General features: G+C 38.9%; 3 protein-coding genes and 2 long non-coding RNA genes across 7 annotated transcripts; 1 reads left to right on the top strand and 4 right to left on the bottom strand.

Moving 5' to 3' along the window:
• Positions 1–18,970: 18,970 nt before the first annotated feature.
• LOC117420553 (alcohol dehydrogenase class-3-like) lies at positions 18,971–31,442 on the bottom strand. Its single transcript, XM_034034013.3, has 9 exons — positions 31,159–31,442; positions 28,033–28,134; positions 26,827–26,968; positions 25,185–25,272; positions 24,545–24,761; positions 22,006–22,266; positions 20,879–21,011; positions 20,648–20,786; positions 18,971–19,332 (listed from the first exon to the last, which is right to left on the bottom strand). The coding sequence occupies exons 1-9, from the start codon at positions 31,174–31,176 to the stop codon at positions 19,308–19,310; spliced, it is 1,125 nt and encodes a 374-aa protein (XP_033889904.3). The 5' UTR covers positions 31,177–31,442; the 3' UTR covers positions 18,971–19,307.
• Positions 31,443–34,153: 2,711 nt separating this feature from the next.
• LOC117969706 (uncharacterized) lies at positions 34,154–39,674 on the top strand. 3 transcript variants are annotated; one of them, XR_009329540.1, is made up of 4 exons: positions 34,154–34,235; positions 34,773–35,022; positions 35,781–35,910; positions 39,656–39,674. It is a non-coding gene; the product is annotated as an uncharacterized LOC117969706 (long non-coding RNA). The 3 variants fall into 3 exon arrangements; XR_009329539.1 differs by lacking the exon at positions 39,656–39,674 and adding an exon at positions 38,874–39,216; XR_004662645.2 differs by lacking the exon at positions 39,656–39,674 and having other exon boundaries at positions 35,781–36,524.
• On the bottom strand, positions 36,943–44,012 carry LOC131737963 (uncharacterized). The gene is made up of 6 exons (XR_009329541.1): positions 43,887–44,012; positions 42,487–42,714; positions 39,603–39,707; positions 39,215–39,390; positions 38,695–38,796; positions 36,943–38,414 (listed from the first exon to the last, which is right to left on the bottom strand). It is a non-coding gene; the product is annotated as an uncharacterized LOC131737963 (long non-coding RNA).
• Positions 44,013–55,081: 11,069 nt separating this feature from the next.
• On the bottom strand, positions 55,082–64,847 carry LOC117963015 (TBC1 domain family member 2A-like). Its single transcript, XM_059022040.1, has 6 exons — positions 63,777–64,847; positions 62,226–62,333; positions 59,753–59,925; positions 57,403–57,903; positions 55,449–55,634; positions 55,082–55,085 (listed from the first exon to the last, which is right to left on the bottom strand). Exons 1-6 carry the CDS (start codon positions 63,969–63,971, stop codon positions 55,082–55,084), a joined length of 1,167 nt encoding a protein of 388 aa, XP_058878023.1. The 5' UTR covers positions 63,972–64,847.
• A 959-nt stretch (positions 64,848–65,806) lies between these two features.
• On the bottom strand, positions 65,807–70,749 carry LOC131737961 (TBC1 domain family member 2A-like). Its single transcript, XM_059030399.1, has 4 exons — positions 70,581–70,749; positions 68,845–68,980; positions 68,237–68,373; positions 65,807–67,593 (listed from the first exon to the last, which is right to left on the bottom strand). The coding sequence occupies exons 1-4, from the start codon at positions 70,705–70,707 to the stop codon at positions 67,307–67,309; spliced, it is 687 nt and encodes a 228-aa protein (XP_058886382.1). The 5' UTR covers positions 70,708–70,749; the 3' UTR covers positions 65,807–67,306.
• Positions 70,750–72,089: the final 1,340 nt, after the last annotated feature.

The following is a 72,089-nucleotide window of genomic DNA, read 5'->3' as shown; positions in this document are numbered from 1 at the left end:
CTGTTTCTGTAATTACTTGCGTCACTTCCTCATAGATGTTGTTTACCTTGATTGCTTCATCTTTTGCAGATCTTGAAGAGTGCTAAATCTATTAGTCAATTCCAGTTGAAACGCCAGGCTTTGTTTCTGGATTGACTGGGTTGGATTTTGTCATCACGAGTTTCGCTCTCTCCAGTGCTGTGTTTAGGTGTATTTTGCATCTTACAAGTCTGTGGTCACTTCCTGTGTTAAAATTGTTCAGTACAGGGCTCCCGAGTGGCGCATCCAGTAAAGGTGCTCCACGTGGAGTGCAGGATGCGCTCTATAGTCTGGACGTCACGAGTTCGAGTCCAGGCTATTCCACAGCCGACCGTGGACGGGAGCTCCTAGGGGGCGGCGCACAATTGGCTGAGCGTCACCTGGGGGGGAAGGTTACGTAGGCCAGGATGTCCTCGGCTCACCGGGCACCAGCGACTCCTGTAGTCTGGCCGGGCGCTTGCGGGCTTGCCTGTAAGCTGCCCAAGAGCTGCGTTATCCTCCAACGCTGTAGCTCTTGGGTGGCTGCATGGTGGGTCCGCAGTGTGAAAAAAAGCGGTCAGCTGATGGCACACGCTTCGCAGGACAGTGTGTGTTCGTCTTTGCCCTCCCGAGTCAGCGCAGGGGTGGTAGCGGTGATCTGAGCTTCAAATCATAATTGGCCATTCCAAATTGGGAAAAAATAATAAAAATAATTGGCAATGACGAAATTTATAAAAAAGAAAAAAAAAAAAAAGTTCAGTACTGAGACATATTGTACAGTGCGCTTCTTATTGGTGAGTATGTAGTCAATTTCATTCCTCACTCCGTTGTGTCCTCTCCATGTCCATTTCCTGGTGGGTTTCTTCTGGAAGAAGGTGTTTATGATGAATAAGTTTTTGTTCTCGAATTGGTCTGTCGCTCCTCTCGTTCCTGTCGCCATGTCCAAATTTGCCGACCAAATTCTCGTCCTCTTGCTGGGCTCCTATTTTGGAATTGAAATCACTGATGATGAACTTACAGTGGCTCTTCCCATTTTCATGTAGTTCTTGTACTTCTTCATAAACATCTTTGACTTCTTCATCTGAATAGCTTGTTGTTGGTGCATATACTTGGATGACCTGAAGTTCATACTTTCTTGAAACTTTCACTATGAGTCTTGTGGACCTCTATGACATGCTGTCAATACTACATTATTCTTGATTCTCTTGTGGACAATGAATCCAACACCTCCTGTTCTTTCATCTATAGTGCTTCGGTAGAAGAGAAGATGTCCACTCTTGAGTTCTAGTAGTCCTTCATCTTTTTGTCGTGCTTCGCTTAGTCCTACGATGTCCCACTTGATTCTTCCAAGTTCTTCTTCTAACTCTTGAAGTCTTGCTTCACCTGAAAGAGCTCTGCAGTTGTACACGGCCAGGGTCAGTGTTCTTTGGCGTCTGCTAAATAAACAAATAAACAACATCCGAAGAATCCGACCCTTCCTCACCAACTATGCTACTCAGCTCCTGGTCCAGGCCCTGGTACTCTCCCGCCTAGACTACTGCAACTCCCTCCTGGCTGGCCTCCCTGCGTCCGCCACCCGTCCGCTCCAGCTCATCCAGAACTCTGCTGCCGTTCACAATAGTCTGCATGGAAATTGAAGGCGAGTGAGTAGCCAATGGGAAAGTGAAAGATCTGACAGCTGTCCAATCATTCATGAGCAGAGGTGGGATGCCGGGTAACCACTGAATTTCGCTGACTGTTATTGAGAAAAATAAATAAATAAAATAATACATTTCAGTATTTAGAATATAATTAATTTCACCAGACAAGGTAAACACCATAATAGATTTAGTTACGAATCCACTTTCTCTGAATAATTGTACTGGAGATGAGCGATCTAAAAAAGAGTAGTGTTGACAAATCTGCCAAATTGAAACAAAGCGAGACGCTATCTATCGTCATTTATTTTAGTTTACTCATGGTTATCTGTGTAAACATGCTATTTAAAAATATTTGCATTGCGCATTTTATATAAATTATGTAAAGAATAAGCGCAGCATGCACAATTATTGCCTGAGACTTGGCCTGGGCGAGGCGCGGCGATCGAGAATTGTTTAGCTAAACCGCCCTAAACCGTTTCCCATTCATTCTCTATGGTAGTGCTAAACGACTACGGGTGTAATACTGCTGCCGCCGCTACATGGTGTTGGCGCTGTTGTGCAGGTCTGTGCCTAAACAAGAGCTCCCGCCTGGAGCTCTGCAGAGTGAGTACAGTGAGTGAGATATTAACAACATAACCTGCTCGCGTAGCTCGGAGTGAAATAGCCTAAAAATGCGGTTATTTGTTGTTGTACGAGTAAGTAAACGTAAAAAGGAGCTATTCTAACTATATTTATATAGCAAAAGAAATATAAAGATATAAATGTCCTTAATTTCTGTACACTGCAGTTTAACCTCCTCTGAAAAACACTCTATAAAACATATTCTATATACATTTTATATTATTAAACATCATTCTTTTATAAACATCACAACTTTCTAAGGTAGCTCGGAGTGACAGGTAAGAATGCGTTTATTGTTATTATTGTTTATTATTATAAGAGTGAGTAAATGTCAAAAAGGAGCTATTCTAACTATATTATATAAAACTAATATTGTTTCCAAATACTGTTAATGTGGATTGAATGCGGTTATAACTGATTTTATATTATTATTATTTGTTTACTTAGCAGGTGCTTTATCCAGGTTGACTTACAGTTAGAATTGTAATTGCAATACTTTCCAATAAGTTAAGTGCAAGTATAACCATGTAAATATCGTTTAAAAAGCATTACAGACAGTGTAGTTAACTGAGAGTTTTAAAGTGTAAATATAGCTACAAGTAAAAGCAAATGCAATATAATTACAATTAAAGCAAATGCAACCTGTGCAGATACAAAGAAGTGCCAATCAGACAAGTGCAAGAACAAAACAAATATTTGCTGGCTAGCTTTTCTGTTTGTTTGATTTATAGTAAGTTCATAACCAGTGTGAAGAGAGTTTCTTAATGTACAAGACATGTCATCTCACACGAGGACCACAAAGCAAAGCTCAACAGTTCAGGCTAAGCAAAAAGCGCAATGATATCTCTTATTTATACAAGAGACAGAGTAACTTACACAACTTATATAGTAAACTACATCATGCTGTTTCTGTTTTTTCCTTTTATCTATCAGCAAGTCCATCTCCAGGGTTGGGGTTAGAGTTATGTTTAGGAATATCTGAAGGAATTCATGTTATGTCTGTTAATGTACTGGCCACACATTTTTTTTATTTATTATTTTAACCTGTTTGTTTTTATCAAAATTTAAAAAAGAAAACAAACCAAGAAAAAGAAAAAAATAAAAGTCAATCAATATCGGATCCAGAAGATTAATTCTAAATACGTGATAAAATAAATAAAAAAAAGGGTGAAAAAGAATAATAATAATAATATATACAGACGTGCTCAAATTTGTTGGTACCCTTACAGCTCATTGAAATAATGCTTCATTCCTCCTGAAAAGTGATTAAATTAAAAGCTATTTTATCATGTATACTTGCATGCCTTTGGTATGTCATAGAATAAAGCAAAGAAGCTGTGAAAAGAGGTGAATTATTGCTTATTCTACAAAGATATTCTAAAATGGCCTGGACACATTTGTTGGTACCCCTTAGAAAAGATAATAAATAATTGGATTATAGTGATATTTCAAACTAATTAGTTTCTTTAATTAGTATCACACATGTCTCCAATCTTGTAATCAGTCATTCAGCCTATTTAAATGGAGAAAAGTAGTCACTGTGCTGTTTGGTATCATTGTGTGCACCACACTGAACATGGACCAGAGAAAGCAAAGGAGAGAGTTGTCTGAGGAGATCAGAAAGAAAATAATAGACAAGCATGGTAAAGGTAAAGGCTACAAGACCATCTCCAAGCAGCTTGATGTTCCTGTGACAACAGTTGCAAATATTATTAAGACGTTTAAGGTCCATGGAACTGTAGGCAACCTCCCTGGGCACGGCCGCAAGAGGAAAATCGACCCCAGATTGAACAGAAGGATAGTGCGAATGGTAGAAAAAGAACCAAGGATAACTGCCAAAGAGATACAAGCTGAACTCCAAGGCGAAGGTACGTCAGTTTCTGATCGCATCATCCGTCGCTTTTTGAGCGAAAGTGGGCTCCATGGAAGAAGACCCAGGAGGACTCCACTTTTGACAGAAAAACATAAAAAAAGCCAGACTGGAATTTGCTAAAATGCATAGTGACAAGCCACAATCCTTCTGGGAGAATGTCCTTTGGACAGATGAGTCAAAACTGGAGCTTTTTGGCAAGTCACATCAGCTGTATGTTCACAGATGAAAAAATGAACTTTCAAAGAAAAGAACACCATACCTACAGTGAAACATGGAGGAGGCTCGGTTATGTTTTGGGGCTGCTTTGCTGCGCCTGGCACAGGGTGCCTTGAATCTGTGCAGGGCACAATGAAATCTCAAGACTATCAAGGCATTCTGGAGCGAAACGTACTGCCCAGTGTCAGAAAGCTCTGTCTCAGTCGCAGGTCATGGGTCCTCCAACAGGATAATGACCCAAAACACACAGCTAAAAGCACCCAAGAATGGATAAGAACAAAACATTGGACTATTCTGAAGTGGCCTTCTATGAGTCCTGATCTGAATCCTATCGAACATCTATGGAAAGAGCTGAAACTTGCAGTCTGGAGAAGGCACCCATCAAACCTGAGACAGCTGGAGCAGTTTGCTCAGGAAGAGTGGGCCAAACTACCTGTTAACAGGTGCAGAAGTCTCATTGAGAGCTACAGAAAACGCTTGATTGCAGTGATTGCCTCTAAAGGTTGTGCAACAAAATATTAGGTTAGCGGTCCCATCATTTTTGTCCATGCCATTTTCATTTGTTTTATTATTTACAATATTATGTTGAATAAAAAATCAAAAGCAAAGTCTGATTTCTATTAAATATGGAAAAGCTCCAAAAATATATAGTAACATATAAGTGGAAGTATAAAAATAATGGACCTTAATTAACCACTCTTCAAATTTAATCAGTTTCAATCTTTCCTTTCAACTTTTAGATTACTCAGTATTTATATGTAGCATTATATATTTTAATTAAAAAAATGAAATATAGATATTTAGTATTAATGTTTAAATAGCTAATAAGACAGGGTTCAAACAGAGAGACCTAAAGGAGACCACATCAAAAAGAATCATATCAGTAACACAAAGGAGTTGGGGAAAATTAAACAGTGACAAAACAATAAAAATAAAAATTCACACGAAAAAAAATAACAAAAAGTGTTCACACCAAAAAAAAATATATAAATGTTACTACTAAGTTCAAAATATCAAATATAATCAAAGTGATAAAAAAACACAGTGAGAAAAAAGAAAGGGGATAAAGGAAATATGAAGGGAATTTTTAACTGACAGAATCCATGTAATCCATCTCCTTTCAGGAAATCTATTTTTCATTTAAACCTAGCTTTTCTATTTGTTCAGGCTAAGCAAACAGCGCAATGATATCTCGGTTTTTGTTTTTTTCCTTTCACCTACCAGCAAGTCCATCTCCACCACCCCTTCCTCAGGTGTCTACTGGAAAGAAAATCCACACAACACCTTTAAGACTGGTTGACCACGATTATTCAGCCATGGTGAACAGCTCCTGTATAGATCCAAACCGTGTGCTTCATCCAACAACCAAGCAGCACATATCTAGGTATGTGAAACACCTGGCAAAGATGAAAAACACCAGCTCATCCCTCAACACAAGTCTTGAAAAGCTCCAGGAGACTCAGCAGCTGTGGCATAATTTAACTGAAGGCAGTGCCACTGTACAGGTCCCAGTGGTAACCGTGTCACCTGCAGCTGTCAACCCACCTGCACTGCTGTTAACACCTACTGCTCCATCCACTGCCTTAACACCAGAGTCAATTGAACAAATTGTGCAACAAATTATGGACAGACAGCAACAACAGCAGTTGAAGAAAACAAAAAAATGTTTGGCTTGTGGTCAACCGAAGTGGTTCAACAGTTCATTTTTTTTATCAGAAGGGAACCATCAGGTACTTTTACTGCTCGACAAAAGTGTTCCAGTTGTATGGACCTGAAGGTCTCACTGATCCAAGGATGCCTTTTGAAGACTTTTGCACAACTGAGTTCTTCCAGAGGGAACTTGATACCACAAAGCAAAGAGCAGAAAAAGAGGAAGCAGACAGAACCTCAGCCATCTGGCCGACTGTGCAGGTTCTGCAGGTTGGAATTAAAACAGGGACCAAACAGCCCCCATGTCCATACAGGGTTTCCAGAAGTGGCTGGAAAATACATATATTGTCTTGCCAGGGTGTTTAAACTTTACAAAGATCAGGGAATGACACAGGAAATGACCTGGTCTGAATTCCAAGCATCATTTTTTTATGAAGCCGAAAAGCAGAGATGGCAGAGAGAGAAGAGAAAATAAAATTGGTTGGACAAAATAGTTTTGTAAATATAGTTATTGATTGGACATATCAACATTTTTTACTGTAAATAGTTGTTGTTTAGGCATATAAAAAAAAATGTTCAATTGATATAGTTGTTGCTTGGACATATCCAAAAATAGTACTGTAAATATAGTTGTTATTATTATTAGCAAATACCCTTAGCCAGGGTGACTTACAATTGTTACAAGATATCACAATAGTAAAAAAAACAAAAAAAAACTGTAGGTACAGTACATTGTTCCAGGGTACAGCAGCAGCTGGGATTGAACCCACAACCCTCTAGTGAGGTCCAGAGCCCTAACCACTACTCCACACAGTTGTTGTTTAGACATTTAAAAAAATTGTACAGTGAATATAGTTGCTGCTTGGACATATTTAAAAATTGTATTGTGAATATATTTTTATTTTTACATTTAAATTTGTTAATTGGACACAATTTATTCTTCAACTCCTAACAATAAACATATGTATAGTTTAACCAACTTGGTTGTTATTGTACAATTATTCTGTATTAATTTAAAAGAAAAAACCATGTGTTCACTCACTCACAGATAGATTACAACAAAAATACAAAGGGAGTTTCTACAGAAGTGACTGGAAAGCTCTTGAATTTGCTGGTTTGTTTATTTCAGGTCACACAGAGATAGTGATCAAGTGGGAACTCTCAAGTGTTTTCAGAACAAAGGATTCTGGCATTTTGATCTTACATTTTACAAAAGCAGACTCTAAAAAGTTCTCTTTGTATCTATTATAACTATTCCATAAACTCTCACAGGTTATTCCACGATGGCCAACTGTGTAACTAGATATATAAATAATATGCATTGTGTGTGTGTGTGTGTGTGTGTGTGTGTATCAATCAATCTTTATTTTATGTAGCGCCTTTCATAGTGAACCACCATCACAAAGCGCTTATAATATAATGCATTATGTTGTTGCTTTTTATGTTTTATGTATTTAGTTTAATGTTTTATACTGTAAATAGCTTAATTTGCATTCAAAATGTCCTAATGATGTCTAGATCATTAGATTTCAGTAGTATAGTTTCCAAGTGTGCTGAGTTCTGCCAGTCTCTGCAGTGCTTCCAGTGTTATTACTGGTATTATTATTATTATTATTATTATTCATTTCTTAGCAGACGCCCTTATCCAGGGCGACTTACAATTGTTACAAGATATCACATTATACATTATTTCACATTATACAGATATCACATTATTTTTACATACAATTACCCATTTATACAGTTGGGTTTTTACTGAAGCAATCTAGGTAAAGTACCTTGCTCAAGGGTACAGCAGCAGTGTCCCCCACCTGGGATTGAACCCACAACCCTCCGGTCAAGAGTCCAGAGCCCTAACCACTACTCCACACTGCTGGTATTATTATCATATGGGTTAAAATTATGATAATACTGTAAAATGTTATATATACAAGGAAAGCTAAGTAACAGAAATATAAGTTCAATATGTCGTGCACCAAAAAAGCTAAATAGTTAACAATGAAGGAGTGTTTATTCCAGTTTACTAGTGCTAATGATGTGTAATCCCCAGGGACAAAAAATAAGAAAATAAACCCTGAAAACAGCCTTCTGCAGCTGGATTCTCTGTTACACCTATTCTCGAACTGACAGTCCAGTACAACATTGGTGCCGAAAGACCCATAAAAGAATGCACAACTCGTCGTACCTTGACACGAATGGGGTATGGCAGCCGACGACCTAACAGAGTTCCACTTCTTTCAGCAAAACACAAGAAACTGCGGTTGCAGTGGGCTAAGGAACGAAAACACGGGACACTGGAGGATTGGAAAAACATTGGCTGGTCTGATGAATCCCGGTTCCTGCTGTTTCACGCTGATGGGAGGACTAGGGTATGGAGAAAACCACATGAGTACATGCATCCATCATGCCGCGTGTCAACATTGCAGGCTGGTGGTGGTGGTGTGATGGTGTGGGGTGTGTTTTCATGGCACACATTGGGCCCCTTGATAAAAGTGGAGCAACGTTTGAATGCCACAGGATATCTGAACATCATTGCCAATCAGGTGCATCTCTTCATGGCAGCAGTGTATCCATCTGCTAATGGCTTTTTTAAGCAGGATAATGCCCCATGTCACAAGGCTAGGATTGTCCAGGAATGGTTCCACGAACATGACAGTGAATGCAGCTTACTGCAGTGGCCTGTCCAGTCACCAGATCTCAATCCAATTGTTTTTGACTCTGGCAGTGGGTGAATATAACCACTACCGACATTTTCTTGAGTTCGCTAGTGAACTTCAATGTATAGTTACTAGTAAGGTTTAGGTTCTAAACGGACTGTTGGTGGAGCCCTTCCACCTTCTTGTTGTTCAGGATTTACTTCCTGGCCACGCCACAGCTCTCCAGCAGAGGGAGCCAACCTGCTACTTACCTGTGGGATTACAGTTCTCCAGCAGAGGGAGCCAACCTGCTATTTACCTGTAGGATTACAGTTCTCCAGCAGAGGAAGCCAACCTACTATTTACCTGTAGGATTACAGTTCTCCAGCAGAGGGAGCCAACCTGCTATTTACCTGTGGGATTACAGTTCTCCAGCAGAGGGAGCCAACCTGCTATTTACCTGTGGGATTACAACTCTCCAGCAGAGGGAGCCAATCTACAATCTACTGGTGTTCCTCCGTGCCCAGAAGAAGGAGCCTGTCTGTAGCTTACCTGGGACAAGTTGACTGTTCATATAAAATAAGTGTTTTCTTCAACACCTCCTTAGTCTAGAAAGGGTGGAAGAAGTGAGTTTAGTTAGGTGTCCGCACAGGACAGAAGAGTTCAGAATTGAAGTAAATGGTTTTGGTTGTTTACTGTAAATAAAGTCACTTACCGGGTGTAAACTGACGTCTCTAAGCCTGTTTCTGACGGAAAACTACGCCAACTAGTGGCGCACAAAAGAGTCTCATTTACTATATATATATATATATATATATATATATATATATATATAAAAATTGTGATTTAAAAAACGTAAGTTTTTGCAGGCAGGGTTTTGCCCATTACAAAGCCCCCACCTCAGGGCCGAACGTCCCGTCATCTTAACATTTAATGTTCAGAGAGTCCAGGAGGCGGCCTAATGCTCCTATCTAGACTCCCAGTTGGTGACCTGGTTGGTTGTAGAGAGGGGGGGGGGAGCGCTTTCCCTGTTCCGGGGACCGGCCTCTGCAGGGATACCCAGGTTTGCTCCAGGGTGGTATGGGGCCAAACGGTCTTGGTGGAGTACAACCGCTCGGCCCCGGGTCCCCAGCCGCACTCGGTAAGTCACCTCGGAGAGCCTCTCAAAAGTGTCTAGTTCAACCACTAACTAGACAGGTGGACCGGTGTTTTCCTGGGGTTTTTTTGATGCCCAGCTTCCAGCACACCTCCCGAAACACTTGCGCCTCGAAGTTGCACCCCTGGTCACTATGCAGCTCCTCTGGAACCCCTTAGCCCCCCAGTAGCCCCGCCACTGAAAAATTACAAAGGGATATCTCAAATTTCTGAATTATCAAGGTGACTTAGAGCTGTGTAAGACTTTTCGGAGACTTCATGTGGGTTTCAACAATCGAAAACCATTCCAGGTATCGTCTTCAACAAGGCCAACAATACAGCACAGACATTCAACATGAACTCAGGACTGGGCGCTTGCTGTGTGAGCACCGACACCAAGCTACTCGCTTTCGTGCTGAAGGGGGAACTGTGTTGCTACTAAACATTCCCTCCAGGAAATGCTATCTCACAAACTCTTCAGTAAGTTCAAAAGTTCCTACTAGTTTCTATTTAGCAACTCTTATTGGTTTACTTTTAAACCTTATATTTAGTTTAACTTTCAGTTGTTAACAATCAGTGTTTTAAAGTTTCTAATTATTTCAACTTCTACCCCTTGCTTAAACATTTAAATATAACCTATAAATGTTCCAGTTGTTTGTTCACTTCGTGACTGCTTATTTTATTACAGTGTAACAGGCAGTGTTGTGTGACACACTCCTGTTACAGATCCTGCCCTGTGTCAGTGAGATAAGATGATGTTCAAAGCCCTAAAATCACCTGCAAACAAGCCTGGCTCTTTTGCATTGTGGTTTACCCTCCATTCACACAGGGACGTCGAAGGCCCAATTGTTTTTTTTATTCTGCACTGTATTTTTCGATATGTGTAGATGGTGGCGAATAACAGTGACGTTTGGAATTGTTTTATTATGTGTATGTCATTTGTGTTTAAGGTTTTATTTCAACATTGTATCAGTCTATCTATTTATTTATTTATTTATTTATTTATTTATTTATAGCACCTTTCATAGCATAGTATTTCAAAGCACTTTACAGACAGTATGCATCATGATCAAGAAATAAAACAAAACAGTAAAATCACAAAATGAATAACATACAGCTATATTATTAAAAACAATAAATAGCATAGCAGAATATCTAGATCAGACCATTTTAAAAACACAGGAAATAAGAAAATACAAGGTTGTGTTTGCTGTGTTTATGTTTTTTTTTATTCAGACCTAAAACGATATATTTTTTCCATGGCTATTATCGGGCTGTAAGCTTATTTACTATGCTTTTTATTCTTTTTTTTCATTATTGTACAGCGCTTTGTGATACTTTTGAAAGGCGCTCTATAAGTTTAATAAATTAATATTATTAAAATGGTCTGATTTTTTAAAATTTTTCATTTACATTTTAAAAAAAGCACAGTAAACAATTACATTTAAAAAAAAAGCTTTTATTATTATTATTATTATTATTATTATTATTATTATTATTATTATTATTATTATTAAGAATAATTTATTAACCACAATCCCTGTGGCCAGAATATTGAATGTGGTCAGTTGCAACAGCGTTATTAAAAAAAGGTTGCAACAGCAAGCAGCTGACCGTATTCGGGATTCAATATTCTGGCCGCAGGGATTGTTGTAGATTTACATTTAGCTGATTATGAAGAATTCATCAGAACAACGATTGAGAATTGTGGTTACACTTGTGCTGATGTACAGTAACAAGTTTGCTAAGAGCTGCTGGGGGAAAGAAGTGTAAGACATCACACCTCTCTATACACAGATGTGAAGAGAGAGCACTGCAAGGGGAACAAAGCACCATACTTACTATTCAGTCAATAAATCAATAAATCATTTTTCATTTTATCTAGCGCCTTTCATAGTGGACCACCATCACAAAGCGCTTTACAAGATGCAGTAACAACAAAATTCATAATACTTTAAATACAGAGAAATACATACTACATGATATACAGTAGCAAACAATGCATAATACATTAAATACAGTGGAAAGTGCATAATACATGATAGTAGCATAATACATGAAATAGTAGCAGCAACACATCAGCTAATAGCAGATATCAGGCTTAAAGAGCATGGAAAGCAAGAGAGAACAGGTGGGTCTTGAGAGTTGATTTAAAGCGAGCGACGGTGGGAGCATCACACACCAAAGATGGGAGAGAGTTCCAAAAAGTCAGAGCCATGAAGCTAAAAGAGCGTTCTCCAAGTGTTGTGCACTTTTGCTTGGGGATAACAAGCAGGCCAGAGTCAGAGGACCTCAGCTTGCGGGCAGGGACACAGCGGGTCAGCAGGTTGAGGAGATACTCGGGACCTGTGTGGTGAAGGGCATTGTAGGTGAGCAGGAGAGTTTTGAAAATAATCCTGAACTTTACAGGTAGCCAGTGCAGCTGGGCAAGACAGGGGGTTTGTGGTGGGAGAGCGTAGAATAGATGTTGTCGATTTTGTTCCGAAAGAAAGAGGAGAAATCATGACAGGTAAGAGAGGAGGATGGACGGGAGTTGGTGGCTGGATGTAGGATTTGGTCAATGGTCTTAAAGAGAACATTGGGTTTACCGTGTACCATAGTTATGATTTCAGAGAAGTATTTCACCCTGGCCGAGGGAAACGCACGCCTGTAGCTCGCAAGATGGTCTGTCTTTCAGGGTCTGTTGGTATTCAGAATATGCTGGGCATAAATTTCACATGGACCAAAATGAAAAAACCAAATGATATTCTTCCAGGTTGCATAACTCAAACCATAACTAGAGCACCTTTTCCGTCATTTAATTAAAATACTCCCACAGAAAGATAAAAACTTGCTGAAGGGGACACAGATACAACCCAAATTCCCATCGGTATGTGGTGCTGAGTGAACAGCTTTCCCTAATTATTATTATTATTTATGTCTTAACAGACACCTTATCCAGGGTGACTTACAATTGTTACAAGATATCACATTATTTTTACATACAACTACCCATTTATATACTTGGGTTTTTACTGGAGCAATCTAGGTAAAGTACCTTGCTCAAGGGTACAGCAGCAGTGTCCCCCACCTGTGATTGAACGCATGACCTTCCAGTCAAGAGTCCAGAGCCCTAACCACTACTCCACACTGCTGCCCGCTTCTAATACCTAGAAGTCTGTTCAAATAGAATGGTCTACCAGAATTTAGAAGTGTTCCAAAGCATAGGAAGTGTATATTGCACTTTGCAACCATTCTGAACTCTCATGCAATACAAATACTAAATCTATAGCAAAGTAACAAAAATGTTAAAAGTAAAGGTAGCTAATTAGACACCTCTGTTTTATCAGACTTTCTTTACATAGGGAAACAAACTGAACAAGAACAATACAACTGTGTGTGTGTGTGTGTCTATACCCTATCTGTATTGGAGTACTGTGGGGTAAGCTTGAAACTATGTACAGTAGTTGCTTTGTTTCCGTGATTGACAGGTGTTAACTGCAGACATGAAACAATGTATCGGCTGGATTGCCTGAGAACGTACTAATTAGTTTGAAACATTGTAATGAATTAAAATACAGTACTAAACTTAACCTAAGGTTGTGAAACCAGTTAAAGAAAATAATGTACCCTAATTTCTGAAACAATTATTATTTGAACCCCGTAATTCCCCAAAATGTAATGAGAGAAGCTACTTTATATACTTGATATATATATATATATATATATATTAATTTGTCAGTGTTCTATAATATGCAAGCAAGCCAGCACAACAAAATTAAGCAAAGACCAATGTCTATGATCTGTCTAATGACTACTATAATTGTCAATAAAATAATAATAATAATAATAATAATAATAATAATAATAATTAGTAATATTAAATATGATAAACAATGTTACATATATACAGTGCTTTTGCAATATTTGTATAAAAAGTGCTTTATAAATGCAATAATAATAATAATAATAATAATAATAATAATAATAATCAGTGGGGACGCGGGGGGGGGGGGGGGGGGCACGCCTGGTCACGACCCCCCCCCCCCCCCCCCCCCGATTTCTGCCAGGCAGTGGCTTAGCCACTGCGTTAGGATCGTTCACACTGAAACATGTGTAAGAAATAAAGAAATTGCAATATTGTTATATTTTTCGCTTCCCATTATAGCGGGGCGGACGTGGCATGGGCGGCGCTGATTTTTCTTTTCGCTCACGGAAAGAACTTTTTATTTACCGCGTTGCTATCAACCAATGAGAATACATAAGCAAGCTGCACTCGCTCAACCCCACACAGAGAAGCATGTAACATACAGGCTATGATTACTGTATAGGCTGTGTATCCTAGCTACTACTACACACATAGATGGGGTAGAGAACATCTACTATGTAATAGTAACCTATGTATTTACGTAGAATGCACTCGCCTCTTGACATATCTTACTGCCAGCTGACCTCTCCAGCGGCCAGCCTACTAATAGAATTATCATTTTTCACGGATTGAGCAGCCAGCTTCATCAAGGGGCGGTAACCAAGTCCATCCAGGTCTTGGAGATGGAATAGTAAATGTACAACCTATTATTAATTGAATAACTAAATAAATAAATTAGAATGAAAACAGTTCTGGACGCTGCTAAGAGAGAAACGTCAAAACTGTTTCAATTCCTGAGTTCGGTTATCTATTCGTTTTCATTCTGATTATTTGTTTAGGCTACAGCGCATCCGTCAGCTCAACAAAGCCCGATAGGCTAGCGAATGTCAGTGCAGTGTGATACCATAAAAACGAGTGGCTGGATTTGCTGTCAATCAACCCAAGATTTTTGTTGGATCAGCTGTTCGTACATTTTTTTTTTGTTTTTAACTTTTTTGTTTTAAAGGCGCTGTAGTTATACAATGTATGCAACTGTGTGCACAAGTCCCTCCTCCCACGAACCTCCAGAAGATCAGGTACCACCGGCAGTCCTGCGTCAGTCAAACGGTAATTAAATTAGTCAGGATTTGTGAAATTAAATACAATGGTTTGCTTTGCTTTAAACACCAACTGTTAGTTAACAAAAATGAACTACCATAAGTAAGAATGAAATTATATATAGTTATTTTTATTTATTATCATAATGTGAACTTGAAATCTGATGCGCATGTTAAAAGTTCAAGCCCTTTGCTTTGTATTTCCTTTTTTCTTTTTAATCGGAAGTGTTCTAAACTGAATCTTTTTTTTTTTTTTTTTTTTTTTGCACAACAGTGTATTTGGTTATTGGGTCTTCTGTGACTCTGTTGTCAGAGTTTATTATTTAAAAATGCATAAGTGCGCAGTTTATTTCAAACTTTCAAAACTTAGTAACATAACCAAAGCGTGTCAAGATACTTCACCGTTATATTTGTTCTCGTGTGAGACGTTCACTTTTTCAGTCAGCGAAAATATGTGCTAAAAACTGAGTGAATTTGAGCCCTTTTAAAATGGCAAAAAAAAAAACAGCTACGTATGGAGTTTTTTTACAGCAAAAAAGCTAAACCACCAACGCCAGAGACATCAACAGAAACCAAACCTGACTTCTGTATGTTATTAACAGCACGAGATTGTGACGATTCTTCCATTTCAAACGCTCAGGTTGCAGTGCAGGTGCAGCTGTCTGTCGATAAGAGACCCTTGCCTGTAAAGTATTGTTTACATATTGTGACAATCGGGTGTAAAACTGTTTGTGATGAAAGATCTGGTAATGTTAGAAAGCTAGCTTAATGTTTACATAAAAATGGTTAAAATCGGACATCAGGGTTTGAGCACAGTTTTTGTTATTGTTGGGGGGTGGGGTGGGCTGTGCCCCACCAGTTTTTCAAGCCATGAGTCGCCACTGATAATAATAATAATAGTAATGGGTCAGTAAGGTATATAAATGGTTTATTAACACTTTATAGATAATAAATTAATTGTTTATTAGAATCTTTGGATTTTTTTCTGATATGCAGAGTTACCTGATTTTTTTTTTTTTTTTTTTTTTTTTACAAATCCAGAACCAGTATTTATGTGAAAAATATTAAATAATTTAAGGAATGATGGACATGTAATTGTTGAACTGGAAAACCAAGATTGTGTAATAATAGAAGTTCTATACCAGCAGTTACTACAGTAATTACACCAACAAGAAATCTCTACATGCAGTCACAGCACAAAAAAAGAATATCAACGAGACCTGTAAAGGGTTTGATATTGCCTTTCACCATCTGGCTGAGGAGATCCAAAAGAGAGTTATAGATGGAACAGAATTTCTCTCTATGTCATATGTTTGACAGCATTATATAGAATTGTTGCAGGACGAAGGAATTGAAGCTCCTGGGTACAGAACTGAGAAGTTTAAGAATAAAATCTGGCAAATTATGCCATTATGTTTTTTGATCAGGCCATATATGCAAAAGCAGTAGATGGAATTCAAGCACTTGCATGGGAGGTTTTCACATAGCTTGTACCCTACTTGCTGTAATAGGGAAACACTTTGCAGATGTTGGACTCAGGGACATCCTTCTAGAATCAGAAATCATTGGATAGGGATCTATCAATGGAGTGCTAGAAGGCCGTCAATACAAGAGAGCAGTCTGCATACATAAAGTTTTGATGGGAGCCCTGATGCAACTTCAGTGGAAACATTCAGACAATGGCTTGAGGAATGCAATCACAATGAGACAAAATTTCAGCTATTAGTAGAATATTGCATAAGGCCAGCAAGACAGTTCTTACCCAGGTTTTCCTTCATGAGTGGTCCAAAGATAAGTATGCAGAAATGTTTTGTAGCCATATTATCTATTATGGATTTAGCAAACACTGCCTTAAGTTTTATGCCAGCAATAGGAGGGTTTGGCATCAGGTTATAGAGGCATTAGTCTATATAGGCATGAGGAGGCAGATACTTGTATGTTTCTGCATGCCAAACATGCAGGCGATGAGGAAAACACCATTGTAGTGATCAAGGATCCAGACACAGATGTCCTGTGCTCCAGCTTGCTTGCTTGGTCTATCTCTCTCCCTCCTGAAGGTTGCTCTTTGTTTCATTTCCTATTGTGCTTCTTGTTTTTCACTCCTTGGCTTGCTTGCTGGCACTCAATCTAGAGGGAGAGGGGGAAGACCTAATGCTGGAAGAGAACCAGAGGAGAGGTTGCCACACTGGCACAAGAACTTGAAATTCAAATTGGGACCAGAAGCAGACCAGGACCGACTGGACCTAGAGGACAGGAAGAAGATTGAGACTGAGGTAGGGCTGCATTGCAACACTATCAGTCACCTCCCCATTGGAAAAGAGCAGTGGTTATAAATGAATTCATTAATTAGTGTTGTTAACACTGAATTACACACTGCATTCTATTCGATTCTGCCCTGTGTGAAGTGCAGAGTGCCTGGAGCCAGCCCAGGGTCAGAAAGGGGCTCCAGACTCCACGTCGTTAGTTTCTCTACCCATGACATTGTTGAACTAGCTAGCTGCTTATGAGTTAGTAAATCAACTGATGCACAACGAAGCACTCGAGTCATGAAGAAGACTGAAATGTGTGACCAACAGGAACATGGGGATTTGAGCAAACCCAACCTGTGCTACACTTTGGAATGCATCCTGCTACACAAATAGCAAGGGAATTATGTGGAGCCCTCTTTAGTGGGTGTGCGAGGGTAGCCTTTTTTTGTTAGACATACATAAAGGTACATATAAAACTCTGGAGGGTAAATCACACTAGATGAGAATTTTTTTTTTTTGCTGCCTTACTATAATATGTATTATCTTTCGAACACTGGATTTTCTTTTATGGAGATCTTAATGTACAATAGATGAAACATCTAGTACGTACCCAATGGAAGATTTTTGAGTCTACTGTAGTATGACGAGGGGAAAGAGTCCTGTTTAGCCTCACTAATCTGCTTTGCACAGTTAGGACTGTATGACTCACCCTGCACATAACCTCCTCGTGCTTTTACCTGGTGAGCCTCTAGGGAGCGCTACTTCCCTAATCTTGTAGACTCCATTTCCAAGACATGCACAAACTTTTACAGCTGCAGGTAGTCAAGCCTACTACTTATCAGCATAGCTGGAGGGTCCACCCGTCTTCTAGTTGCACCAAAAAGATAATGCACTCCAAGGTCACAGTGTAAATAGTTTATTAAACAAATCTCATCTGCTGGTGTTTCAACAATAAGGTTCAACATAGATTTTTTTTTTATTGTTCTTTCTGTGATGTGACTACATTGTGAATGACATGATTTAATCTCTATTGGTTCCTTAGAGTAGACATTTATAAGAAGAAAGCATAACAGATTTTTTCTGTAATTTGCCAGACTAAAGTACAAAAGTGCACAGCTGAAGTACTCTCTCTTGCTATATCTATCTATCTATCTATCTATCTATCTATCTATCTATCTACATACACCAACCACTCGATATATCGCGGGTGTCGGGGTCCAATATAAATCTACTATATATCGAGGGCCGCGATATAGCGAGAGACCCATAGTAAACAAACAGGCTAATAACATACTTTACAACCACGCCCTTGTTTTATCGGGGGCGTCAGGGTCTAGTATAAGTCCTCTACGCAACCCGCTTTTTCTCACTTTTCGTATAAAAAGCAGCACATCGTTTTAATTCATACTGCGGAGGGTAATTGCTTCTCATCAACCTCAGTCTCCAGTTAATTTTATGAGTCTTCCTCTCCTTTCTCAAATGCCCAATCCCTCTGCATTGAAAGAATCCACTCCCAACAGGCTTGTTGCTAGGGAGCTGACGTCACTGTCCTGTGACTTTTGCTAGTGCACTGCTGCTGCTACTAGTGATATTTAATTTGCGTTGTGTTATTGTGCAATGCGTGTGTATATGATAACAACTGTACAATATGAAAGCTTTGTTTTTAATTGTTTTATATATTGTATTTGTTTTGTATATATGTTTGTGGTGTGCAGTACGAAATAAAACGAACAGTAACTCTAAGTGCCTATGTATATTGCAGCTAAGGCATGGACAGTTAGACAGTAAAAATGGGAAACCAACTCCACAACCATGATATATCTGAATCCGTAGCAGGATTTGGGGAGAGAGAGAGAGAGAGAGAGAGAGAGAGAGAGAGAGAGAGAGAGAGAGAGAGAGAGAGAGAGAGAGAGAGAGAGAGAGAGAGAGAGAGAGAGAGAGAGAGAGAGAGAGAGAGAGAGAGAGAGAGAGAGAGAGAGAGAGAGAGAGAGAGAGAGAGAGAGAGAGAGAGAGAGAGAGAGAGAGATTTAGTGGGAGTTATTCTTGGCTCACTCTGATAGGCCAGTCGAGAATAGGTGTAACAGAGAATCCAGCTGCAGAAGGCTGTTTTCAGGGTTTTTTTTTTATTTTTTGTCCCTGGGGATTACACATCATTAGCACTAGTAAACTGGAATAAACACTCCTTCATTGTTAACTATTTAGCTTTTTTGGTGCACGACATATTGAACTTATATTTCTGTTACTTAGCTTTCCTTGTATATATAACATTTTAGAGATGATTTTGGGTACACAGAAAGTTGTTGATGGGATTTGATGAGGAATAGTTTCTGTGAGTGGCCTCTCAAACCTAAAATACCAGGACGGTTCTAATGCTGAAAAAAAAAAAACAGAATAAAATATTACTTTCTCTAGTTTGCCTAATATTCACTTATAAAGCAGGACTAAATGCATGTTACACTCAGTGGACATGGATATAACAATGGCAGTTAGGCTTATTTTGTTTTGTCCAGGGTACAAAATACAACTTCTACTCCAAAAGGTTTTTCTTTTATGAACAAAAAAAGTGTATCCTGTATTCTGCAACACATTAAAACAGATTTTTCTAGATTCTATTGCAAATGCATGATCTATTTTGACTAAAACATTGGAATGGTAGGACAAGAAGCACAGATATCTCAGCCGTAACTCAGCCGTAACAGTAGTAAACCTAAAATACTAAACAAACATAGTAAATACAATGCCAATTATTTTGATTTAAGAGTACAACTATGACCAAAAGTTTTGCATCACGAAGAATTTTAGGACTGGGACATAATAAAAAAACTAAAAAAAACTATATGGTGGAACGACCTTCCTACAGATGTCAGGACTGCCCAGTCCCTGACCACATTCCGGCGCCTCCTTAAGACTCACCTCTTCAAACAGCACCTGTAGAACTCCTCTGTTGTATCCTGGGACACTATCACACTTCATTTAAATGTGCTTTATTTTGCTCTTATCTGCCCCCTATTTTACTGCATTTAATCCTGTACTTCAGAATACTGTAATCTGCCAAGTGTTTAACCTGTAGTACTTTGTAATTAATCATATCCTGATGTATCTATCACTATTATCTGCTGTATTATTGAATTGTGGTTTGTCACACTTGAACAAAAATTATTGTATTTCTTGCTCTTATTGTATTACTTGTATTGTAACACTTGAATGTATTTGTATTTACTTGCGATTGTAAGTCGCCCTGGATAAGGGCGTCTGCTAAGAAATAAATAATAATATATGAACATAATTTAGATATTTTATTTAACATCATGTAATCAAATAATCTACAAAATGATATCACAAAAGTCTACCGGAAGCCATAATAGAAGTGCAGTATTTCAGGTTAGATTTCAAAATTTCACATTTTTTGGCCATAGCTGTATTTCTCAATGCTGAAATGAGAAGCACACACAAGACATTCTACAAGTTGTATATAGAGACCTCATATTCAACAACACAAATACTGTACTGGAAGAGTGTCCTCCTGACAGCAGTAATAACAAACATTCAGAAGATAAGTAAGCTGCAGTGCTCATTATAAAAGTGCCCCCTTTGTAGAAGAGATACGTTCGTCTTTATACAGGCAGGCGTTACCATGACGGGCTTCTGCATGCTGTCATTAACCTTTATAAGAGTGAAGCGTGTTACCTTTTCCCAGAGGTCATCAGGTCAAATGCCTCGTTAACACGGTCCAAGGGCAGAGTGTGGGTGATGAACTCATCCAGCTTCATTTTCTTTGCCATGTAATCGTTCACCAGCTTGGGTACGCTCTCCACACTCTTCCATCCTGTGAGAATAAGGAGATCAAGGCTTGGACAGAATGCTGAAAATGTAATTCATCTGAATTTACAAGGTAATAAATCAGTGTTAACCCCTTACCTCCAAAGCACGTTCCCTTCCATGTGCGTCCACCTATTAGCTGCACTGGCGAGACGGAAACTTCCTCACGCTCGGTCCAGCCTACAATAACGCTGGTTCCCCAGCCTTGGCGACAAGCCTCAAGGGCAGCTCTCTGGAAATACGTTTTAAAAAGTCATTTGATTATTATATAAAAAAGGCAGAATTTGTTAGTTATATTAAACCTAATCTTTTCCCAGTGGCCTTATTATTATTATTTATTTATTAGCAGACACCTTTATCTAGGGCAACTTACAATTGTTACAAGAGATCACATTATACAGACATCACATTATTTTTTTTACATACAATTACCCATTTAAACAGTTTGGTTTTTACTGGAGCAATCTAGGTAAAGTACCTTGCTCAAGGGTACAGCAGCAGTGTCCCCCACCTGGGATTGAACCCACAACCCTCCGGTCAAGAGTCCAGAGCCCTAACCACTACTCCACACTGCTGCCCTATGAGTCACAAGCAAAACACTAGCTTGAAAATCTCAACACAAATGCAGTACAACGTAGTCAACTTTTTTTCCCTCGAAAGAGGTCTTGTACACAAACCCCTCCGATAGATCTGGATCGTATTATTGTGCTGTATAATCAGAGCACAGAAGTAAGAGGTTCTAATTCTAGTCAAGTCTACATTTACAAGTTGTCCAGAATACGTATTGTTTTAAACACGTTAGTATCCTTTGAAGCAAATATGTTTATTTATTTGATTTATAAAATTTAACTAACGTTAGTACCTCGGAATATTAACAGGAGTCAAATTGCAAAGCATTAAGATAATAAGGTATTCTACAGTATTTCGATGTTATTCTGATGAAAAAAAAAACACCCATGTGGCTTCTATAGAGCTCTCAAACATGCAATACCCCCAGTGGATGGAAGAAAATTATATATAAAGTGAATCTAAACAAGAATACAGTTGTTAATATTTAATATATTCCAGCAGAATATGTTCAAATCTTGCCCTATGTTCTGCCACTCCGCAGTTCCCACTGGTGGCCTCCTAATGATAACTTCTGATTGGCATTATATTAATTCATTTATACTTACTTTACAGAGAATGAAAAAATATAGAAGAATTAATATCAAAGCTAAACTCACCATAACCTCAACGTTGCCGACACACTCAAAAGAATAGTCCACCCCTCTGCCTGTCATCTCCACCAGCACCTCCTGGACAGGTTTGCTGTGATCCTGGGGGTTGAGGCACTCAGTGGCTCCAAACTCCTTTGCCTTCTCAAACTTGGCTGGGTTGATGTCGACTGCAATGATCCGAGAGGCTCCCGCTGCATTACATCCCATCACAGTGGCCAAGCCCACTGCTCCCAGACCAAACACAGCACAGGAAGAGCCGGGTTCAACCTGCCATCAGAAATAACAGTATTTTTTGCCCCAAACATTATGGCATATTGTAAGGTCACATGTGACAGTGTGACATTTCAATTCTGCCAGCCCCACCTGCTCTGTCTCTACAGTGTCTTCGCACAAATAGGCACATGGGCTTGTACATGGCTACACACTGTTTTCTGAAAAAATACAATTCATCCTTTGGTTTAATATACAGTGCCTTGCGAAAGTATTCGGCCCCCTTGAACTTTGCGACCTTTTGCCACATTTCAGGCTTCAAACATAAAGATATGAAACTGTAATTTTTTGTGAAGAATCAACAACAAGTGGGACACAATCATGAAGTGGAACGAAATTTATTGGATATTTCAAACTTTTTTAACAAATAAAAAACTGAAAAATTGGGCGTGCAAAATTATTCAGCCCCTTTACTTTCAGTGCAGCAAACTCTCTCCAGAAGTTCAGTGAGGATCTCTGAATGATCCAATGTTGACCTAAATGACTAATGATGATAAATAGAATCCACCTGTGTGTAATCAAGTCTCAGTATAAATGCACCTGCACTGTGATAGTCTCAGAGATCCGTTTAAAGCGCAGAGAGCATCATGAAGAACAAGGAACACACCAGGCAGGTCCGAGATACTGTTGTGGAGAAGTTTAAAGCCGGATTTGGATACAAAAAGATTTCCCAAGCTTTAAACATCCCAAGGAGCACTGTGCAAGCGATAATATTGAAATGGAAGGAGTATCAGACCACTGCAAATCTACCAAGACCTGGCCGTCCCTCTAAACTTTCAGCTCATACAAGGAGAAGACTGATCAGAGATGCAGCCAAGAGGCCCATGATCACTCTGGATGAACTGCAGAGATCTACAGCTGAGGTGGGAGACTGTCCATAGGACAACAATCAGTCGTATACTGCACAAATCTGGCCTTTATGGAAGAGTGGCAAGAAGAAAGCCATTTCTTAAAGATATCCATAAAAAGTGTTGTTTACAGTTTGCCACAAGCCACCTGGGAGACACACCAAACATGTGGAAGAAGGTGCTCTGGTCAGATGAAACCAAAATCGAACTTTTTGGCAACAATGCAAAACGTTATGTTTGGCGTAAAAGCAACACAGCTCATCACCCTGAACACACCATCCCCACTGTCAAACATGGTGGTGGCAGCATCATGGTTTGGGCCTGCTTTTCTTCAGCAGGGACAGGGAAGATGGTTAAAATTGATGGGAAGATGGATGGAGCCAAATACAGGACCATTCTGGAAGAAAACCTGATGGAGTCTGCAAAAGACCTGAGACTGGGACGGAGATTTGTCTTCCAACAAGACAATGATCCAAAACATAAAGCAAAATCTACAATGGAATGGTTCACAAATAAACATATCCAGGTGTTAGAATGGCCAAGTCAAAGTCCAGACCTGAATCCAATCGAGAATCTGTGGAAAGAACTGAAAACTGCTGTTCACAAATGCTCTCCATCCAACCTCACTGAGCTCGAGCTGTTTTGCAAGGAGGAATGGGCAAAAATGTCAGTCTCTCGATGTGCAAAACTGATAGAGACATACCCCAAGCGACTTACAGCTGTAATCGCAGCAAAAGGTGGCGCTACAAAGTATTAACTTAAGGGGGCTGAATAATTTTGCACGCCCAATTTTTCAGTTTTTTATTTGTTAAAAAAGTTTGAAATATCCAATAAATTTCGTTCCACTTCATGATTGTGTCCCACTTGTTGTTGATTCTTCACAAAAAATTACAGTTTCATATCTTTATGTTTGAAGCCTGAAATGTGGCAAAAGGTCGCAAAGTTCAAGGGGGCCGAATACTTTCGCAAGGCACTGTATAAGCCCATGAAACTGTCCCAGAGTACAAGCACCCCCATAGTTGAAGATAAGTATAAATGCAAGACATAGTGGCTAAGATGTTTATACACATGCCTTACAAGTCATCAGCAGGGTTAGTTGTGACAGTAACATTGTAATACAGTACCTTATAATTTGATTTTTAATAGATTTTCACTTGTAGCTTTCTCGTTAAGCTCAAAGTCAGGTAATGGCAGATTTAGAGAAAATCAATAATACCTTAATATTGGAGCAACACAGACCACTGGGAATGTTTGCAAACATAAAAGCTAAAAGATTAAAGATTTTAAAAAAAGCAATTCAAATGACATTTGTAGCTACTGTACTTACTCTTTAAATAATATTAAATTGGAATTGTGGCAATAGTTTTGTTTTTCTTATTTGATTTTGATAAGTCACGCCTGATAGAAAAACAAATAGCAGCAGTAACCTTGGCGGTGTTGAGTGCAGCTCCGTACCCAGTGGAAATGCCACAGGCAAGCAGGCAGACTTTATCAAGAGGGGCCGAGTCATCAATCTTGCACAGTGAGATGTCGTTGACTACAGTGTACTCACAGAAGGTGCTAGTGCCAGTGAAATGGAGGATTTGCTTCCCCTTACAGGTAATCCTAGACTTTTCAAGCATCATGTCGTGTGACAAGTTATACCTTCAATTGAAACAGTAAATACAAATGGTAAAACAAATATACAAACAGTGTAATACCTTTGTTTTTGGTTTAGTAACCTACTACAAAATTAAAACAGGTGGAACCTGTGAAAATAACTTGTTTACAGGATATAGTATGGGTGGGGTGGTGAATACTGACACTCTTTGATATAAAAATATATAATGACTGTGTAAAACTGGTAATGTTAACCTGTATACAGTAAGCCTTTATTCAAAGAGAGTCTCATATTGAACTAAAACTACTTTATTATGTATCTACCCATTTTTTGTATGAATCACTATTTTCGTAGATTCCACAGACTATTTACAATTACTATTTTTTTTTTTCCTTATTATTACTGCAATAAATATTATGTTTTATAGATGATGTTCTCATTGAAACACTTGTAACAAAAATAAATACCAGTTTTTATCACACAGATTGGTTTTGGGACTCAAACAGCCTTCACATTCTCCACATTGGGAAATAATGAGAGGAATGACTTTGTCACCTGAAAAAGATGAATGAAGGAAAAATAATACATTACAGTTATATATATATATATATATATATATATATATATATATATATATATATAGTTCTACAGTATTTCTATGGATAAATGAATCCAATTTAACAACTATGTCAAACATTGAAGCAGGTTATGTATTTATGATTTCCATTACATGCCGATTTGAACTCGGCTCTCGCCAAGGTAAGCACCAACTAAGACGTAGCTTTACAGTAAACTAATGTGATCCATCTGTGTCTCCATCCATTTGCGTTTCCTTCCATATGATGATGTAGATATCCTTCTGCCTGGTGTTGATGGCTGAAGTGTAATGCCGGCTCCAGAGATCATCTTATTTTGCCTCCCCAGCGCATCAGCACACACAACGGCTGCGATGCTGGCTCCGGGAATCAACCACTGTGCAGCATCCCTAGCGCATCAGCATGACAACCGTCTGGATTGAGCTAAATAGGGTATATCTCTGGGGTCTTCAAGTGGGCATATTCTACTGTTTATTTAAAGTTTGCAACAATACTACTACGACGACTACTACTAATAATGAGCTTATTATCTGAATGTTGGTGGTGAGTGGTATGACCATGTACAGCATTTACATTGATAAAGAATATGTTGATAAAGAATATTAAACAGCTGTCTACAAAGCATTTGTTTAGCTTTATAGCCTATAGAGATTATTATTATTTTTTTTACGTTTTACAGTTATTTACTGTTTCGGACACAAATTACATGAAATGGTAACAAATGTTTCAACATGTTTCAACAGTTCTGTAGTGTTACAAGATGACGAATGTAGCAACATTCGCTACCACGCATAAACTCGGCTTCTCTGCGCTCATTGTTTCCCATACGATTTGTTAAAAGTTTCAGTGTACCTCTGTAGAAGCTGGCGGCACAGCTAGCGAAACGTATTGTCTATCAACACAGTTCCGGTGTCCTCTAATTTGTGGATTTATTTGACTTATCTGTGTCACTGTGTTTTGGAAGAATGATGAGATTCAAGGTATAAAAAAAAAATATATATATATATATATGCGGGAAAATGAATCCTGTTTTAAATACAATTATACACAGCTTTAACAATTACTGTACTATACAATTACTCATTTATACAGATGGGTTTTTACTGGAGCAATCTAGGTAAAGTACCTTGCTCAAGGGTACAGTACAGCAGCAGTGTCTCCCACCTGGGATTGAACCCACAACCTTCCCGTCAAGAGTCCAGAGCCCTAACCACTACTCCACACTGTGGCAAGTTATGGACTGCATTGTGCTGAGCTGGTCCTTCATCACACTGCGACACTGCTGGGCATAAAAGCAATAAGAATGTTTATCACATCCTGTTTTAGGTTTTATTGCCTGACGTGCAAGAGAATATTCCTCAATTAGTGCAGATGCCAGGGAGTTGTGTCCTGCAATTGTCTCCTTTGATGTTCATATTGTGTTCTTGAGTGTTATGTAACTTGTCACACCACCAGAACTACCACCTCTGTGTTGTTCCTGCAAAAAGTGCAGATGAGGGTCTCTCAGTCTTACCTGGTTTGAATTTGGTCACTCCCTCTCCAACACTCTCCACAACCCCAGCTCCTTCATGTCCCAGGATCACTGGGAACCCTTTCTCGTTTTTTACATCATTCAGAACATAGAGATCAGTGTGACACACTCCAGTAGCAGCCATCTGTTTGGTTAAAGATTTCACCCATTAAACAAGATTACAGAGATTACACCTCTGTAATCTACACATTCAGGTGCTACAATCTAGCTGTCAGTCACAAACTGCAGATTAACAATAACAATCTGAAAATATGATACAATGCTTCACTGTCAATACTATCTGGGACAACCCTCTTTCTTTGAAAACTTTGCGGGGGGTTCTGGTATTTTATTCGTGCAATACTGTGCAAAACTGACCTTTAATCAAAAAATGCAAGCACAGTAACAGTGTAAAACTGTGTTTTTTAAGTATTATGTATGTTCACATATTTGTATTCATATTGCTGAGATTTTAAAAGCTTACTATAATAAAATATAGGATGATTCTGATTATGTCATGGACTGGACCTATTTGACAGGGCATATATAAAATATACAAAATATCTTCTTATACTTATTTACCTAACAATATTTTAATTTTTTTTTTCTTAATTTAGTCTTCGCCAATTTTTTACCCCGGTTTTCACCCCAATGTAGTATGCCCAATTATTATCTGTATCCTCGGCTCACCGCTCGCAACCCCCCTGCCGACTCGGGAAACGGAGGCTGGAACACGCGTCCTCCGAAACGTGCTCCTGCCAAGCTGTCATTTTTCACACTGCAGATCCACAGCAATACCACCAGACCTATAGTGCCAGAGGGCAACACAGATCTGGCGGCTCCACAGCAGAACCACAGGTGGCCTATCGGCCACAGGGGTCGCTGATGCATGGTGAGGCCGTGGATTCCCATGCCGACCTAAGCCCTCCCTACCCGGGCAGCGCTCAGCCAATTGTGCGCCGCCCCCTTGGAACTCCCGGTCACGGTCAGCTGTGACATAGCCTGGATTTGAACCTGCGATCTCCAGGCTATAGGGCACATCCTGCACTCCGCGCAGAGCGCCTTTACTGGATGCGCTACTCATGAGCCCACAATATTTTAATTTAACAGATTCACCATGGAATCATTCCCTTCATTTGTCTGGTGAAATCAAGTAATATATCAATGCAGATCAAACATGAGACCATTGGCATTTTCTAAAAGCATTACCTTAATGCGAACTTCATGAGCCTGCGGTGGTGCCACCTCCACCTCTTCAATAGACAGGGGTTTCACTGGCTCCCAGGCGATCGCAGCCTTGCATTTGATAACCTGCACAACAACAGTTATTTATATATATATATATATATATGTATATATATATATATATATTATGTAATGTCACACCCCCTTGGCCAGCCTGACACATGGATATTACTGTCTGCTCCACACATAAAGATATAGATTAGGTTATAAAGCTTTCCTAACTGGTCCGTTGTATAAGTATAATAACGGATGACAAAAAACTACATTAAATGCATAGTATAAGCCTGGGGTGGCCAAACTTCCTGTCCCTACGAGCTGCATAGCAAAATATTCATATGGCCAAGAGCACATACTATACTAGACACATACTATAAAACATAAAATGTTTGCGAGCTAGACAATTTAAATACTAGCATTGTTTTAACCATTTTTTTAATTCTCTTGAACATTACAACGGAATCTTACAATCTTGGCAGCAAAATACACAAGAACAAGAGAGAACATTGTACAGCCTTACAGTTTTGGTGTAATCTTTATTGTACTGTATTGAACTAAATGTAACACTGTGGTGTTTTTTCATCATTTCTTATTTGGCTAAATACTTTAAAGGGACATCACGTGACCAAAAATAAATACAGAAAACTGTGGAAGGAATTTATATTTTCTAAATATTTGTATATCTAACATTTAATGCTTAATCTGCAGGTAGCATTTGCGTTGATAGTATAAGTTTGCATTTAAAGGTTTATAGCTTGAGCAAATGTCAGATGGAACATTTTGTGGTTTCTTTATAGAAATGAAACTAGACACCTCCATCCTGACACAGACTCAGGAGGCGCAATAAGAACATGTGTCTAGTTTAGATACAAAGAGAGGTGGAAGTAAGTCTGTATGTGCGGGTAAGGTGTGAGCTAACAGGGTGATCACCTCAATGACTGGATATTGAACAAGAAGATGGGAGGCCCATGATGTTTGTGTATAAATATATGTGTTTTTATTAATTAAGTATTTGCTTATAAGTTTTCATTTTATTCCTATATAGAATATTGCTTCGGTTTAGGACTCAGGGTGCAGTTCCGCTTCAATGTGTCTGTAAGATGCGTTTTTACTGCTAAAATCATGGTATGCTCCGGCAGCAAAAGGTTAGGCAACAGAAACTAGAATAGAGAACGAGGCCTAAACCACACGAATACGTGCAGGAATGAACATACACTGACAGTACTGGGTAACAACGACAAAAACTATGGAAAACAACTCCTTTAAGGAAAGTCTGTTCATCCTATATGACGTCAATGTACGTATAAATCTCTCTGTATTCGGCTGATAGTCAAGTCAGAATTGTATTTTGAATGCATTTGCTGGCTTCCTTTGCACATCGTATTTAAGCTTATAAGATCACTGCCCCAGGCTGTCTTGTGTCGAGTCTTTTAAAAAAAAAAACACTACAAAACGAAGAGCCCTATCCATGCCATACGAAACTCGCTTGAGTCGTTACATCAGCTTCTTTACTGAACATCAAAAGGAGCATCTGCTGACGGATGAGGCGTGCTTTTAAAGAGGTCAGCTTGTTTCTCCTCAAGTCTGATTCAGGAGGATAGTCAGATGAAAATGTGTTGTGATTTGTTTCATAATGATGTTTGAGGTTGCTCGCCTTGTACAAACTACAGAGTGTAAGTGATTTGTTGCAGATGAAACACAGGGTTACCACTGTTTTCAGTGAACGCAAAGTCTTCCTCCCATTCTGGTTTAAAAGCCTCATACTTTTGTTTATTACTCGTGGAGGGTTTGCTAAATGTCATTGTCTCCACGAAATGAACAAGAACGTAATTTAAAACGATGAAATTCACTTTCAACTGCACATCCGGCTTTTAGTTGAAGTGATTGAAATACGCATGCGCCAGCGAGCAGTGTCGAAGGTCATCAAGTGACAAAATGTCGTTCCAGTGAACATGCAGGCTCAAATAAACTGAAGATAGAGAAGGGGAGAGAAAAAAGAATAATAAACATGAATGAATACAGGGAACAAAAATAATAAACGTTTATTTTTACTTTTTCTTTTCGTTTTTGTTTACTGTTCTTGCTTCAGTTCATTCAAGCCACAAAGTGTGCGTCACTCAGCATTATACTTGAACTGCCCGGGAGACACATGCGGCTGGTGAAATTCAGTTTTGCCACCTCTGATATAAGCATTGGGAAATTCATGTTAAACTCTGAAATTATTTTAAATATAATTATATTATATAATCTTGGGAGGGTCATTATGAAAGGCACTATATAAATGTAATCTGCTTCTTGTTCTTGTGTACAGGTAGGTTCAAGGGCGCAGTTGCTGATTTAAATCTGTCTGTCCGGTCTCATGCTTAATGGCTTTGATGACTCCAATTGATGAGTTAAACAGCAGTCAATTTGCAATGCAGTGTTTACTAATAATGTAAAAGCTTTAAGAAGCAAAAGTTCTGTATTGTTTAACCTGGTTATTTTAATAAAATGACCCCTTAACTTGGCAGTGTTTTTATTTTTTTAAGTAACCTTTAAAACAGCATGCCCTTTGCTCTTTTAAATTACTTTCAGTATTACTCAACATGCAACTTAAGATAAGATATCTGCTCTACTCAACAGAAGGTTATGAGTGCATTGTCAAATTATAACAAGACTCAAGGAAAAACGCTGTTGTAATAATTCCCCCTGGTCAGTAAATGGGCTTTAAAAAAAAAACACAGTGTGGATTTTGTTAAATACCATTTTTGAAAGCTTGCTACACAACCTTTTTGCATAAAATTGCCTAAAAACCATCTGTGGTAAACATGAAAAAAACACACAAAATATATTATTCTGTCTTGTATTACAACTTGAATAATTATACTTCAACTCAAATATACGATGTGTTTACTTTTGTATTTAAACCTGCTGTTTATGCGAGTTAATTATTAAATTGAACCAATAATAAGAAGATAACGTAATGAAGAGTGTACCTGCATTACTCACACTACACTGTACTTAAACATTAAGCTTGCATTGTAACCCTGTAATAGACTAGAACATACATATTAAAATATTTTAAAATTGACACAACTATCCGTTGGTCTATACCTTGCCTGCAGTCTCCATTATATCACGTTTTCAGGCTGCCAGAAAATAAGTGTGCCGCATAAAGTTCGCAACTCCGTTCTTATGACCGGTCTGTGCTCTGCAGCTCATTCAATCGTACATGAACCAAATGAGGCAAACACTCCAAAGTGTCACAAAGTTAATCTGGTTCAGTCGCACGTGACATGTGAGTGTTCCTTTTAGGAATTCTTTGACGTTTCAGACATTGACATTAACGACACTGCCAATTTCTACCACAGTGTTCACTGTTGCAAGCAAACCGAAAGTAAGTTTTTGCAATGTTTTTTTATATACAAAATTATAGCGCGTGAAATGATGTCCCCTCGCAAATCAATAGGAAGCATTGCCTACCCAGTTAGTTATGGAGTGAAATAACTGTCAAAAATACTTGTGTGCGTAAAAGAAAATAATAATAACTGTAAAATAAATGTGTTGACTCGTAACAAAGATTTGTACAATCGTAAAAAAAATGAAAAAAAAGTTCAGGCAGCCACAGCAAATGCCGATGAGATCGATGAGTACTGAAAATCATGCGCACAGGTTGCCGCTTGAGTTGCAGTCTTGTGTAAGTGTACGGTGTTGTGCATTCTCAGCTGCAGGCAGTGTTCCACCGTTTTATTATTACAATGTATATTAATAAAAAAAAAATGCCATGGTATATAACAGCATCCTGGTGATCTAGTGGTTAGGATTCGGCTCTCACACCGCCGCGGCGCGGGTTCGATTCCCGGTCAAAAAAGCTATTGTATTACGCGGTGATCTGATTCAAGCATTCAAAATCTTAAAAAGTAGTCAATGTCGACCCAGAGGACTTTTTTGACCTGAAAAAAGAAACAAAGACCAGAGGTCTCAAATGGAGATTAGATAAAGGTGCATTCAGAACAGAAAATAGGAGGCACTTTTTTAGGCAGCGAATTGTGAGACTTATTTATTTATTTATTTTTAAATATATATAAAATATTTTAAAACAACTAGCCCTGCACAAGACCCATTGGTTTCCCACCACCACATTAAAAAGAAAAACTCCCGTACTGCACACCGAGCCGATGTGCTTCTGTTGTGTAATGATTGTGTATCCAGGCGCTGTCAAACACTTCCTTTCACACAATGATTTGAACTTTCACATTTCATATTTTACTACACCAAAAGCTGAAAAAAAGGCATAGCAATTTTATGTATTATTTTAAAGATTTTTAAAAACTTTAAAAGAACCCTAAAGTTGCACTTGGGGGGGGGGGGGGGGGGGGGGGGGGGGGGGGAATGACGGCTCTCGGCGGCCCTCACAAAATGTACCTGTCAGGACAACTGAGGAAGTCAGCACCTCCGGTCACTTTTCTTTTAAGACGTGTAATGACTGCAGTATACTGACCTTAAGGTTAGGGTTTCGGTGTAGGGAGAGGATTATTCATTGTTTTTTTATTAAGACTAATATGATAGCCAATCAGAGTGCAGTGTCCTGACTAACATTTCGAGGTACCTCTGTATGCACTGCCTCACGGCCTCACGCAAAACCTGGTTTCGAGTCTGACGTCATTTGTTTGTGCAGTTGTAATGAACAGTTTTTGGTGACGTTGCAGAACGTATGCACACAAAGGCATTAAAAAATGTTGAGTTACGCCTTGAATATGAATATGAATATCTTCTTCTGTTAAGTTGTATTATATAACGTTTTTTTTTTAAGTGTAGCTATCATTTCAAATTTTAGTGATGCTTAATCTCTACCTTTGTCTCGTTTTGTTGTTCAAACGTATATTTTAATTATTCACTTTATGTGCAGTATAGTACTTATGCTGTACTGTGTGTGCAAGTTGTTCACAGTGATCCACAACATTCAGTTACACATAATTTATAATTGATTTGCTGTTAAAAACGATAATACAAAATATAATAAACTTACCAGGCATGTCCGCTGAAGTTATGCTAATGTCCTATGTCTTAAGCAAATATTGGTAACAGAATAACAAGGTTGGTTACTCTAAACTAAATTATTAATTTACCAGCTGGTAAGACTACTGTAGTTATTATTATTTCTTAGCAGACGCCCTTATCCAGGGCGACTTACAATTGTTACAAGATATCACATTATTTTTACATACAATTACCCATTTATATAGTTGTTTTTTTTTTTTGTTTTTACTGGAGCAATCTAGGTAAAGTACCTTGCTGAAGGGTACAACAGCAGTGTCCCCCACTGGGGATTGAACCCACAACTCTCCAGTCAAGAGTCTAGAGCCCTAACCACTACTCCACACTGCTGCCCCTAGTTAAAACACAGAGGCCTGGAAGGCAGGTTTACATTGGGTGTTTATAATGGGCACATGCCTGGCAGGCTGGTTTATAATGGGCACATGCCTGGCAGGCTGGTTTATAATGGGCACATGCCTGGCAGGCTGGTTTATATTGGGCACATGCCTGGAAGGATGGTTTATATTGGGCACATGCCTGGAAGGCTGGTTTATATTGGGCACATGCCTGGAAGGCTGGTTTATATTGAGCACATGCCTGGAAGGCTGGTTTATATTGGGCACATGCCTGGAAGGCTGGTTTATATTGGGCACATGCCTGGAAGGATGGTTTATATTGGGCACATGCCTGGAAGGCTGGTTTATATTGGGCACATGCCTGGAAGGCTGGTTTATATTGAGCACATGCCTGGAAGGCTGGTTTATATTGGGCACATGCCTGGAAGGCTGGTTTATATTGGGCACATGCCTGGAAGGCTGGTTTATATTGAGCACATGCCTGGAAGGCTGGTTTATATTGGGCACATGCCTGGAAGGCTGGTTTATATTGGGCACATGCCTGGAAGGCTGGTTTATAATGGGCACGTGTCTGGCAGGCTGGTTTATAATGGGCACGTGCCTGGCAGGCTGGTTTATAAGGGGCACATGCCTGGCAGGCTGGTTTATAAGGGGCACATGGCTGGCAGGCTGATTAAAAAAAAAATTGTGATTGAAAAAAAAATATGCTGTAGCTTGCCATTATCACAATTTCATTCTGATATTTTTTTCTCAGAGAAATGCCTCCCAGAAAGCGTAGGAAGTGTACTTCGGTCACTGGTAAGTATGAATTATTGTTTGTGAATAAATAATTATATTTTATCAAATTACTGAATAGTTTATGTATAGAGCCACTATCGTAGTTTGTAGAAAATGTTATATGGCCTAATGTGTATGACTATCAGTAAAGTATCTGATTTTTTTTTTTTTTCTAACAACTTATAACACTTTAAAATGTACACTCCACAATAATGTCTTCAGTATTGCTGCTCATGGACAGCACTTTGGCGCATACATTTTAAAGTGTTATAAGTTGTTAGAAAGGATGTTAACAATGAAAGTGAAAATATCAGATACTTTACTGAGAGTCATACCAACACATTAGGATCTGTGTCAGGATGTTAACAATGAAAGAGAAAAAATCAGATACTTTACTGATGCAGCTGGACTAACACATTAGGCCATATACCAACACATTAGACCATATAACAAGACATTAGACCATATACCAACATTTTCTACAACCTACGATAGTTGCTCTTAAAACAAGAAACTTAGTGTTATTTACAAGTAAGGTGTTGTATTTTTTTCCTTCAGTGAAAAATCATGCAGAAAAAGCTCATGCTACATCAGCAACCCCTGCTGCTTGTTCAGAAAGCGACACTGCTTCCCCACTGCCACAGGCATGCCCTCCTTCCTCCAGCACAGTCGCTGTGTCACTTCAGCATCCACCTGTATCACTGGCTGTGCCTCGCCCAGCTGTAATACCCGACAGCATGGCTACACCACAAGTATTTGCTGAAGTCGAGAGCCTTCTCCCTCTTTCTTTCAACAAGAGAAAGAAAAGGTAATATAACATAAATAAACAGATTAATGTGATATTGGAACATTCCATAATTTAAGTATTCTCAAGTTCATTCCAAAGGCTTAATGCAGAATTAAATTAATTCTGAATTAAGTAAATACCTTTTTATGGTTTCATTAAATTTACATTTGTGTATCAATTTTGCAATGTTGGCCATATTTTGTATCTTATTATTCTTATACCTTTCCCCCAAAGATACAGTGTGACAGCAGAGGAGATCAGGAGAAGGATAGGTCCACCTGAGAATGTGTCAGCCAATTCCCTGGTTGCATATCTAAGGGTAGATAAAAATAAAAAGAGTGAGCTTAAAAAGAAGATTGAAGAGACAGTTGGCATTAGTCCTGGCCCAACAACCACTGTAACTTCCCTGTGTTCCAAACTGACTGAGGGTACATTAGTAAATGTCCAGTGCAATGTCAACACACTAAAACATATCAATTAGTAGTATAACACATGGTACAATATACAGACCACTGCATTCAACAGCTTCAAAATACCTTATCTTAATAGTGTAGTGTGGGTAGCCTTGTTTTTAAAACCTAACAATCTAATTATATGTTTCCATTCTAAGTTGTCTTGCATTCAGGCACCAGCTTAAGTCAAATGTAACATGCAAACAGTAAACATTATATTTATCATTAAATAAATCCATTATTTGTGAATATAGAAAATGTAATGTCAGTCTTATTGTACGTTAAAAGTTGATTGTTACAATAATAGTAACACTTTTCTGTCTTCAGGAGAAGCCTGCGATTTAGGTGTGGGCATCGGCAAGTTGGCAGTAAGGATGATTCCTTTTGACAGGATCGCAGTTTTGGAGGGCTCGATCACAACCAAAGATGTTGCCATTGGAAAGCTTCATGAATTTAAGTATGTTTCTTTACTGTTTTACACTAGTGATGAAAAACGCAGGTGTACTGTAACCAAAACGTTAAATTACATCAAATCTGTAACAAAAAATACACTATGAATATGAAATATAGAAAAAGTAAAATCAGACCAAAATATTTCCTATGTACAAAACAATAAAGTTAGAAAGAGGGGTCAACCAGAGAAAGATATGATTGCAATCAAATGTGCAAAATTGTAAAAATAAAGTCAACAGAAGACTTAATTAAACTATATATTTTACCTCTCCAGTTTTTTATGCATGGCACTCATTTTGTGGAAGCACAATTATATCATATTAAATATAGAAGGCAGGATTTGCACTCTGCCTTTACCCGCTATGCCACTTGTGAGCCACAAATTATTATTTTTAAAGTGTAAAGGTACACATTAAAACTTCTAAATAGACTTGCAGATTTTCTCAGGGTGATTTTTTCCGCTGGGCATCTCAATATTTTTTTGTTTTTATTTACATACCATTACAAGATAAAATGTTAGGAGCTAAAAACAATCCTCATTAAATATTGGGTAAAAGCAGCTTACATAAAACCACATGCCTGGTTTATTGAGTATTGCAGTACTAATTGTATTATTCATTATTTAAAAAAAAATATATATATATATATATATATATATTTTTTTTTTTTATTTCTCGATGGCATCAAGAATACAACAGACCAAATTAAAGAAAGTGCTACGGACTTTGACATGGCTACTTATGGACTGGGCTTTCAAATGCTTGATGTTTACAGTTCTGTACTTCAAAAATGTGCCGATTCCCAGATAGAAAAACTGCAGAATGTGTAGTTTTAGATGACACTGAAAATAAGGCATCCTTTGCATATATGTTCATTATTTTAAAAAAGGGCTTGTTCAAAACATTAACAACATTTCTAAGCAAAGAAAACCTAAAATAGCATTTTATGTAAGGCATTTTCTTTTCTATACAACCTCTTAAATATATATTTAAAAATGTACCATAAACATACATAAATAAAGGTACTGTACAACATCTCATATTTATAGTTTCTTGTTTTATTTGTTTATGATTTAAATATTAGCAGTATTAAAATGTAAAACTGCACATACATGCTTCAACAGACTGATACAGAGCAATACAAAGTACTGGACCCAATTGTGGAAAAAAGTGCTGTACAGAAGAACCCTCCTCCCCACTTCTCAGCTCTAATGACCCCCTGACATGTTCCCCCTTTGAAAGAAATTCAGTTCAGGCTTAGATTTTTATGTTAACAATTTGCTTTTACACTACTCGCTACTTAAAGATTGCACTTTCTATTTACTACAAATCATATTTTTACAACTTCTTTACAAAGTGTTACAATAATGCACATTTAAGTGTTATTTATGTAATCTGATTAAGAGAGAAAAGGGAGACATACCATATCAAATATCGACCAACTTGGCCAGAATACAATCATCAGCAATTAGAACTATGCAACATATATTTTATTTTTGATAACATGCTGCCACTATACATATAAATAGCTATTTCACTCTTACTTGAAGAGACCTTTGAGGTCCTTAATAGTTGTAATTAACCTCTATACTTTGTCCAGTTTTGTGTGCATTCTGTAATTCAAAAATAAAGGCGTGGGCTCATAACAGCACACGTTCAGCTTGATTTTAGTATCTGATTCTTTGCTCTGCTACCAATTATTGTTTTTCTAAAGGAACAGACTTTGAATTTGGAATCAGGTCTATGGGTATATAAAGCTCGATTAAGGGGTTCTTTGAGCTGATATGAATGCATGTCTATAGCATGGCTTCTTGCTCTTTCAATGCGTTTTCTGTAAGCATGCAGCCTTATAATTTTTATTTTATTGCTGGCCATGCTATACTGTCCAAATGCTAGTTGGTGTGCACGTTTTACTACAGCATTCAACTCTGGAGATTCCTTATAATCACTGCTGTCACACCACTCCTTTAAGTCTGAAATCATCTTCTTTACACACAACTGTTTATTGTGTGATTGACAATTTGCTGTGGTATTCACAAAGCAGTCCGTTACCTCTTGGTTAGGGTTCTGTGTACCAATTAACTCAGAAAGTCTTAGACAGACACATATTTCTCCAAGACTATTGGCAAGACAGGTGTACAATGTAGCACAATGTACAATTAAGTGTTTTCCATCCCACTCATAGCAATGCTGTTCAGTTAGTGAACTGGCTAATTCTTTTCGAATTCCATCAATATCAATCCCCTGTTCTTTGCACATCATTTTTGCAAACTCAATATGCTTGCACAAATTACCCCTTTCAGAAACGGCGCATTCACATTTCATGCTAATTAAATCCACAGCATAACATTTTGCTTTATCTGCTTCTGAAGGCACTGTGCAATGGCCACCTGATTTGTAAACAAAATTATTTTGAAGGCCTTTGTTCTTCATACGTAATGCAGATTCTGCAGCATCCTGTGTTTTGGAATCAGAAATCCTCTGAGCACCATGAAGACCTTCCAGATACCTGCACCATATACAAGACAGAATACAATTAGTAGAGCAGTATTCTATTATTCACATGCTAAAAAAAGTTATGGGTTGTGTAAATTATATACATGACAAAAATGCATTTACCTGTGGTACACTATCTCCTTATTTGTAGATACTGAAATAAATGTACACAACAACTTTATGTTCTAGAAAATTACAAATATAAAGTATAATGTATTTATTTTTTGAAATCCAACACTTATTTGCAACACTAGACCACATAAAAATGCTAGTATTGGAAATGTTACACAAACCTCTAGTAAGTGACCACCTTGGTATTAAGTAGTAGAAGTAGTTCATCAACTCGTCTGTTTGCATAGCCATGAAGAAACTGATACTTCATGCTGAAAAAAAATCTATGGGGAAAAAAAGAAAAGCAAAAGCATTTTTTTTTTTTTTTATTTAGTATCATCAATTTTTTTCCCTTTATCAGCAATTCAACTTGGCTGACCGCAACAACTCCCCGCCTCCTCAGGAGGGATGAGACAAAACATGCGCCCTCCGATACGAGCACTGTCAAAGCCATATGCTATTTTTCGCACTACAAGCCCAGAGCTCCCACCCCCTAGCGAACACATCGTTTGGAGGAGTCGATGCAGCTAGAAATGCCAATGCCCTGAACCTGCAGGCGCCAGGTCAATTGTGCGCCACCCTCTCAGAACTCCTGGCCAAAGCTGGCAATGGCATAGGCAGGATTCGAGACAAGTCTGTCTCTTGCCTATAGTGCTGCAACTTATGTTTTTGTTTTAATCACTATTTTTACATAATGCATACCTCTCAACAAGGTTGTTCGTTTCACTGTCTTGGTGGTAAACTCTCCGTCCAAAATTGGCCCACATGTCTGCATTTCGAAACCAATGGTCCTGTAGATACTGTGAAATTACTGAACTGCCAGTTTCTCTGTCTGTTTTGACAATCACTTCCTTTGACATCTTTTCAAACTCGGCAGCCTAAAATGAATGAAAATAAATAAAAAAAAAGTTAACAGAAAGACATGCATACCAAATAATTTTTTTTCAAAAAATACACGTTTGTCAATATACAAATTCTATTAAAAAGATGGGTAGTATAATTATGGTAAATGGATTATCCATGAATGAGCAACAGTATGTCACCTTATGACATTTGCTAACGTGGAAGAAAGAAAGAAAAATAAACTTACTGTACTGCATTGTTTTAAGGCAATCATAGACCTAATCACTTCATTTTTTGCAGACAGATTCTGACTGCATCCTACATCACGTCGGACAATCCATCTGTGTACCGCCTTTAAAAAACAAAAAACTAAACGTTGATAATTATCACTGTCTAAGTCTGTGTTAGAAAGTACTATAGCACAAACGTCTGTTTTTTGTTTGCTTTCAAAATTGTAACTATTGTACACTGATTTTTTAAAACTTATTGTATATTAGTTTTTTAATTAGTTTTGAATTTGCTATGTATCATGGATTGTGTAAATTACATAATAAAAATGATCATTATAATAAATCAAGTATAATCAAATCTAAGCATGAAGACACATGTAAAATGCAATTGGAATGAACAGTTTTCTGACTCTGCTACTTTGTTTCACTTTTGTTAGATCACATTAAGGAACAATGTTTTCATTTTTTATCAATCAGATTGTCATTCAATTCCCTTCCTGTAACCTTCAGACTTAGGAGATACCAAATTTCTACCATAAAATCTTTTTTTTATTTTATAATGCACACAAGTTTGCATTCTGTCATTTTGCCAAAAGCTGGTCTGGGAGGAGGCAGATATTTTTCTGAATATATAAGGCAGGGGTAGACACCCCTGGTCCTGGAGTGCCACAGACCAGTGATTCCCAACCCTGGTCCTGGAGGACCCCCTAACCTGCTGGTTTTTGTTCCAACCGAGCTTGCAATTACTTAATCGAACGAATAATTTGCCTAATCAGAGCCTTTTAATTCTTTTGAACAGTTGGGGTTCCAAGTTAGGTGTAAAATTGTATAAGGAACTTCAATTCTCCAACTTTTTATAAGTTACATGATTTAAAAAGTCCAGTTTAAACTATTACTTAAATTAAGGGTTCAATTAAGTAATTGAGAGCTCGTTGGAACAAAAACCAGCAGGGTAGGTGGTCCTCCAGGATCAGGGTTGGGAACCACTGCCACAAACACTTCAGTTTTTTGTTTACCCCAAGACCCTTAATAAATTCATTGACTCATTGATTAGCTTAATTTATCAGAATTACCATTTGTTCCAGGGATTTAATAATTGATGATTAAGAGATACCTACAAACTCTGCAGGATTGTGGCACTCCAGGACCAGGGTCACCTACCCCTGATATAAGGCTTTAAGACCTTGTATGTGAATTCTACATTATGGATATAAATACCCACTCTCAAGTACTTTTATACTAAGTGCAATTGAAATCAGTAGGTTATCTGTAGATATATTTAAGTAATTAGTCATTGAGGGTCGATTGCACTGTACCAGTTAGTCCACTTGATTCATCTAACTAGTGCAGGACTGGCTAACCCTGGTCCTTGAGAGCCACAGGGTCTTCTGGTTTTTGTTTTAACCGAGCCCTTGATAACTTCATTGACATTATTAATTGGTCTTAATTGGTCAAAATTCCCATGGGTGCCAGTTGATTAGTGTTTGATGATTTAGAGAGACCTATAAAACCTGCAGGATTGTGGCTCTCCAGTACCAGGGTTGGCCACCCCTGAACTAGTGGAATGAGGAGGTTTAGTCCATGTGCTTGGACTACAGTTAGTACTGTACACCTCTATCCTGAAAAATTTGCGGCCGCCCCAAAAGGTTAGCATTGAAATTCTGTTCAATATTTTTCCATGCCATTTTACGTAATACAACATTCTCGTCTTCTTTGCTGGTGCTGTAAGCTTTGTTAATGTAGTTTTTAATTAGGTGTACTAAATACATCTTTTCCTCTATGGAAAATTTTGGAACTCTTTTAGATGACATTTATTCTACTGAAGGGTTTTTAAACTGTTAAAAGTTTGATGTGACTTATCTTCTGCATTGCTTCTGATATTGGTCCACATGGGCGGTCTAACGTGTTCTGCATGTTCACATCAGCTGAACCAATTCACATGATTAACTATTTGGTTTTGGTACGGTGCAATCAGGTCTAATTTGCAGCATTTGCTAGACTGCATTTTAGTCCACTTGGTATGGACCAAAGTCATTGCTACACTGCAATCAACCCGGAATGACCCCTAACTGAAAGTGGTTTTGGTTTTTTACCTGAAGTACACGGAACAAGCACAGCAACACCTTTGCATAAGGAAACACTGTGTACTGCATTGATTTCTTTCATGTCCCTATCTACCATGACACATCTGCAAAGGGAAATATAAAAAGGAAGTAATACTTAGTCTATCACTTCGTAAATTAAGAGAGCTGCATACAAAGCTGATTGTACCGCTACAAGGCTGCCAAATCGGGTAGCGTGAGATGGGGGGAGTGGTTGATTGCTGCCATACTTGTAGTTTTACTGGATGGGCTGCTAATTTTTTTAATTTTTTTTTTTTAAACAAAATTCTATATAATAAGATAACTATATAAACCAGATTAAACTCGGTTTTAAATTAAACCCTATATTGGCATTATGTTGTTTCAAATATCACATTTTATGTTCATAATAATTTTTATATCAAACGACACATTACCACCCCAAACATTCTACAGTATAAGCTGTAAATTATGCAATCATGAAATACCATTGCCATGTAAGTTACTCATCTTAATCTGTTTATCCTTTGCATTTCATACATAAACTTCAACTATGAATTTTAAAACATATCTTGGCTGAAACTCTCCAACAGCTTCCTGAACTTTTTACAGATAGTGACAAGATGTCACTGGATTCCTCACTCACAATAAAAAATGCTACAGGTATTCCTCAGCCTTGGTTGCTCTTCACTAGCACAGCATAAAATGCAAAACCATACTGAGTTGCGCCCATGTGTAGAATTGTTGCTCACAAATGTAAAAGAAACGTACGCTCCACATCTATTGGCACGAGTTATTGAAGGTGCTCCTGAGGATTTACCTTTTGGTTTATTGGACCTTTCACATTGCCACTGAAAGTGATTTTCCCCTCTTTTTTTGATAGCTACAAATGTGCCAGTTCCATTCTCCTTAAGACATGTCAAGTGATTTTGCATAAAATCCTCTCTTGAATCTCGTTTTACAATATGTATCGTTCTCTGCACACGTGCGTCAGACTCCTTGCGCAGAGTCTTCAAGTGATGAGATCCAGAAACGTTCCATTATCTCACTAAAAGGAAGAAAAAAAACGTTAAACAATTTCTCAGTGATGTGTGTCATTCCGTAAAAAATCACTCGGAAAAGTTGGATTTCGACCCACATTTAAAGGAACCTTCTGACGTACATCATCAATTCACCTCCTAAGAATAAAACATAGAGAACAGCCTTATGCAAACATTAACACAGTGCCCATCAAATGCCACCAGACATATGTCCCCATTATAAACCAGCCTGCCAGGCATGTGCCCAATTTAAACACCCAATATAAACCAGCCTACCAGGCATGTGCCCATTATAAATCAGCCTGACAGACATGTGCCCATTATAAACCAGCCTGCCAGGCATGTGCCCATTATAAACCAGTCTGACAGATATGTGCCCATTATAAACCAGCCTTCCAGGCATGTGCCCAATATAAACCAGCCTGCCAGGCATGTGCCCAATATAAACCAGCCTGCCAGGCATGTGCCTATTATAAACCAGCCTGCCAGGCAAGTGCCCATTATAAACCAGCCTGCCAGGCAAGTGTCCATTATAAACCAGCCTGCCAGGCATGTGCCCAATATAAACCAGCCTGCCAGGCATGTGCCCATTATAAACCAGCCTGCCAGGCATGTGCCCAATATAAACCAGCCTGCCAGGCATGTGCCCAATATAAACCAGCCAATGTAAACCTGCCTTCCAGGCCTCTGTGTTTTAACTACAGTAGTCTTACCAGCTGGTAAATTAATAATTTAGTTTAGAGTAACCAACCTTGTTATTCTGTTACCAATATTTGCTTAAGACATAGGACATTAGCATAACTTCAGCTGACATGCCTGGTAAGTTTATTATATTTTGTATTATCATTTTTAACAGCAAATCAATTATAAATTATGTGTAACTGAATGTTGTGGAACTGTGAACAACTTGCACACACAGTACAGCATAAATACTATGCTGCATATAAAGTGAATAATTAAAATATACGTTTGAACAACAAAACGAGACAAAGGTAGAGATTAAGCATCACTAAAATTTGAAATGATAGCTACACTTAAAAAAAACGTTATATAATACAACTTAACAGAAGAAGATATTCATATTCATATTTAAGGCGTAACTCAACATTTTTTAATGCCTTTGTGTGCATACGTTCTGCTAAAAACGGTGTATTTTGAGAAGATGAATAAAACATCCTACCTTTTTCATTCCAAATCTGTTCTGCTGCAAAACCTTGGCGCGCAGTTTTCAGTTTGAATGTGAGGGCGTGGAAACAGGCAGCTTTTGCCCTTAGAAGGCGTGTTTCCTTTGTGATGTAAATGAGGAGGCGGGTTTTCGCAGAGAGGTGTTTTATTATCTGCCTAATAGGCAGACCTGCCTGTCAGCCGAAGTTAGGAGCAAACTTCTCCCCTGTGCTTATAATTACTGAAATCTATGCATGAAAGGCAACGGCAGCAGCACGGCCGCTCCGATTCCAATCGCCATACCGTCTACACAAACCGTTTGTTCTGACACAAGCCACATAACGTACAATTAGTGGGGCTGAGCAACAAGACTGTGAAAGTGATACCTCAGAACACCAAGGAAACAAAAAGCTTTAGATGAGAACAGGGTATTTTAAAAATACACCGGTGGCTGCAAACACGTACTGACAGCACCACGAGTTTGAAAATACATCACAAACGCATGCTTCACTAGTGTGACAAAAATGTTGGTTACTTGGTCCCCGGTCATAAACAGAAAGTGACCGGAAAAGTACTTCTCACAACTTTGTTCACATACAACAAACAGTCAAACCATAGCCGCCAGGCACTACTATATCAATACTTTTTAATGAATACGTCGTTAAAATGTAGTCTATGGTAGGCTTCTAATTTATGTTGGAAAACGTCGTAACAAAGGTGTTTTAAACCAATAAAACAGCAGGTAGTCTGACTCCAAAAAGTAAACAGAAAATAAACACAAATAAAAAGGACTTAAAAACAGTTTAAACAAGTCATTTTATCTGAGGTATACATAACTTACGGGTTACAAACGCGGAAAACACTAATACTTAGAAAGGGTAGTTTTTGCTTTGAACGTCAGGCAAGCGTAATTATTTGTAATAGGAACTTACAGATTTAACTGTAGCTTCCCCAGGAACATGATGCAAAAACAGTTTTAATACGATGCTACCTTAGAAGTGCTCACTTCTGAAACGCACAGCCACTGACATTGACTTTGTTGTTTGTTTTTCCTACCTTTGATGATCATAAAGGATGTGTCCATGTGAAAATCAGCGTTTCTCGTGAAAAGTACAATCTGCTGCAGAGAGTGAATAGTAACACTCTCAAGTGGAAGACGTGTTAAACGAATGTGATGTTTCCTTGGGTGGCTAAATTATCCAATGGGGGTATTAGGTGTCAGGGGTGTACTATTCATTCATAAGTCATGACAGGGTTTTCTGAGGCAGAGTGGATGAGTAAAAAAATAGAGCAGCCAGCAAGGTGGGTTTGGTTAGACACCGCCGTGACTCAGAAAAGGGCTGGCGCTGCACTATTAGAATGGAGGGGGGTGCATAGAAAGGAGGGGCCGACCAACAGCAGGAGAGAGAAAGAAAGAAAGATTCTCTTTGTGTGTCTCTGGGGTTTAGGGGGTGCAATATGTTTGGGCTTTTGATTAATAATTAGCCATACTGATAGCGTTTTGCTTAACTAGAGTCTATTTAGGATTAATATTGCTTTTATATTGCGACTCGATCATTTTATATGAATAAAGGTCATTTTAGATTTTATATCGTATATTTTATTTTATTATCGTATAATAATTGTTGAATGTATTATTCATGTACACGGCCGGGATTTTGTAATATTTATACACAACCAATTCATATGACTAAAAGGCAAATTACAGTTTGTAATGGCGTACGCGAGTTTAGTGTTCACTTTATTGAAATATACGATGTGCTTATTAATACATGAATTAATGATGGCTGGAATTCAATAACTGCAATATTTCTTTATTCTGTCATTATAGTTATATGTTATCTATCTATCTATCTAGCTATTTGTCTGTCTGTCTGTCTGTGTCTATCTGTCTGTCCCCAAAGTGTCCCAAAATATATTGTAGATATGATGTAGGTATATTGTGTATAAATCACACAGGGATAGGACAGAATCCCTGCTATACTTTTATTATTATTATTATTTATTTCTTAGCAGACGCCCTTATCCAGGGCGACTTACAATCGTAAGCAAATACATTTCAAGTATCACAGTACAAGTAATAATACAATTAAGAGCAAGATAAATACAATGACTTTGGTTCAAGCAAGTACAAGTGTGACAAAATACAATTCAATAATACAACAGATAACAGTGTCAGTGATAGTTACATCAGGATATGATTAAATACAAAATACTACAGATTAAACACTTGGCAGATTACAGTACTCTGAAGTATAGGATTAAATGCAGTAAAATAGGGGGCAGATAAGAGCAAGTAAAGCACATTTAAAGGGGAAAAACAGAGGAGTTCTACAGGTGCTGTCTGAAGAGGTGAGTCTTAAGGAGGCGCCGGAATGTGGTCAGGGACTGGGGCAGTCCTGACATCTGTAGGAAGGTCATTCCACCACTGCGTAGCGGTCTGTGCAGTTGTGTTTGTGTTCTGTAATCCCCGCTGTCTATGTTTACGTGTGTTTATTCCCTCCCGCTGTATTCCGCAGCTGCTTTGTTTACCTTTAGTGTATGTGTTCCTATGTATAATGTAACCTGTCTGTTTGTCTTCTCTGGTCTGTTAAGATTGGTTGTTATTAGTCTGTCCCCATTGATCCTAGTGTGTGGATGAGGGCAAATGGGATATGTGCCTGAGCCCTGATACCCTATTTGCATAAGGGGGATGGGGCTAATGTTATAAGAAGGCGCTGCGACACCATCTTGTTGTTGTATGGAGTAAAGTGGTTGAATGCAGAGAAGCAGACAGAGCAGTGGACTCTGGTGGGTGCGAGCTAGCGTCCGAAAATAAAAGCATTGAACCAAGAACCAAGCGTGTCTCCTGTTTTCTGCCTCCTGTTGAAACGCTACAGTGGTGTCAGAGCGGGATTTGAGATGGAACCCCCGAGCGTCAAGCAGGAGAGGTTAAGAGATGGAGAGATGTACCATGAGCTGGAGCGGCTGCTCCAGTGCAAGAAGGAGCTCGGCCTGATGGAGGAACAGGCCAGGTTCAGTGAGGAGAGACGAGTCACCAAAAAAGACGGTGGTCACCAGCTGTAGAGCACATGGGGCCCAGCTGGGTCCCGCAGAGTGCTGCGCCTGATACCCGGAGCCAGGAGAGATGAGTCTTGACCCGCTCTAGAAAATGGCGTTCACCAGCAGCAGAGAGCATGGGATCACGCCGGATACCTGGAGCCAGGAGAGACCACAGGCTGATCAACCTGAAGGCGGCGACAGTACAGCAGGACGGCAGAGCGCAAAGTTGCCCAGCTTTGATGGCACCACGAACTGAGAGGCCTTCCACGCTCAACTAACTGTGCTGGGTAAGCTGTGCAAGTGGAGCGAGGGCGACAAGGCACAGCAACTGACAGCGGCACTGAGAGGGGATGCCCAGATGGTGCTGTTGAACCTGGCCAAGGAAGAGATGGGCAGCTACCATAACCTGGGTGAGACCGCCTTCGACCAGGAGGTCTGGGTCCAGGATCAGTGCATCCTGGGGCTCAACTTCCTTCAACGGGCGACAGGGACAGTGACCGGGGCGGGGCCGTCTCTCCTCCTAGATGACCATTACCATCCCCAGCGCAACAGTCACTGCAGGAACCCTGGTAAATGCCAGCCCTTTCAAGGGCTCCTGCAATGGTCGCGATCCGAGAGCAGAACACAGAGGGGTGAAAGAAGGAGTTTGAGCACCTCTTTGCAGTCAGACCGGAGGATGGGGGACGGACTGGGATGGTCCAACACCAGATCGACACTTGCCGATCCCCACCCAGTCGGGAACCACCCCACTGGCTGCCCCTGTTCCGACACAAGGTGGCTGCGGGGACTATCCAGGAGATGCGGGGGGCTGGGGTGATTTAGCAGTGTGGAGTATAGAGCAGCAGTGTGAAGTAGTGGTTAGGGCTCTGGACTCTTGACTGGAGGGTTGTGGGTTCATTCCCCAGTGGGGGACACTGCTGCTGTACCCTTGAGCAAGGTACTTTACCTAGATTGCTCCAGTAAAAACCCAACTGTATAAATGGGTAATTGTATGTAAAAAAAAATAATGTAATTTTATGTAAAAATAATGTGATATCTTGTAACAATTGTAAGTCGCCCTGGATAAGGGCGTCTGCTAATAAATGAATAAATAATAATAATAATAATAATAATAATAATAATAATAATAATAATAATAATAATAATAATAATAATAATAATAATAATAATGATAATTTAGCAGATTGCAGTGGACTCTGGTAGGTGTGAGATAGCGTCCGGAAATAAAAGCATCGAACCAAGAACCAAGCGTGCCTCTCCTGTTTTCTGCCTCCTGTTGAAACACTACAATACTGTCAATAGGGTCTACTGTGGTGAAGATAATTAAATTGTTTTCAAGGGAAGGGAAGTTGAGAGTTGGAAATCTGCAGTAAAGTGTGTTCTCCAGAGTCAGCACATTTGAAACTGCTCTCTGTGAAACACCATGCAGAAGCACCTGCCAACTAAGCGCCTATCCGCCTCTAGCAGGCTGTCAGATAAGCCTTGCTCATTGTGACTAAAAATGACTTTTTTATATCCCAAGAATCCCAAATCAGGGGGAAACCTGGAACAGCCATTATCTACAGTGCATGCTACAGCTTAGTCGCTCCCAGTAGCAGCTGGTGGCTGTAGTGTTCCACTATGTATGAGTTTGCTTTGTTTGACAAAAGATGTGTCCCCTAGTTGTTCAATAAATTATATTATTACTCAAGTAGTATCTATAAAATAAACAGCAGATACTGCATGGTTCATTATGGAATAATACTATCACTCAAGACTAGCCTAATATCACACAAGTGGCAAAGGCAAAGTTACTATCTAATACTAAACATAGTACAATACAAAATGTGAAAAAGAAGTACAAATATTATTAGAATACACTTTATAACAAGAACAGTTTCATTAAGAAATATTGATTACGATATCACAATGGTAATCCACTTTTGCAGATAACATTATTTATATTTAAGACTGTGCATACTGTATAAAAAGAACGTTCTGGTGTGTTAGAAACTGAATTATGTCTCCGCCTAGTGGACATTACAATATTTAATCTCATTTTATTGTTGGGGAAAATAAATATAATTTTCACTTTTAATTGGGCTTAGTGTGTTGAAAGAAAAGGTTTCAGAAATGAATGTACGGTGGTTTAATACTGTGGTGGTTTGCTTTCATACATAATACATGTCAGTGACTTTGATAGAGGCCTGAGAACAAGTATTTAACTGGCAGGCAATTATATTCCAAAGACTGTACAAGTTTATGTTTCATAAGAAAGTCTCAGAAATGATGAGTCATTTTGGGGCTCCTGAGTGGCACATCCGATAAAGGCGCTCCGTGTGGAGTGCAGGATGCGCCCTATAGCCTGGACGTCGCCACTTCGAGTCCAGGCTATTCCACTGCCGACCGTGGACAGGAGCTCCCAGGGGGCGACGCACAATTCACAGAGCACCGCCCGGGGGGGGGGGGGGCGGGGGGGGGGCTTGGGTCTGGCCGGACTGGCTTGCCAGTAAGCTGCCCAGAGCCGCATTGTCCTCCGACGCTGTAGTTCTGAGGTGGCTGCATGGTGGGCCTGCAGTGTGTAAAAGAAGCGGTCGGCTGATGGCACACGCTTTGGAGAACAGCGTGTGTTCGTCTTCCCCGCTTCCGAGTCAGCGCGGTGGAGATAGCGGTGGGCTGAGCCTAAAAATAATTGGCTATTCCAAATTGGGGAGAAAATAATAAAAACAATTGGTGACTACTAAACTGAAAAAAAAAAAAAAAAATGATGAGTCATTCAGGACCAGCAGATTTTCACCGCCAGCTTTCCTCAAGAACTTCAACTAATCATTGTGGATGGTCCAGTGTCATCCTGGCTGCCCATGGCGGCCCTGTCCCTTATTGATTCTATGATGGCTGTTGTTTCTAAGTATTAATGAAGTATTACAATCTGTAATTCATATTCACGATTGCTCTCCGGGTGCCTGTGAAGAAGATTTGTTGATGCCCTACACTTTCCCAGCTACCCGTCCATTTCAATGGAATACCTACCCATTGATCATGGTATGGCGCTTTGCATAATGAACTTAGAATTATAAATGTAGTATTGTAATATGAGATGCCTCTATTGTGATGTCACTCACTGAAATACTTAAAGAATCTTTTCATAACGGGACAAGTAGACGCCGTTGTAATCTGTAGCTGTAATCAAAATAAAAAAAATAAAAACTTTAGGGAGATCTGCAGTCTATATGGTGTGGCCTTGGTAGAAATGAGTAATACTTTAGACCTACTGCATAATTTTTCAATACTCAATTCACTGGAGACAGAAACCTGGCATGGGTGGAGGCTCCTTACATTTTGGTACTCTGCAATTAGTTGCATCCGGTTTGAAAGCTATGAAAGAAAAGATGTGCCACATTAGCACTGTTTATGAAGTGGAATTGTATGTTGGGAAAATGTATAGTAAAAAAAAAAATCTCCTTATTAGAAAGTAAGATTGGTCCACTTCCTTGCTATAATGCAAAATCCTTTAACCCTTGTTTGACCTTTGTTTCTGAAACTATGTAGGTAACCCTTCGGCCATTCTTCTCTTGAAAGAGTTGTTAAATGCCCTCATTAATGAGTGGCAAAGATGTCACATGTAATGAAGAATGTCATTTAGTAAGAGGCAAAAGGAATTTGAATTAGGACCAATATACAGTGCCCTTGGCTGTGAGGCATTCATATTTCATTTTGAAGTTTTTCTTTATACCAGATGTTTAAGACTAGGGTAGGGAGTGATTTACTTATTAGATTCTGTGACTGTAATTTGAAGCAATTATCTCCAACGAGATTGTGCTTTGTTCATGTACCAATTAGCTGAACCTTGGTCGATTCAAGGGGGGGGGATAAAAATAAAAACGGCCCATAGAAGGGATCTTTGATACGATATGTGCCCAGAACTGAATACCGTCTCCCTCACAAGTATCAAAATCGGCACCCAGGTCTCAGATCTTTTTGTACATTGTGCACCCTGTTTATACAAACCAAAACTAAGTACTCAATCTTAAACCATTAATGAGAACACTCCTCTCTATATTAAGGCTGCTACTTTTACATTTTCTTTTGTAAAGGTGCATATAACCTGCGGTAAACTCAACAGCACCATTTAAACGATGTCTGGGGCCATGTAAAGAAAAAAAAATACTGGTATAATAAATGAATATCAGAAAAAACAATACCTTTCAATTGGTCATTTAAGATCATTTCACATTTACACATTACACACTTTTCTATTAAGGTAGAAAAGTAAATTAAACACATAAGAAAAATATATTTGCACACACATGTGCTTCTGTGTTGGGAGTACAGAGCATTCAAAAACCTCATGGCTAATTAACATAAAGCTCAATCTTAAAGAGTAACTGTATTCCGAAAAAATATGTCCCCACTTGTTGCAACAACTGTTTAAATAAGGTACCTCTAATTTTTGTTTTCATTGTTAACATCCTGACAACTTTTTACACTTATAACTTTAAAGTCTGTTTCAAAGCTCTTTTAAAAATGGCCGCTCTAGTGCACTGAGGTTTGAGATCTGTCCTCTAAATCACTGCAGGAAGAGCGCTGGCTTTTCTGTTCCGTACCACATCATGGATCGTTATTGCTGTATAACCTGTTTGACAATGTGGTTAGTGATCCTAATTCACCATCAGTGCACTAGAACACACACACACACACATATATATATATATATATATATATATATATATTGTAATGACTTGGTAAGAATGGAAGTGTGAAACAGGCGTTCTTCAAAAGCAGCAATCACTTTTATTTTGCATTAAAGAACAGGCTACATACTTCTTAGCAAGACAGGTTACTTCTCCAACTCTCCACTCCTGTCTAGCATGCAAGCTGCCTCTTACAGCCCACAACCCGTACAACATTGCAGGTTAACCACGACCAATCAGTGGTCACTATCAGCCCTACTCCCCCTGGCTCCTGCAAGGTACATATAATGATCTTGCAAGGTTGCACCAATAATCCAGTATAGGGGAACAGTGTCTGCAGCAGGGTAAGCGCTCCTACGCATGGGAAGCACGGTCGCAGACCATGCAACTTTGCTCTGCAAAACACTTCAAGCACAGACGCATGCACAAAGTCCCAGTGACAGCCTTTTGTTACACTATATATTATTAGTGATTGTATTAGAGGCTCATATCATCATTTGATCCTCGACTACCTTTTTTCTATACGGTCTCCTTTTCCAAACATAGATGAAAAAATTATGATTTTAAAATGTTGACTGCATCAGGATATACAACATAAAAGCTTGGCTGTTGAATAATTAACTGGAATGTCATTGAGTAAAACAGAAATATATTGGGGAAAAGAAATACAGTTTCAGCGGTTTAATATTAGTTAATGTTTTTTATTAACACTTATTATCAGTAAACTAAAGGGAGATATTAACACTGTTGTAGAACAATCTTTTCTGAATTTGCAGTGGGACAAATTAATAAATGAAGTGTTTCTCCACTGCAGTGTCAGCATTTGTTATTACTGTATTTATATAACCCTTTATAGAAACAAAAGAAATATTTTCAGTAGAATAAGATTTTGTTTAACAAATCTAAAACACAATGATAATACCAGTATTTGATGTTTATTCAGTTCAAATACCTTACACAAAGGATGCAAAAAATGCACACCATTTCATCAAAAAACAAGTTTTGTTATATTATACAGCAGAGAAAATGCCTTGAAAAGGGCTCATCTCAGCCAGTTAAAGTATGTTCTGGGTTTCACAGTTTAACCTTGTGAGGAGAGTGACACTGGTAATATATAAGTGCTTGTGCCGTAATACTTTCCTAAAATAATAATTCACTTTGAGAGACTTTGACTATAGTTCAGATTGCCATCACATTATAAAACAGCAATACAAAAATGAACGCCTAAATATTAGAAATGTTCTCGTTAATTCTCCCGATTGTGCAATGATACGTACATAAATCCAATAAAATATCATAATATACAAATACAGAATACAAATATGTTCTAAATGTTTTACATGTATGTGTTTAGTCTTTGACCAGGTAATCAACCTGGCAACACCTGAGAAAATAAAGGCAGCTTGTATTGGTTGCCAACAGGCCCTTATACATTGATTTGAGTGAAAGACAACCCATTCTTCACAAAAATAATTTATTTTAACACATTTTTCCATTATTCTTATTTTTTATTTTAGCTTTTCTCTTCACATTTTTTAGTAAACAAAAAAAGCACAAACAAAATCTCAACGTGTCCTTGGTCCTTGTCTTGCGCTCCACTTGTTCTTTCACAAATTCCTTCTGTATCCTCTCCAGCTCCAGCAGCTCGGCTGTCAGGCTCTACTTGTGAAACTCTCGTCTGTTCTTCAGCAGCTTCATAGGGAAGGGATTCATATCATTAAATGCTTCTGTTTCCTAAAGACAGAAGATAGAGAAAACAAAATGCCACTGATGAAACAACTGCAAAGTTAAGACCTGGGAACTCTGCATTTTTCCCCCTTTCAAAAAATACACAAACAATAAAGTATGGGCCTGCCAAAATTAAATTCATAAAAAGACACAAAGACAAACACACACTTGAGAAACAATGCAGTTTTTTTTTTTTAATTTAGTCGTTGCCAATTTTTTATTATTTTCTCCCCAATTTGGAATGGCCGACGCGTGTGCCGTCAGCCGACCCCTTTTTTCACACTGCGGACTCACCATGCAGCCACCCAAGAGCTACAGCGTCGGAGGACAACACAGCTCTCGGGCAGCTTACAGGCAAGCCTCCAGGCGCCCGGCCAGACTACAGGGGTCGCTGGTGTGCGGTGAGCCGATGACGCCCTGGCAGACCTAACCCTCCCTCCCTCGGGCGGGCCAATTGAGCGCCGCCCCCTGGAAGCTCCTGTCCTCGGTCGGCAAAGGAATAGCCTGGACTTGAACTCGCGATGTCCAGCCTATAGGGAACATCCTGCACTCCACGTGGAGCGCCTTTACTGGATGCGCCTCTCGGGAGCCCCACACAGTTCTAACAGGTACAAAAAATTTAAGTCTGACATACAAAGTTGTTACTTGCTAATTTTATAACATAATTGTTTAGATATTGAACCCATTAACTTCTACAGTGTATCAATCTTCAGGTGGTCCAAATCAGTCAATGGCCCCCTGTCTCTGCACAGCCAGCACTGCCTGGATTCTTGTCTAATACTGAAGCATGAATGGCTGCATCTAAATTAATGTGTTTGTATTTCAGGTTTAGTGGCTGGATAGAGGAGAAACCTGGTGATTGGATCAATAATTCCAATGAAAAGGCTTTGAGAACTAAATGGAAACATTTCTGCTGCTTTACAGTCATTGTGAGAAAGCTCTGCCAAATTATTCTCATATAATCCCAGTTATTTCACTGAAAATCAAGAGAAAGCAGACCGATTGATCCAGTTCTGTGCTACAGTAACAGAAAATAAATGGTTTTCAGTAAATAAAAAGCAACAGAACCTTGGAATTATTCATCCTTAGGATAACTTATTTTTACTACTAAGACCTAATGGCAAGAAAATTCTGTTTAATAGGATCTTAAACGGCTGGTTTCACAAACTACAATTAGTACTAATTTTGGACTACCTTACCTAAGATAACAATAGGTAGTCCAGGATTAGTGCTAATCAGGGCCTGTGAAACCAGCCAATTGACCCAGCAGTTAAATTGTTCAACACTTTAATAATCTGCTTGCAAACGGTTCATTAAATAGCTATACATACAGTACATCTGTTTTCTAAGCTGCAAAGAGGACATTATGTGGGTCTGTGAGGTGGGGGCTCCATTACCTGTAGGAAATGAATGGTAAAGAAGGACTTACGGTTTCATAGTGGATGCATGGTAAAGCTCAGTAAACTGCAAAATCACCGTTCACATTTACCATCAAAATGGTACAAGACAGTTTATTGAAATCACTAACTTTACTAGTGGTTAAAAGCATGGCCACTGGAGTGAGTGAGATGAGTGTGAACTGTTTATACAGTCTGTGATTGACAGCAACTGGTCTGATGCGTCTGCTGTTCATTATCATCCTCATTCTGCCTCACCTGCCATCAGAGATAGTTTTGGTGAAAAAACTGAGGTATTGGTAGATTTCCAGATTGTCGTGAATTTTTAGAATGTCCTCTTCATTGTACTTAGAGGGCCAGTGCATAGCGAAATATTACCTGGAAACAGAAAGAAGGAAATACTGTTCAGGTTAAAAAAAGGATACTTTCGCTCATCAAGTCGTCACTGGACAGCCCTTTTATAATTAATTATATTTTACTTATTTCCATGTTTTTCATTTTTACTCTATATAACTCTAAAATGTCATTACTATAATTTAAAATAATTGGATAAGCTGTTACAATGCAAGTGTGACATACTGTGCACATGTTTGCAAGTTACAACAATTTCTCAACAATTTGTGCTGAAAAATGTATTAAGCACGTTTCAACACAGTTGGGTAAGTGTGGGTGGTGTGGGTAGTGTTGGTGGTGGGGGGGTGGGTATTAAAGGATCAATTACCAACACAGCCGCCCCTGTACCTTTGTGCCCTCATAGAGGAAAGCATCCCACACTCCGAGCAGGATGTCGCTGACCAGGCTTTCCACGAAGACCACCAGGAACCAGTTGAAGGTGATGAGGGAATGATCAATGCTGTGCTCCTTGAAGTGGACCGACAGGCGAGGCATCTTCTCAGCAAGAAAGTCACGGAACACCCTCTGATCAGCCTGCAAGAAACAAAGAGCTCTGCTTAGAGCAGCAGGAGTTGCTCAGCTGTTAGAACAAATAGGGACTATGACTGCCTGAATTGGCACATCCACAGTACTTACTGGAGAAGCAAAGGGGATAGCATTAAAACTCAGCTATAGGCTGACGAGCAATATCAAATATTTTAACATTTTCTTAGTAATAATGGAGAGACATGGACAAATTAGCCAATTTCCATAACAGGTGCCTTTGGAAAATAGGCAAAAACTGGTCAAACAAAATCTCAAATAAAGACCTCCACGAGAAGACCAAATCACAGATACAAAAAGAAGAAGACCGAGGTGTATAGGCCACGTACTCGGGATGGAACAAACCCATATCCAGAAGGTAGCTCTACAATGGATACCGCAAGGGAAAAGAAAATGAGGCACAGAAAGTTGCCTAAGATCGAGAGGTGGCAAGGGCTTGTTGCGTCCTTGTGTCCCTGGAGGGAAGAAGAGGGTACACCGATTTGAAATCAGTTGTTGTACATACTGTACCTGAGAGGCAGTGAGGGTTTTGCTGTAGTAGTCTTGTGGCATTATGATTTCAACAGCCACCAGACACTAGAAGGCATCCTCTTCATCCTTCAGAACTGAAAGTGCAATAGCTGCCAACCTGCAAGAGGAAACACACACACACACCACATGACTCCACTGGAAGTGTGCTGCTAATATTCAGAAGAAAAGGGGGACACATAGGTGTGCCAAGCCACATTTATACACATTTTAGGCCCTATTTTGAAATAAATTCAGAGGAATAAATACATTTGATGTATGTAACTAGCAAGAAATTATGTAAATTATACACTTATTTGTATTTATTATTATTTTATTTCTCAGCAGATGCCCTTATCCAGAGTGACTTACAGTCATAGACAAAAATACATTTCAAGAATCAGTACAAGTATTAATACAATTAAGAGCAAGATAAAATATAATCATTTCGGTTCTAGCAAGTACAAGTATATATGACAAAATAAGATTCAATAACGGAACAGAACAGTGTCAGTGATAGTTACATCAGGATATAATTAAATACAAAATACTACAGATTAAATGACACTCAACAGATTACAATACTCTAAAGTACAGGGTTAAATGCAGTAAAATAGGGAGCAGATAAGAGCAAGTAAAGTGCATTTAAGGAAGAGTGATAAGTGTCCAGATGGAAAAGAGGAGTTTCTACAGGTGCTGTCTGAAGAGGCGAGTCTTGAGGAGACGCTGGAAGATGGTCAGGGACTGGCCATCGTATTTTTAATCTGCCTGAATATGGCCACTCATGCTTTCCACCACAGTTGTCTTTACAGTTGTGTAGAATATTAAAGAACATATCTGGGCCAGTATATTTGTGATTCCAGAAAAAAGATATATTGTACAGGGGAGGGATGAGTAGCTAAGAATACACAACAGTTAACCACTAGGTGTCAATTTCTCAAATATTTCTGAACTCAATAAATAAACACTGTTTGCATGTGTATTCTTATTGCTATTTATAATACAACAACACATTGCTCTAATAGTCTCCTGGCATAGCTACCTCCAATGAAAAATGTTAAACACTGGTAATGCTGCCATTACCTGTGGCACTGCTTACTGGTAATAGGCATTATTCTCGGTTTTAGAAAAGGATAAGTTATGCTAGTCCACGTCCAAGTAGTACAAGAAAGTGTTTTTTTTTGGCAACACCTTTTACTACTTCAACATGAGCGAATGGCATTAAGAACTTTCAATACAAAAGGTACAGTACCGGTTGAGGCCCTGGCAGTAGCCGATGGTGGGGTTTTGCCAGGAGAAGGCTAGCAGAATGCGCTGCAGCTTTTGGACTGCGTCGGAGGTGGGCGAGGAGAAGTGCTTATTGCTGGTGAGGGTGCGGTGCAGGTCCAGCCTGATCTGCCGTGAGGCCGGGTGCTCCGACACCTCGCAGTGCTTCCTCAGCTCCTGGTAGCGACTGGTATTCCGCTTCCTATAGACCTGCGTCCGCGTCCTCACGATCCAGCGCCACACCTGCTCCCGGTACTCCACAGGGATCCCACAACGGATCAGGCCCTTCAGCTCCGGGGAGGGAGCCAGCTGGTCCAAGGGACGGCTGGCCAGGTAGTTAGCCCACCTGGTCCGCAAGGGCTTGTCCACCATCTCATTGTTGCGCAGGTTGTTGGAATGGATCTGCAGGGCCTGGATTTTGGCCAGGAGCTTCACGTCCTCTACTTCATAATCAGGAATGGTCTTGAATCCATTGTCGTCGTACTCACTGGGAAGGAACAGAAAGTTAAACAAGAATGTTGGTAACATGCAGTATTCACATATTCCCTAAATTATCATACAACATTGTATAGTAGGTGCATGGCTCCAGGTTTTTGTGATTTAGTTATGTGTAATGAACCTCTATGTTAAGTTGTACTGTTATATTTCTAATCAGTCCCCTCTGCCAGCGTATTCCTCCCCAACGCTGCAGGAGAGCATTGAGTTAGTTGAGTTGGAACAGCTGGCGGAGAGAGACAAAGGGAGAGAAGGGAGTGGGCTGAAGTTTGACGGTTATGAGGAGGTAAATGTGTTTGGAAGCCAGTACAAGAACCAGGAAAGGGTTATGCGTAAATGGTATTTGTGCCTGAAACTAACCTTGTTTGCGCAAATATCCCTCTTGAAAAACTGGACAACCAAAAGTTACGTAATTTCTTCATACCGACTGTAGCAAATGGTGGAGTGATTCCTTCATCAGCCCAGCTGAGACGTGAATACTTACCTCAAGTTGCCGACTATCACAAGCAGGAGATTATGGAATTAGTAAAACAGTCTGGTTGCTTGTCAATGGTCACTGACGAGTCGACTGATGCCCAATAGCAATATGTGTTTCACATTGTATTTGTTTTGCAGGGCCTAAATGGTGAACATGCATCCGACATAGAACTGAAAGCTGTCCTTGCAGATACACTTTACCTACAGGCTGTTAATGACAACACCGTTTCACAAGCTATTGTAAAGTGCTTGAATAACTTTGACGTTGATTTTGAAGATGTCAGTGCATTTATCAATCTATTTGCTGTATAAAAAAAATAATAATAATCTGTACACATAATTTATAAAATAGTTCTGTGCACAATCTGCAAAATACGACACTTTACCCGTGGTACTGCCTTGAATTAAAAAAAAAAAAAAAAAAAAAAAAAAAAAAACACACACTATTTTCACAGGGCCTTATGTATGAACAAAGGATCCTGGAGTTTCCTAAATAAACTGTAGACTTGCTGCAGCCTCTGACTGCTTTTTGGGCATATATACACCTTCACTGCCTAACATCAACCCTTATATGGTCCTGGAATTGCAGTGTTTATTGACGCACATTGCTCTTTATGTGGTTGGTTAGGGAGCAGTTCAATGTCAATCCAATCTTTGACCTTTCTTTTTGCCTGCTAAGGTGTGCAGTGGTATTGTGATGTGGATTACTATACAGTTAACAGCAAGCTCATTTCAGCTGCTTGCATCAATCGCTCGAACAGCAGAACAAACATTTTCTGTTCAATTTACAATCAATACTATTCAATCTGAGTTCCTGTGCAGCTGTTAAGACTACAGTAAACTCTACGAAAGGAATTTCGATAATATTGACAAAAACAAACTGAGAAAATAATCATGAAAAATAGGAAGTGCATATAATTCGCGCTTCTGTTCTAAACAGACCATGCAACAAAACGATTTTGTTTTGTTTTAACGTGACAAACAAAATATATTTTTTTCAGTTATTAAATTATCACATTAAAAGAGCAGGGCACATGACATAGAAAATCATAGACAGCAAAGCCCAGAAACTACTGTAAGTTCCAGCTCTTTTTTGGCTTTTCATTTGCGCACCTATTAGATCACAATTGCAACAAACCAACATTAACATTTTGATCCTTTGCTTGTTTTGGTATTTCAGTTCGGGATATGAGGGTATTATATGAAAATGGAACTGGTGTAGCTTGCAATCACATCATCAGTTTAACAATAGCATTGCATTTTAAATATTTGAATATACTTAGTAACAAAAAAACAAGAAAGTAACTGGGGGAAAAAAGTTTTCGCTGTGAAACCCCGGTATGGAAATGTCAGTACTATCTTACCTGACAGGGTTGAGTTTAAAGACATCCTTCTTGTCTCCCTGCAGTGCGTCCTCAATGAGCCTTTTCACCATCTCCTGCTGACTGCTGTCCAGCCCTTTGCTCTCCTGCAGCCTGCGCAGCACGACCAGGTATTTGCTCTCAATCTGGCAGTTTTTGGCCTCCAGGTAGGCACACTGCAACACAAAAGAGAGGTTTAGGGTTAGAATTAAAGCAAAACACAGCAGCTGGTGAAAGCAGTAACCCTCCCACAACCTCCCACTAATTTCCAAGATAGGGCAGTCCAAAGGCAGAGGGTTTCTACACCCTGTTACTTTAACTGGGTTGAACTTGTTTATTAAAATGTAAAAATGAACCTAGTACATTTCCAAATAACTAATTTTACAGTTCAGCCATTCCAATTATAATCTTGCTTCTGCTCCTTAAATTAATTTTATTTAAATATCCTCTTCGCTGCAGTGTTCACTTGTTCCCTTGTGCTGCTTATATTAATTACAAGACTGCTATTTCATACAGTGCAATATGTGTGTCACCCGAGTGCTTATGGACACTGTGGCTGTGAAGGGTCATTTCTTTGAAAGTTAAACTGTTGTGTACAATACATGTTTTTTTTCGATTCGGAAATCAAAGCGTTTATGGTGACGGCAATTTTAGCAGTTTTAGCATAACCTGCAACTGAAATTATATATATCTATTTATTTTTACAATTTTTGCTATTTGGTTCTTTAAACCAGAGTCACCCTGGTATCAAATGTGATACCTATTAATTCAAGTGCTCCCAGAAATCCTGAAACAACTCTACTGTAGTACAATAGTTTTTCATGTCACAAAAATGGTCTGATCCTAAATACATCTAAAATAATTTAAAACCATTGCCAATCAGACCAGATAGATAAAACATCTAATTTGCTGCAATCATACCAGCCAGTAGCTGTTTCATTGCACAGTGCACTCAGGGCATATCACTATATGGAGCCATGACGCAGGCACTAGGACAGATCAAGCACTGATACAGAAACAGCTACAACTTGACCCACCCCAAAGAACACATTGGGGCCAACAAGATTAAACATTAATTTAATTTGCAAACCAGGCATTTGTGTTTTTGTGAACAGTGCCCTACATTCACAGCACTGTACTTGTATTTAGAATTCACTACATATGTTTCCAATTTGCTTTCTGCATCAAGAGGAGACCTAGATTTGGAGATGAAAGGGAAACATCCCAATCAGTCTGATCTGTTCATTGTGGGAGACTAGAGCTGGCTCAGTTGCTAACTTCTCTGTGGTTTTAATTAGTAATGCATGAACACACCTGAGGTTGCTGACCAGGCTAACAGCCAGCCAATCAGAACTACTATGACAGTCAACTAAGAAGAAGAAACAAGGAGTGAAACCAAGTAGGAGTACAAAGAAAATTATAAAAATAAGGGAAGTACAGTATAAAATGAAAAAAGAAAAACCACAAATTACTAAAGAGAAACATAACAGAGGAAGTATCTCTGCAAAAAAAAGCAATTAATTGACCAAAAATACTGACTGCCTATGTCTTTATTTATGCAGATACTAGACTACAATAACAAGGTAAGAAGGTATGTGGAGGAGTGGTTAGGGCTCTGGATTCTTGACCCGAGGGTCATGGGTTCAATCCCAGGTGGGGAACACTGCTGCTGTACCCTGGAGCAAGGTACTTTACCTCGATTGCTCGTATAAATGTATAACTGTATAAATGGGTAATTGTATGTAAAAATAATGTGATATCTTGTAACAATTGTAAGTCGCCCTAGATAAGGGTGTCTGCTAAGAAATAAATAATAATAATAATAATAATAATAATAATAATAAAAGTATAATAAACATGGTAAACCCAGGTAAATTATTATAAATGCATTGTATAACCATGGGAAAAGCATGGGCAAAACTGCAGACATACTGTGGTTAAACAGGAGGCCAAAGGAATGCTTTTAAAAAGTTACCAGGATGTGAAAATGATACAAAGTGAATCTAAAGTTGTTTTTTTTTATTTTGTTTTTTGCGTTAGACTGTGTAAGAATAGTGCCCAGTAGGTCACCAGCTTGCGTCACTACATTAGAACCACTTGCAATCCATGTGTCACTAAGCAGTTTGCTTTATCATAATGTACCAGCATGCTAGTTGTTCTTTAATTTACTTTGGCTTCTTAGTGCAGACAGAGATGTCTCTAGGCGAAATCACAGACCTCATTGTGGTTAAAGCTATAAGAAAAAAAGAAATAAACAAAACTCATTACTATTACTATTAATCTGGGGCCTACGCTATAAAAGCTGAAAATAAGATGTTTAGTATTAAATAAAGTCACTTATATATTAGCCTTACACAGTGACGATACTGCATTAAAGACTTGTAGGCAAGGATAATATTTTTTTTGAACATATATGTTTTTTCACAATGGTTAAATGGGTACAGATCTGTCACACAGCAAGCTGTAAAGCACATACCTTCATCAGGCGGCCCTTCTCTTCTGAACTGTTCCTCCACAGCTTAGTAAGCTGGTAGATTTCAGAGTTGAGGAACTTGTTTTGCATCTTGTGCGCCTCTATATCGTCCTAGTAGACACAGTAAAAGAATGAAATCAGAACACAATCTGTGGTTATACTTAAAACATTTCTACTGTGAGCTCTACTTAAGAGCACAGGTTTGACCTAGTCCTGACTGATCACTGCTTTTCTTTGCTTTCATAATTGTACTCATTTGTACCCTATGAAACACTGTTTGAAAATCGCTGGGATACGTAAAAAAAGTGTGGCCAACTAATGTCAATTAATACACTGTACAAAAACAATATACTTGTTTTGTTCTAATAACAAAGAAATAGAAGAAAAAAATAGTTGGCCAACTGATCACGTGTCTGGAATTATTATTTGACTTTATATTAGTGGATTTAAGTTTTGCTAATAAGCAGATAACTGGTCTCCTAACTTTTATCAGAGAGCAGTGTACCCCCTCATGCCTAGTAGCCTGGGGTTACACAGGGATCTTCTTTTATACAGTATGTTTATGTTATAATCATTTTTGCTGTTCATTGTAACATCACATCAACACTGTGCAGGCCTGACCTATACAGTACAAAATCACAGTAACGTGATACAAAGTACGGTCGAACCTGTCGTATCTGATCCTGTAAGATATGACACCATCATTACCCAATGGACCTGTGCCATGTGTGACTTACATATGCTGCTACCAACTGAATGGTACTGATGGAAACTGACCAATGCACATTTTATTATGGTCTAAAACAGTAAATTCAGCTCTCAGCAGGTCAGAATTTGTACACGCTGTCACTTCACATAACTGCCCAGTTTAACCATAGTAAATAAAAGAAAAGTAAAGGATTCATAAAATTACTGTACTGTACTGTTTATGTCTCAGGTTAACACACAATGTAAAAAAAACCTGTCAGATTACTTTGGCATACACTGAGAAAGCACGTTAAGAACTGTTTGGAATGCTGTTTTGTAAACTGAGAAATACTGTACTTCAGTGCTTGTGCAGTCATTTTCACAGATTTTTTTGTATAGTATACATGCTGCGTCGTACTTTGGTGTTTTAGGCACACTGATGTACCTGACGTTGTTCATTTATAATGCCCCGACGTTAATAAAGAAACTACAATATACTAAAACGACTTCCTCTGAGATACAATATTAGTATATATATTCGCTGGACCCCTGGACTGGTTCTACTATAAATGAATCATTCTTAGACTGGAGTGGCAAACAGTAATTGTGTCTCTGCTCCAATGCTAATAAAAGCTAGTTAAGATGTCATGTCTGTAATGCTTATTGGATGCAGAGAAGGTGCAGAATACCATATGTGACACCCCAGCAGTGAAAACATGGATCAGTTACTTTACTGCTTTTTCACATCATGCAGGATTACATGGTGGTCAAACAAAACCAAAAAAAGAGTGTGGTTTTACCCGTGTTTCTTGAAACAAGAGTTGACGTACTTCCCATGGCTGTAATGTAAAAGTAACTTAAAATAACCTTGAGGTGCTCAATCTCCTCCTGCAGCCTGCAGAAGGTCTCTGTGCCCATGGAGTTGGCTACGGTACGCTGGGGGTCAGCCATGCAGGCGGCCACCTGTTCGGAGAGCTTGAGGATGACTTCCTGCTTGGCGTTGTTCTTCTCCATCATGAGCTGCACATGCTGCTGCAGCTCATTCACTTGGCAGTCCTGCATGGCCAGCCGCTGCTCCAGCTCCTCCTTGTCTTTGTCTTTATCTGTTTTTGTTTAAACTGTTTATTTTTTAAACAAAAAAATACACCTACTCTGCTCCGAGTCTCCGGGAGGCGCTTTAATCCCACACTGACACCACAATGTCACAGGATGACAGGCGGCAAGGTAGGGAGACTCAGAGACAGACAGCAGGTGAAAGCGCTACAGCGCGTATTTATTAAAACAAAACACAACAAAATAAACAGTTTAACCAAAACCAGCTCTCACACATACAAAGAACACCTCTACACTCTCCAGAATCCTAACACCAACTAAACCTGTGCTCTCAGTGCTCCCTTATATACACACCTGTGCAGCAATTTACACCCACTTATTCAATTAACCCCTCCACCACATTCTCACATGTTTTTAAAGTGCTAGTGAATTAACCCTTTAATTACCCACCACCACTACAAAACACACATATACACCCACACTATAAACATAGGGCAGTACCCTCATTCTGCCACACCCTTTGAATAAAAAAATACTGTTTTACTTATCATATAAGAACAGCTGTTAACATTATGCATTTAATTACAGTTATGGCTACAGGTAAATTCAAACTATTGGGCCTCGGATTAGAATAGTCTACTGTACAATGCAATTTTCCTTGAAAAACAGCCTGTTGCAGTATTTATTAGTAGTGCATATGAGAAAAGGTTCTGAAGCTCTTATCAGACATTATTATTATTACTATTTTGTTTATTTTGCAGACACCTTTATCCAAGGCGACTTACAGAGACTAGGGTGTGTGAACTATACATCAGCTGCAGAGTCACTTACAACAACGTCCCTCCTGAAAGACAGAGCATAAGGAGGTTAAGTGACTTGCTCAGGGTCACACAGTGAGTCAGTGGCTGAACTGGAATTTGAGCCGGGGACCTCCTGATTACAAGCCCTTTTCTATAACCACTGGACCACACAGCCTACTATTTCAATAACAATGTCCTTTTTTTAACCAATTATAAAAGATGAATTCAGTGAAGCGTTTTTAGAAAAGACCAGCAAAATGACTGAAAATTCTGCACACTGCCTGCTGGTGGTCATTTTTCAAACCATTCAGGAGATCAGCTTAACTTGTGTGTTTTTAACAGGCTCAAAAAAGACCTTGTTTTTGTAGCTCTGTTCTTTATACTCTGAAAGAAGAAAACAATGATAATGCAATAAAAGTACCAAACACTGGAAATACTGTCCCAGTATTATAATAATAATGAGCAATGGTGTCTTGTAAAGTGGTTTCATAAGGTCCAGGATAACCGTGTCTTTAATCAAGACACAAAAACTAATGATAAAATAAGTCAAAATGCACATGCACAATAAATTCTGTGCACAAATAAAGATTGTGTCTGTTGGTCTAATTTTAGATCAAATATACAGTTAGCTACAAACTCTTGCATGTTGCAGATCAGGTGCATTTGAGCACCGCGTTAAAAGTCGTATGGGTTACTAACAGGAAACAAGGCAGCGATGCAAGATTAAAGTTTATGTTTGGGAAGCAATAAAATATGCTTATTGAAGCTCATAAAAATGTAAAAGGAAGTTTTGTGACCATACAGGCAAAAATGTAAGTAAAATGTAATAAATTTCTTTTTATCATCATAAGATACAGAGGAGTCATGAGCGAAAACCCAGAATTGCATTCAGGAGCTCTATTGTGACTGTTTAGATCTAGCCCTGCAGAAACAGTCCCTGCACAGGGCACAAAATTACCCTTGACTTCCTGACTCACCCTGCACACCATGCACTCATGCCTTTACCAGCTGAGCCCCTCGGGGGCGTGTCACAAAGACGGCCAGAGTGGGTGGCGTCAGACCAGACAGGAATTCAAACAAAGAGACGGTGGTTGTGATGAGCTGAGTGCAATGGCTGCACTCAGCGTTTATTAACAAATAAAAGGTTTGAACAACGGAATACAAAACAGGACACGGCACTTGACGCCAAAATAAAGAGACAAACAAAACAGACTAAACAGTGAACAGACAAACGGACAAACACGGTGAGTGAAAACACTTTACGTTTACGATCTTATTTTAACTCTCCTCTCTCTCTCTCTCTCACCCGTTCTCCTCTTCCGAACACCCAACCCTGACTGAGTGCTACGTGTCTCTATATATACTGTTGTGCTGGGATTCAATTACTAATTAATTATTCACTTGAATCCCAGCACGTGAATTAATTCTGTGCAACCCCGTGCTCACATATTACATTTTAAATGCATGTGCGTGATGTGCAATCCCGTGCCTAAATACAAATATACACTTTTTAAATACACGTGAAACACAGACCCGTTTATATCCCGTGTACCAATCTATACACCAACATTAACACACGCAACATACAACACAAAACACACAAATGCACACAGGGGCGGGGCGCATTGCCACAGGGCCCCAGAGATTTTGTATTTTAATACACTTGTACTGTATGTGTTGATGACAAAATAATAAAAAAAAAATTCTACATTGTAACCTTTATGGATTCATAGGAACAGTAGTACAGCACAAGAGTTTCAGTTACAGACAATGAAGCAACAACAGACTCTCTTCACTGTTTCAGAAGTGCCCTTCAACCATATTTTACATACACAGCTACTATAGAACATCATACCACCATGTTTATAACAATTTGGATTATCAGCAATACAGTTATCACACTTTTAAAAAGCTCTCTATTGTTAGGTAATGCATGAGTTATTCTGCTAAATGTGTTTGCCTTCACACCCAGTGACACCTTAGCCAAAGAGGAAAGAAAATGCACAGTAAAGCAACCAATTTGTGGTCAGCATGCAGGTTTCTGACTTGTATAGAAAAAGAGTTAAGACATCACACAGTAAATACAGTAGATCAGTACTTTAATCAGTTTAGGCAAAATTGTTGCTGGTCTTGGATTTGAGTTTGTATTACTTTGTGTAACTGCTTGACTAAATCCACTGTTTCTGTCTTATGTTCGTTCATACCATGCTTATTATAGATATAACATCATATTTAAATACTATCATACAACTTTATAAAGGTTTACCACTGTGTTTTTGCACAGTATTTTTTACAGTTTTCCCATGCTTTCCCTGTGATTAGACTGTTATTTTCCCACAGTGTACCCTGGCTTTCCATGTTTATTAATATGCTTTACCATACCTAGCTGGTCTTTACAATGCTGACCTATGCTGTACCACTATGCTTTATGATTTTACTATGGGAAACATTTATAAGGTTCAATCATTCATTGTACAAGTGCCTCACAAGACATACTCTTTAATAACTCAGTTATCAGTTGTTATGTGCTTAAATATACTTCAGTCACCCAAACCAAACATATACCTTTTGTGACTTGAGCCCCTCAGTGAGCGTGAACACCTTGTGCTGGAGTCTGGATAGTTTGTCCATGGGGCTCCCCTCCTTTCCTGACACCTTCTCCCCAGAAGGCTGAAGAGAACTGGTCATTTTCTTCTCCCTCTTGTTCATGCTGCTTGATGGAGAACTCTTTCCTCCAGTCTTTGCTTCCTGCGCAGACTCGTTTGTAACTGAAGAAACTGAAGGAGCTGAAAGGACTGTAGGTGCTGGGGGTGTCAGAGGTACAGGCGGTGCTGGAGGTGGTAGGAAAGAGAGCAAGCAAAGAAAGCATTTGAAATGCATGAATATTTATTTAATATATATATATATATATATATATATATATATATATATATATATTTTTTTTTTTTTTTCTTAAACTTGCTGGTTCTTTATTTTATTCTGGAGCCACCTACCTGACAATATACCCTTCATAATCATTAAACAAAAAAAAGAAAATAATGATTATTTCTGGAATTCAAATTTGTTATACACACAAAAATCATCATAGAACCCATAGTACCGATGTTAATTCTAGGGTGCCTAGCCAAAACTACAATTTGCTGCAAAAGAAAATAATTGTTAAAAAAAGCTGTTGTTTTCAATGAAAGGTGAAATTGTGAGCTATCAAGTGAGTTTTCTAGAAATTTCTTAAAAAAAGGCTTTATTGACACTCATTCTTGACCTTATTAACAAGCTTTACTCCTGCATGGTTCACCTTTTAGGAACAGGAAACCTCTGCACATTTATAACAGCAGAAAGAGTTCTTACCCTGCATGAGAAGAATGTAATAGTTTCAGAGCCACTGTGGTGGTCCCCGCACTGAACTGATCCAGACATGAACTAAGCAGAGACACAGACTTTGCAGGGCAGTTTCCTGTCAACTGAAGGACGCACCTGTTGTTTCCCCCAGTATCTGTGTCACAGGATCCTCACAGGGACAGTCTTGCGACTGCTGAATCTTGTCAAAGTTGAACACACTCTGCCTCAGCTCCTGAGCTGGCTTGTTTCCACAGATATTGAGGACTGTGTTCCTGTAAGGGCAAGGCAGGGGAAACACAAACTGACTTCTGAAGGCAAAGTACAGAGAAAACAAAACTAAATGCATAGAAACAAACACACACACAAACTAAAGTAGTACACAACAAATAACAAAATCTAAAGCTCAACTGGTTGCTTCTCTTGCTTACAGGCAGCTGCCTGGATAGGGCTGACTAGTTTACATAACAGGTTTGAATAACTTCTGTAAATTTTCAAATACAAAATGACCTTAGGATAAAAGCACATGTTGCTTCCCACTAGTGAAAACTTTGCTGTTATTAAACAGAAGACAAGGAATATATTTTGGTTACAAAATATTTGGTGCTAGCAAATCATGAGCAACTGACATTGCCCTAGCCAGCCGTGATTTTGGTACTTACACTGTACGTAAGAGAGCCATTTAATTCAGTGTGCTTTCCCATTAAGAGGCACATAAAAAACAAGGTATGCAGGTAGTGTCTTACTGTATCTCTGTGATGGGGTGCTTGAGGGAGAGCTTTTGCAGTGCATTTTGTTGCCAGGGGTCTGGCAGACAGGCTGCGGCTTCTCCGACTAGGCCCTTGGGGGTCTTTACTGCTGGGAGGAAGTCCTCTGTCCTTCCTGAAAAAGAGCACAAGCATCTCAACTGCCCATCCCTTCAAACAAAGTACACATTTCATACATATTCATTTATCATGTGGAAATGCCATTCTAATGTACTGTAATACATTTGTACTTACTTGCTGGACTTCATGGAGTAAATATAATTAAATGATTAGATATACAAATGTATTATTTGGTTCCGTTCTCCGTATTTCCAAAAGCTGTAGATATATGTATGTTTTAGTGAAATGAAAATTTCCTTCCCTGCACCTTTTGCTTAGGAAAGTTTCTGGCAACATTAGAGAGTCTCACTCACAACAGCTGTCAGAAACGGTGTTTGCGGGCTGTGTTGTTTAAGCTGCTGTCTTAAGAAAGTACAGGTTAAAAGTATACGTCATTCTTATACCAGAAGACAAGAGTCAGCTGTAAATACTGGGTCTATTTTATTATACATACGGAGGTGCATATACATCTTGCCAGCTTTAAACCTGTATACAGTACCTAGTCTAAAACAGCACCAGATCTAAAATACTGTAAGTCTACTGGGTGTTGTTAATAAAGAGTTCAGTGGTATTTAAATCTGGTGTTGTTAAGACATTTTTACAGCTTGTCTTGTGAGTAGTTTGGACAGGCAAAAGGACTGTAAAATATAAAAATTGACAATTTTATTATCACGGCAGTAAATTGAGAAAAAATAAATAAAACAGCATTGGGAGGGAGCAATATTAACCCAATTTGGTTAACCTGAATCCAAGTATGAACCAAGTATTTCATTAACATACATTCCCCACCATGACTGTAAATTCATGACCATGACATAAGCATTATGAAATGGCAATGCAGTTTCCTGAAAAGTCCCAAGACATGAATGGACGCACAATAAATATTGCCACAGAATGTGTACACCTAGTTTAACCAAAATTAGACAGGTGTGACATACAGATGGACAGATGAACAGCCAGAGTCACCTCCACACAACGCTGTTGTTATAAAAATGGAAACAAGGCAGAAGATAACATCACAAAGTGAATCCCTGTCTAGTTACCATGTTTGTGTTCTCAGCAACTAAGCCTGCTTCAAGGCTTCAAGCACAACAGAGCCGGTGAGTCATCGGCAGAAATGAGACTTTCTCACTGTGAACATTCTCAGCATGGGTATGGGGCAGAATTGAAATCACCCTTTTGTCATTTTGAGTTCTTTCCACCACACAGCACCAACATTCTCCTGTATGATCATCATTTTTGATTGTTTGAATTCATTAAGATATCTGACACCAGACACAATAAACAAAGTCCTGGTACTTTTGTTACCTTACCTAATTAAAGCATTGCATTTCTTGCTTCACATTACACCTCATGAAAATATCTTAGATATAATTACAATAAAGGGCAAAACATGAAAAAATATGTGGTGGTTACAAGAGTATAGCAACACTTTGTAAGCGTTTAGAATAAATAATTTAAATTGGGTTATTCCGGTTCAGCTGTTTTGTTTTGCATGCACACAACACCTACCCTGGAACCCTTTTCTCCATCAGATCACAAACTGAAGAACCCCACCCCACACACAATTTGGTTGACTTGAGCTAGAATTAAAACTGGGCTGTCAGTGAGCTTACCTTCCCAAGGTGCAGAAGGCAGCTGGCAGAGCTGTGTGGAGGTAGTGGAGGGCTCTGCAGGTATTTTCACCAGGCTGGTATTGTGCTGCCACCATTTTATTTGCAGCTGCTGCAACCAATACAACATGGCTTGGCTGTTTAATGCCTGTAAAACAAAAACAAAACAAACTAGATGGTAACTTTACAAGTTGTGGGGCTTGCTTTATTGGGAAAGTGGTCAATGTAGCTGATTTGTGTCAAAAGTCACATTGTTTATTAATTGTCTCATGCTTAGAATGTGCTAGAATTTGAAATTTCTCAAAGTTCTATGACAGTTAATTAAACAGTGGGAAGTAGCCTACTGAAAGAAGTAGATGCGGTTACTAAAACAGCTGTATCTCTTGATTGGTAGACACCATTCCTGTTTTGATTTCATATTTGAATAGCTGAAAAGTAGAGGAAGATTTCATTTGCTCTAAGTAGTTGTCTAACTTGTTGGGAAAGTGGTCAAAATAGCAGTTTATAAAAAGTTAGAGAAAATTTTAGTTGGTGCGGTTACTAAAACAGGTGTACCTCTTGATTGGTAAAAGTTATTTATGTTTTGATTTCAAATTTGAATAGCAGAGAAGTAGAGGAAGATGTCATACCCTCTAACTTTTTGTCTAGCTTGTTGGGAAAGTGGTCAAAGTAGATGATCTGTGTCAAAAGTTACATCGTTTACAGTAAATAGAATGTTGGAAGTCTGGGAGTTTTTAAACAATGGGGAGCTTTAGAATGTTGAAAAAGTCCCATTAAAGTGAAGGAAGATGGACAAAAAAAAAGGATAAAAAGCTTAATAGTTTAAAAAGTATAAAAGATATCAAAAAGTTGTATACAAGCACACTATTCCAGACCGGTCTACACGTTTTAAAGTTTGAACGACGTTTCTAGCTTAAACGGTGTAAGAGGAGTAGCGTGCCAAAGAATAATAAGAAGAAGTAGTATGTCGAAGATTTAAAGTGGGGACTCTTGCTTCGCAAGCCCCACTAATAAAAATGGTTGGTAATTGTGACAGAGAGTGAATGAATCCTCGTCAACAATCTCCCTCCCAATCTCTGAGGGCGCTGTATAACCAGAACAGAGTGCCCCAGAATGGATGTTTTTGCAGTTCATTCCATGGTCAGTTGGAAGCCGGACATTCAGGAAGGGGGTTGGGCCACGATAACTGAAGTCAGCGCCTTAGTGCGGTAGGTGATGTGTCAGTCACGGATTGGAGGAGACGTGATTGGCAGCGCCACCGAAAGAGGGCATGACGGAGGGTTTTAAGGGGAAGTGGCCCCAGTGATCTGTTCCTTAGTTTTGATGGTTAAACTATAAGGACCGTATGCACAGGAGAATTAAAAGTACTGTGAGTGTTTTGTGTTTTGTTTGTTTGTCAGCTAACTGTCATTGTTTGTTTGGCTAGACGGCTAACACGAACCGGGAGCTGTCGCTGCACGCCAGCACCGAACCCTGGACTACACTGACCTACTGTTACCTCTGTGTTTGTCT

The sequence above is a fragment of the Acipenser ruthenus genome, chromosome 1, assembly GCF_902713425.1.
Source record: "Acipenser ruthenus chromosome 1, fAciRut3.2 maternal haplotype, whole genome shotgun sequence".
In the NCBI taxonomy this organism is placed as follows: Eukaryota; Metazoa; Chordata; class Actinopteri; order Acipenseriformes; family Acipenseridae; genus Acipenser; species Acipenser ruthenus.
This window is presented reverse-complemented; position numbering and strand designations above follow the sequence as displayed.

Excerpts from the sequence above, each read along its gene's own strand:
- LOC131737961 (XM_059030399.1), bottom strand. The coding sequence starts at position 70,707 with ATGTTGTATTGGTTGCAGCAGCTGCAAATAAAATGGTGGCAGCACAAT. Across the intron at positions 68,981-70,580 it reads GCCTTCTGCACCTTGGGAAG|GAAGGACAGAGGACTTCCTC; the intron begins GTAAGCTCACTG and ends GCTCTTTTTCAG. Across the intron at positions 67,594-68,236 it reads GATACTGGGGGAAACAACAG|CACCGCCTGTACCTCTGACA; the intron begins GTGCGTCCTTCA and ends TACCACCTCCAG.
- LOC117963015 (XM_059022040.1), bottom strand. The coding sequence starts at position 63,971 with ATGCAGGACTGCCAAGTGAATGAGCTGCAGCAGCATGTGCAGCTCATG. Across the intron at positions 62,334-63,776 it reads AGGAGATTGAGCACCTCAAG|GACGATATAGAGGCGCACAA; the intron begins GTTATTTTAAGT and ends TGTGTCTACTAG. Across the intron at positions 57,904-59,752 it reads TTTAAACTCAACCCTGTCAG|TGAGTACGACGACAATGGAT; the intron begins GTAAGATAGTAC and ends GTTCCTTCCCAG.
- LOC117420553 (XM_034034013.3), bottom strand. Across the intron at positions 25,273-26,826 it reads AGTGACCAAATTCAAACCAG|GTGACAAAGTCATTCCTCTC; the intron begins GTAAGACTGAGA and ends CATCTTTTTCAG. Across the intron at positions 24,762-25,184 it reads AATCTGTGTGATAAAAACTG|GTATAACTTGTCACACGACA; the intron begins GTATTTATTTTT and ends TTTCAATTGAAG.